At 42.1% G+C, this 72,089-nt stretch overlaps 2 pseudogenes; both read right to left on the bottom strand.

Moving 5' to 3' along the window:
* Nucleotides 1-37,099: 37,099 nt before the first annotated feature.
* Nucleotides 37,100-59,637, bottom strand: LOC136322398 (RNA-binding protein with serine-rich domain 1-like; annotated as a pseudogene).
* Nucleotides 59,638-69,536: 9,899 nt separating this feature from the next.
* Nucleotides 69,537-70,192, bottom strand: LOC136322397 (14-3-3 protein beta/alpha-like; annotated as a pseudogene).
* Between the last annotated feature and the right edge of the window lie 1,897 nt (nt 70,193-72,089).

Genomic DNA, 72,089 nt, shown 5'->3' with positions numbered 1-72,089 from the left:
CTGTGATGGTGGCCATGGCTACTGGCTTTACACTAGGTTACTGGTGACAGCTCCCATGGAAGATTCTAGGTGCAGCTAAAGAGAAAGGATGTTGACATATGCAAAAAGCACAAAGAGCAAACAATTGAAGAGAAGGACACCTGAACTCAATCCAAGTCTTGTTTTCTCCAGGCGCTGCCTGAGAGAATGGTCTGCTGTGCTTGCCCTATACCAGTGCAAAGATTTTGGAAATCTAGGCACACACAGAATGGTAATTCAAATTGACTGGTTCATCAGATTAAAAAAATAATAAAACATTGGTCCAATTCAATACAACATTTAATACGTGGGAGTAGAAAATTTTAGTTTAAAAAATTGTTTGTTTCCCTGTAACAAGAATCCTTTGAAGGCAAGGACAATGTCCTTTTTATCTTGTCACAAGAGTTTAGCACGGTGTCTGGCAGAACAAAAGCTGCAATAAATATTTAATATACTAAACAGAAATGTGTGTTTTGGGTGGTAGGTAGTTTGGAGGACCTGGACAAGACCACAGTACTCTCTGCTCTCTCTGGTTGTCTCCTGCCATCCCGGCACCCTCTCTCTGTTCTGCATGTGCAATTATTTTCTGAAGCACCTGATTCCAGCATATGGTCCTCTAGCACCTTCCCTGGCCACCTCTGTTGACTGACTTACCCACTCAGTCACTCAACAAACATTTGATGGAACCTTACTTTGTTCTGGGCACCCTGCTAGGCCTAGGCTACAAATATACAAGACAGGTAACATCCCTGCTTCCTGAAACGCTCCCCCTGTGTCCGTGGTTGGGGGAGTAATGGCACTGGAGGTTGAATACTGAGTATCAGTTAAATAGAAAAAAAGTATTTTCAAATGACTAATTGAGATATATTGCGATAGTGAATGGAAACAGATCTCCAAATACTGTACCTCTATTTGCGAACCTCAGTGCTTTGGTATTTCTTTGATCCAAAAATATGTCCAGATAACAAGAATAAACACAAACACATGCCATGCTCAGGAAGGCTGAGTAATCCTCACAGGATCTGTTCTAAGGTTTATCTACCTTTTTAGCCAAAAAACTAAAATGTGTACAAACACCATTCGCTCTGGACTTGACTAGGAAAGGCTCAGAGCTTCATTCTCTCTGGACCTGTCACCTGCTTGTACCTCTGTGGTTTTGAACAGGTCAGCCAGTAAGGGAGAGATTTGAAAGGGTCACTGCAAACACACGACATAAAATCTGATCATAAATTGGGCTCTTCTCTCTTATATCCTAGACAAAAAGGTGATTAGGGAAATGGAAAGGACAGAAATGGGAAGACAAAGGGTGGAGGAGGATGGATCCAGCAGAGCCTGAAGACCAATTAAAATCAGGAAAGGCTGGGAGGAAGGGCGCCATGGGCAAGACAAGAAAAGAGGAAGTGAGAAATGAAGAAAAAGAGGAAGTCAACTGTTTCAGTTGCTGAGTTCTGGCTGAAGCTTGATGGTAAATAGAAATGTGCTTGTTGATCTGGGCCGGGCACTGTTGTCCAGCTGCCTGCTTCCCCTGAGAAGTGTCCTCTGCTGAGAGAGGCCAGCGATCGATTGAATGTCACCAGCTAGATCCTGCCCACACGGCTGACATTGGTTCCGGGGGTAGCCCTAGTGCAAAGGAGACTTAATACAGGAGCAGATGCCAAGATGCACTTAGTGTCTGTGACATATTCAATCCCTCTGAGATGCATTCCTGGGAACATTTTGTTTCCTCTTTCTCAATTGGTAAAGCAAGACATTTAAATTCTACCTTATTATTCCAACCCACCCAATCTATTTTGTATAGAGGCAGCATGAAGAATGAACCGGGCAAGGTCTAGCCCAGATGCCGCCTGGAAGGAGGGCAGAGGTGCACTGCAATCTGTACCTCCTCCCTTTACATGGGGGCTGGAGGGAGCCACGGAGAGAGGCCTGTGCCCGCCTCACATAAACACTGCAAAGGTTGCTGTGATTGGTATGATCGTGTTGGCAAATCACTCTGTGCTCTTAAGAGAGAGAGAGAGAGAAAGAGAGAGTTACAAGGTTATGATTTTATTATTCATAACATGGTATGTGCTTACATTGGAGAAGTTGAATGCACAGTGCCTGCGGGTGGTATTTCTTTCTGCTCCTTTGTGCTGGGAAGCAAACACTTTGGTTTCCACTCCAATCCATCAGAGGAGAATGTTGCAGCAGAGCAAGTTCAATGAGAGCACCTCTATTGCTCCACTGAGGTTTGCCCCAGTGGGACAGTTCAGTTTGTGAGGTGGAAATCAGACAACAGTGAGAGTTGGGATTCTGTCTGAGCAAGACGCTGCTAAGCAGGAAAATCAATAGCAGGAAAAAACAAGCTCAAACCACGCCTGGGCTTCAGCACCTCGGGGAAATAACTGGGAGAGGAAACTTTATTAAGACCACTCTACCAACCCTGCCCGTTCCCTTGAGACATATCTGCTTTAAATATTCTAGTCTACCTTAGAGAGCAGCCAGCAAAGGGCAGAGTGATCTTGCACACAATGGACATTTGGTCAGATGGAAGACGTGGACTGAGTGATGGGTTTTCCAGTGGGAAGTGTGGCCCCTCTAGCTCCCTCCCCACAGACAGGTCCAGGACTCACTCTGCTGCTTCCAAGATTGAGGAGAAAATATAATGTTGTCCACAGTGGAACTGGATCCCATAAGAGTATAGGGAGAATAGTCACAAATGACTTGGAGAAATGATGCAAGATGGGGTTGTTGTTGTTTTCTATAGTTGTCTTTAAATGTACCATAAACAAATGTTGCTGATAGAGCAAGAAAAAAAAGTGGTTTTTTGGTTTTTTTTTTTCTTTTTTCCATCTCACTCTTAGCAAGTCTTGGATGGCTGTGAGCCCTGTACTTCCTTGCTCTGACACTTTTTTGCAAAGCTCTAAAAGTTGTTGGAGGTGCATCATAGTCAAGGTGAGGCAATTTAGCAAGTACTTATCTTGCAGGCCCATTGCCAAGAACCAGCACAGCTAGTAATTCCAGGTCCTGAGGGAGAACAATGCAGAATGAAGAAAATAGGCTTAAAGAAAGATAGGATGGGATCAGGAGACCTCTGCAAGCTGATGGAAAGACAGAGCAAGATAGCCACCGGTTTGCTTTATTATATACCATATGCAAATAAGGAAGTCTTTGATACAAAGTCACACATCTAAGGCAAAAACAGGAATTCTCTTAAGGCATAAACAGGAATACATTTAAGGCGTAAACAGGAATCCTCCTACCATGCATAACTGAAATCAACCAACATCTGATCAAACAAAGGGTAAGAGGAAAGGCATGTAAATTGCTTCTAGCAACTTAAGCAAGCAAGTGAAGTGGGGGTATGGGATGAGTGCAAATACTCAGCTTCATAGCCAATATGGAGGAGTTGGGGGGAGAACTTAGCCTTTTGCTAAGCCTCGAATTTACAAAGGCTTTTGCCACTTGCAGTCTACCACAGCCCATGACAAGCTTAATGCTTCCTGAGCACTGTGTGGATCAGAACAGAAAAATACTATCTGCCCCTGTCCTGAAGGAGCTCACAGACCTGTACTACGTTATTGGCAACTGTAGCACACGTAATAGTAATCCAGTTTCAAAGTGCATGGGGCATAGAACAGGTGCTGCTTCTTCAGTCCTGAGAAGGATGCAGCTCCCTCATGCTACCCCCTCCCACCATCCTCATTTCAGTCCCAGGAATCCCACTGTACCCAGTGCTTACCCAGTCACAGGGATGGTCCTACCTCCTTTCCTAACACCTAGATTGGAGATAGAAAGTGTTTACTCAGTCTGCAAACCTTGGCCTCCCCCTCCTCTAGCACAGCTCCCTGCCCCGACCTTCTATTTGGGGGGGGGGGAGAGGTGTGCTGAATTCTTCTCTCCCTCAGAAACTGACCTCTCACAGCTTCTCTGCTCCCCATACCAAGAATTATTCTCACAGTTTTGTATCCCCTAAAAGATAGTTTGCTACAGTGATGCCAGATAAGGTCAGATTGCAACCCTCTAAGACAGGGGTCCCCAAACTTTTTACACAGGGGGCCAGTTCACTGTCTATCAGACCATTGGAGGGCCAGACTATAAAAAAAACTATGAACAAATCCCTATGCACACTGCACATGTCTTATTTTAAAGTAAAAACAAAACAAAAAACCAGGAACAAATACAATATTTAAAATAAAGAACAAGTAAATTTAAATCAACAAACTGACCAGTATTTCAATGGGAACTATGCTCCTCTCACTGACCACCAATGAAAGAGGTGCCCTTTCCGGAAGTGTGACGGAGGCTGGATAAGTGGCCTCAGGGGGCCGCATGTGGCCTGTGAGCCATAGTTTGGGGACCCCTGCCCTAAGACATATATAGACAACAAAAGTATCAGCCATGGAGCCAACATAGGAATGAAGGGGCTGATGTGTTTTGAGTTAGAAGGGCTTTTGGTGCATATTTTTTAAGTGAGATGAGGGGATCTAGAGAGATAGACTCATACATGCACCTTGACTGGGATCTATCCAGCAACTCCCATCTGGGGCTAATGCTCAAATCAATGAGCTATCCTCAGTGCCTGAGGCCAACGCTTGATCTAATTGAGCCACTGGCTGTGAGAAGGAAAGAGAGAGAGAAGGGGAAGAGGGAGGGAAAGAAAAGCACATGGTTGCTTCTCATGTGGGCCCTGACCAGGGATCAAACCCAGGACATCCGCATGCCAGGCTGACTCTCTATTGACTGAGCCAACCGGCCAGGGCCTTGAGTGCATTTCTAATGCAAAGAGAAGGCCAAAGTGAGAGAGAAAGAGAGAGAGAGAGAGAGAAGAAGAAGAAGAAGAAGAAGAAGAAGCAAAGTGAGGCCTCCATAAGAACCAGATCTTGAACACTTTCAAATGAGCTGTGCTGTTAAGCTTCCTTCTAAAACCCCACCTTATCCCTTGGCTGTGTCCTTGCCCCTTACTCCTCCAAATAAGCCCAAGTGCCTATATTTGTTGAGAGTTTTTTTCATACTCATGATTATACTTTTTATTCTTTCATATTTATTTATTTAGAAAATTAAATTTAACAAGTTGACATTGATCAACAAGAGAACATAGATTTGGGGTAAACATCTCCACATCATTTGGACAGTTGATCATGTTGTATACCCATCACCCAAAGTCAAATCATCCTCTGTCACCCTATATTTGTCCCTCTTTTTACCCATCCCCCAATCCCCTTCCCCTTCCCCTCCCCCTCCCCCTCCCCCTGGCAACCACTGCACTCTTATCTATGTTCATGAGTCTCAATTTTGTATCCCACCTATATGTGGAATTATACAGTTTTTAGCTTTTTCTGACTTACTTATTTCACTCAGCATAATGTTATCAAGGTCCATCCATGTTGTTGTAAATGATCCGATGTCATCATTTCTAAGGCTGAGTAGTATTCCATAGTATATATGTACCACATCTTCTTTATCCAGTCTTCTATCGAGAGACACTTTGGTTGTTTCCATGTCTTGGCCACTGTGAATAATGCTGTGAGGAACATGGGGCTGCATGTGTCTTTATGTACCAATGTTTTCAAGTTTTGGGGGGTAGATGCCCAGTTAGAGGGATTGCTGGGTCATATGGTAATTCTATTTTTAATTTTTTGAGGAACCAGCATACTTTCTTCCATAATGGTTGTAGTAATTTATATTTGCAGCAGCAGTGAATGAGGGGTCCTTTTTCTCCACAGCCTCTCCAACACTTGTTATTACCTGTTTTGTTGATAATAGCTAATCTAACAGGTGTGAGGTGGTATCTCATTGTAGTTTTGATTTGTATTTCTCTAATAGCTAGTGAAGAGGAGAATCTTTATATATATCTGTTGGCCATTTATATGTCTTCTTGGGAGAAGTGTCTGTTCATGTCCTCTCCCCACTTTTTAAATTGGATTGTTTACTTGTTTGTTGCTGAATTTTGTGAGTTCTTTATATATTTTGGATATTAACTGCTTATCGGAGCTGTTGTTTGCAAATATTATCTCCCATTTGGTTAGCTGTCTGTTTGTTCTGTTGTCAGTTTCTTTTGCTGTGCAGAAACTTCTTAGTTTGATATAGCCCCATTCTATTATTTTTGCCTTTACTTTTCTTGCCTTTGGGGTCAAATTCATAAATTGTTCTCTACGTCAAGGTCCATGAGGTGAGTGCCTATATTTGAATAGAGCCTGAGGGATAGTGAAAGAAGGTGGTTTGGTAGCAGCAAGAGCCCCAAATCTGTGAAAGCTGTATCACTCTTTTTACCATATTTTAAGGTAAAAAGACAGATGCCCGTAAATGCTTGTGCCAGATCTACCCGCTAGTGCAGGAGATTGGTCCAGGCCTTCAATTTCAAGTCTAAAGATTTCTGTGACAACAGGCAAAAGCCCACTCCCCTACTGCAGCCCTACCTGAGGGCCACCTCCTCTGAGGTGCCATCTAAGACCCAGCAGCCCCGACTGCATCTCAGCCCTGCCCATCCCTTCCCTGTCCTTCTCTACCAACTGCTTCATAGTTCTCGGTACTTGTTTCACCCAGTCCGTGTCAGGGCTTTAATGTTCAATTTGTCCTTGTTCTCACACTGTTCCCACCATCCTGCCTTGCTTGGCAGGGGGCAGGGGTGGTGCTGAGCACTACTGGTGGCTTCCTTGGTGGGGACACAGTACCTGCCTCACACAGTTCAGATCCGTCCCCTGCTGCTCTGTTTCCTAGCACCCCCGCCGCTGTTCTCTCTTGATACCTGATTGATGGACTGTTACTGCTCACTCCCAAGTTTGCTCTGGTCCTAATTTAAGAGATCACTGGGTGGCTACTCTGTGGATGAAACAGAAAGAGGACCAGCCCTACCCAATAGGAGCCTGACCTGCCACCCACCAGGTCCTGGGTCCTGGAACCTGTCCCAGGTCACAGAGCAGGGAGAGTCAGTCCTGTAAAGACAGTGCCTCCAAGTCTGCTAGGCCCAAAAATTGAATCGTACAAGTGTGGCACTGAGAGGCTGAGGAAGACATAGGGCCAACAAAGATCTGGAGGCTCTTAGTGGACCACACACAGAATCTGAGTCAGCTGCACCTGCCACCTTGATTCTAACAGGCATTAATGAGCTCCAGGTGAGCTCCCAGAAGAAGACTGTTATGCAACCCATACTGCCCTTCTCACCTCACAAATACATGTCACTGGTCTCAAGGGATGTGTGAAAGGAAGTGATGAAGAGACCTCACAGTGCTGCATGTCTGATCATTGACAGTGGGAAGAAGGACAAGTTAGCTCTCAGCTACAGCATCTAGTGGCACATGGGTCCCCTGGGGCTACTTCTGAAGTCAGCACCTGAGCTCACCCCCCTCTCCAGCCCATTCTCTAACTGCTGTCCAGGGGGCCCTTTATACCTCTCTCACTCTCTGTCTCCCATTCTGGAGGCCCCACCCAGCCATCATCATAGTGTGAAATGATCACTGACCCTGGTGACCTTGGTAGGACTTTCTAGCAAATAGCCACCTCTGATGAAAGCAGCCCAGACTACTGAGCAGTTAGAAAGGGGCAGCTCTCACACACAGTGTAGGGGCCCTGCAGTAAACAGTTGGGTGACAAATATTTGGCAGCTGCACTGCACACCCCCAATGCGGCAAAAATTTCTAAAGAGGATGCTCACTTCTACATGGGTCCTTTCCTCAGTGGACACTAAGCTGCCTTGAGCTAAAATACCAATCAGTGCCACTCAAGAAGTTTCCACAGCAGCCTGCAGAGGAGGCGTGGGCACCTCTCAGCCAGGGCCTTGGGGCACTGCAGTGTCACCCCAGGACCTGGCAAAACCGCAGATCTATTAAGCCAGTACCTCTGAGGGGTGGAAGTGGGGAATTAGGATTTAAAACTTCTTTTTGTTAACTTTTAATTTTGTATAATTTCAAACTTCTTAAAAAGTTGCAAGAGTAATACTAATGCAAAGAATATCCACCAGTCCTTCATACCAATTGTGAACATTTTAACCTATTTGTTTTATCATTTCTTTCTCTTTCTCTACACACACACTCATGCATGCACACGCATGCCCACATGCAAGCACTCCATTTGGAGGTCAGTGACATCATGGTCTTTTGCCTCTAAATACCTCAGAATGTACTTTTTAAGAATAGAGACATTCTTCTCTGTGATCACAGGACTGATAGCAACTTCAATAAATTTCACATTGACACAAGATTTGGGGAATCAGGCTATTTTAACTCTCCAGATGAGCTCAACGTGCAGCTAAGTGTGAGAACCACTAGGGCTGCTAAAACTTGCTTAAGGATCTAGGTTCCCAGAAAAAAAAAAATGCAGAGGAGAGGTTCATGGTCCAGATTGGGTTCTCTATCTCTCTGGGACTTAAAACAGAGCAACTGGCCACACGCATTATAAAATGGTCATGGGATGTAAAGTGCACATAGGGAACATAGTCAATAATACTCTAATAACTATGCACAATGCCAAGTGAGTACTGGAGATATCAGGGGAAGTGTAAAGCATATGACTGTCTAACTACTATACTGTACACCTGAAATTAATACAAAACAATATTAAATGTAAACTGTAATTGAAAAATAAAATTAGCCCTGGCCGGTTGGCTCAGTGGTAGAGCGTCGGCCTGGTGTGCGGGGGACCCGGGTTCGATTCCCGGCCAGAGCACATAGGAGAAGTGCCTATTTGCTTCTCCACCCCCCCCCTTCCTCTCTGTCTCTCTCTTCCCCTCCTGCAGCCAAGGCTCCATTGGAGCAAAGATGGCCTGGGTGCTGGGGATGGCTCCTTGGCCTCTGCCCCAGGCGCTGGAGTGGCTCTGGTCACAGCACAGCGATGCCCCGGAGGGGCAGAGCATCGCCCCCTGGTGGGCAGAGCATCGCCCCTGGTGGGCGTGCTGGGTGGATCCCAGTCAGGCGCATGTGGGAGTCTGTTTGACTGTCTCTCCCCATTTCCAGCTTCAGAAAAATACAAAAAAAAAAAGAAAAGAAAAATAAAATTAAATAAAAATTGACAATGCACATGGAGAACATCTGGGTGTGGGTGGTGCTCTAAGGAGTCTGACCCTTGCCCTTCTCTCTTCCTCCATCTGACTTCGCCATACCCCTGAGGGGCCACTCCTGTGACCCAGGCTTATGACATGGTGATTTAGTAACAGTCTAATGTGACACAAAAACCTGTTGAAAAATTATCCTGAGTTCTGTTTAGACTTCTTTGGACTTTCGTAACTATAATGATATTTTCCCTTTCTAGTAATTTACCCCCATAGCCTTTGAAGAAGAGCATGATAGTTGGCTTTATGTGTCAACTTGATCAACTGGGACACAGGGTATGCATATATTTGGTTAAACATTATTCTGGGTGTGTCTGTGTATTTCTGGACATGGCTAACATTTGAATCAGTGGACTGAGTAAGGCAGCTTGCCTTCCCCAATGTGGATGAGCCTCATTCAATCAGTTGAAGGCCTGCATAGAACAAAAGGCTGAGTGAGGGAGAAGTCACCCTCTGCCTGACTGTCCTCCAGCTGGGACATCAGTCTTCTTCTGCCTTCAGACTTGAAATTGAATGGGAACCACCACATCACTCTCCTGGGCCTCTAGCTTGTAGATTTGTCTCTTTTCTCATAACATTTCTTTAGGTATCTGAAGATGATCAGGAAGGTTTCATAGATTGTTCCCTGGGGCAGAAAAAGGCTCTGAATAGTCTGAAATTGTTTATATTTGGCAATGTGCATTTTTCTGGGAAGGGAAACCCATAAACTGGATCAGATCAGCAGAAAAGGTCGGGCCTAAAAAAAATCACATGCCTTTATAGTAGAGTAAAAAGATCCTATGGGGCAAATGGTCTGTTTGCTAACCCACCTGTCCTGAATTGGTCATTCATTCATTCATTAATTCAACAATGGTTTATAGAAGCCCTTAGGTACATCAGACCCTTTGGCTCCAAATGAAATACTCTGAACAGAATGGCTCTCACCTCTAGTCTTGGCTCTTCCTCTGCAGGGTAAGACTATGCCTTTTAATCCCAAATCCCTTCATTAATCTCTCTCCATCTTCAAGTCTCAAATTGTCCTCACTGCCAACCCCCAGCTTCAGAAAAGTCAAGCCATCTTGGCTCTGGGAAATTGAAATTCTTCACTTCCTTTTGCCTGGTTCCTCCTGCACCCCAAGAATGCCTTGGAGCTTCTTCTCAGGGAATATCCCAGCTGAGGCATCACCAAGTCCTCTTACAAGGACTATTTGCAGTTTTATTGGGATCTTGGAAAGAAGGAAAAATCTTCACCAGTTGGGGAACACACCTCAACTGGAGACACTGAGACCCAGTGAAATTTGGGTGGAGAAATTGACTGGGGTGGATCAGCCCCCCCCACACACACCGGAGCCTCATGTCACACCACCAAGGCAGTGTCCTTCTCCTTAGTGGTTGGCTCTGCCTCCAGCAGCTCCTGTGTCTCTTTTGTCCATCACAACCCCTGTTCCACAGCCCCTCACTGCCCAGCCAATGTTCTGTCCCCCGCGCCTTTGCCCACATGGTCAATGCTGGCTAGGATGCCTCCTCTCCACTTTCAGCCCAATCAAAGCCTTCATTCTTTTTTCAAATCCTAGCTCAAGTTGATCTCCTCTGAGTACCTTTGCAAGTTTTTTGGCCACAGGGCATATGTCTCTCATTTCCACAGCATCCTGTACTTTTTCCCATTTTCATAGCATATAGTTTGCACGCAGTCACTTATTTTTCTTGAATTCCCTAGTTGCTTCAAATGGGAAGGTCTTATCACCCCCCCCCCCATGAGATGGTTAACTTTGTTAGTGGAGGGTCTTACCTTCAATTTGTTAAAAAAATGCCGCGTCTGGGAGTGCACTCAAGTGAAGCGCAGTGGAATGAGGAGTAGCTGTGTTTTGTAGGTGGTTGATAGCTACAGTTAGTTGCCCTTAAGGAAAGTTGGTTACCCTTGATAATGTGGGTGGTGCCTCATCCAATCAGTTGAAGGCCTTAACAGCAGAAACTGAGGTTTCCTGGAGATGAAGAAATTCTGTCTCAAGACGGTGGCATTACTTTCTGCCTGAGTTTCCACCCTATTGGCCAGTTTTACAGATTTCAGACCTGCCAGTCCCCAGAACTGTGTAAACCAGTGACTTAAAATAAATTTCTTAGTCACAAGAAACCCTCCTAGAATTAAATGATACAACGTTGAATTTATTTCTTCTTAGAACTACAAAGATATCTACAGTTACAAAAGAGTTAGTAAAAATATTCCCTTAGATAATACAAAAAGAAATTATACAAATGACAAATTTAGATCTTAACATATCAATGATTATGTTAATTGTAAATGATCTTAATACATCAATTAAAAGACAGAAATTGGCAAAGTAGATTAAAAAACATGACCCAACCTTATGCTGTCTATTATAAATTTACTTCACATATAACAATACAGGCAGGTTAAAAGTAAAAGGATGGAAAAAGATAGGTTATGCAAACAATCAATACAAAGCAGGAATGGCTGTACTAATATCAGATAATGTTTCATTCTACCCTCTTCCTGCTTGCATGGATTCAGATGAGTAATCCAATACAATTCTTATCCTAGATCTTCTAGTGGTAGTCAACCTGGTCTCTACTGCCCACTAGTGGGCGTTCCAGCTTTCATGGTGGGCGGTAGCGGAGCAACCAAAGTATAAATAAAAAGATAGATTTAACTATAGTAAGTTGTTTTATAAAGATTTATTCTGCCAAACTTAGCAAAAATCCAACATAAAGTACTTGGTAAGTAATTATTATTATATGCTTTAACTTGCTGTAATTCTGCTTTATAAGTTTTATAAAGTAAAGTTACTTCCCTACTTTATAAATCCCCATTACTGTGGAACTGGTGGGCGGTTAGAAAATGTTACTACTAACAGAGATACAAAGGTGGGCGGTAGGTATAAAAAGGTTGACTACCCCTGCTCTAGAGGCAAGATTTTTTTTCTCCCTTTGGCTTTGTTCAAGATATTCTTTCTCTCTTTGGTTTTCTGCAGTATGATCTGCTTAAGTGTAGTTTTACTGGTATTTTTCCTGCCTGGTATCCTTTGAGCTTCCTGGATCTTCAGTTTGGTAACTCATTTATTTCAGAAAATTCTCAGCCATTAATTACTTTCAGCTGGTTTTTTTTTTTTTTTTTGAATTTTTCTGAAGCTGGAAACAGAGAGAGACAGTCAGACAGACTCCCACATGCGCCCGACCAGGATCCACCCGGCACGCCCACCATGGGGCAACGCTCTGCCCACCAGGGGGCGATGCTCTGCCCATCCTGGGCGTCGCCATGTTGCGACCAGAGCCACTCTAGCGCCTGAGGCAGAGGCCACAGAGCCATCCCCAGCGCCTGGGCCATCTTTGCTCCAATGGAGCCTTGGCTGCGGGAGGGGAAGAGAGAGACAGAGAGGAAGGCGCGGCGGAGGGGTGGAGAAGCAAATGGGCGCTTCTCCTGTGTGCCCTGGCCGGGAATCGAACCCGGGTCCTCCGCATGCTAGGCCGATGCTCTACCGCTGAGCCAACCGGCCAGGGCTCAGCTGGGTTTTTAATTCTACTTCTGCCATTTACTAGAGGAAAATCTTGGGCAAACTTTTGAGCCTTAGTTTTCTTAACTATATAATGGGAGTCATAGCTGTATGTTAGAGAATAAGTGAGGCTGAGGTCAGGTCATGCTTTTTTTTTTTAATTTATTTATTAAATTTAATGCAGTGACATTGATAAATCAGGGTACATATGTTGAGAGAAAACATCTCTAGATTATTTTGACATTTGATTGTGCTGTATACCCCTCCCCCAAAGTTAAATTGTCTTCTGTCACCTTCTATCTGGTTTTCCTTGTGCCCCTCCCCTCCCCCAGCCCCTCTCTCCTTCTTCACCCCCTCCCCCCTCCCCCCACCCTCCACCCCTGTTGCCATCACATTCTTGTTCATGTCTCTGAGTCTCATTTTTATGTCCCTTCTATGTATGGATTCATATAGTTCTTAGTTTTTTTTCTGATTTACTTATTTCACTTCGTATAATGTTATCAAGGTCCATCCATGTTATTGTAAATGATCTGATGTCATCATTTCTTATGGCTGAGTAGTATTCCATAGTATATATGTACCAAAGCTTTTTAATCCATTCGTCCTCTGACAGACACTTGGGCTGTTTCCAGATCTTCACTATTGTGAACAATGCTGCCACAAACATGGGGGTGCATTTCTCCTTTTGGAGCCGTTCTATGGTGTCCTTGGGGTATATTCCTAAAAGTGGGATAGCTGGGTAAAAAGGCAGTTCGATTTTCAGTTTTTTGAGGAATCTCCATACTATTTTCCACAGTGGCTGCACCAGTCTGCATTCCCACCAGCAGTGCAGGAGGGTTCCCTTTTCTCCACATCCTCGCCAGCACTTATTCTGTGTTGTTTTGTTGATGAGCGCCATTCTGACTGGTGTGAGGTGATATCTCATTGTGGTTTTAATTTGCATTTCTCTAATGATTAGTGAAGTTGAGCATTTTTTCATATGCCTATTGGCCATCTGTATGTCCTCTTTGGAGAAGTGTCTATTCATCTCTTTTGCCCATTTTTGGATTGGATTGTTTGTCTTCCTGGTGTTGAGCTTTACAAGTTCTTTATAAATTTTGGTTATTAACCCCTTATCAGACGTATTGTCAAATAAGTTCTCCCATTGTGTAGTTTGTCTTTTTATTCTGTTCTTGTTGTCTTTAGCTGTGCAATAGCTTTTTAGTTTGATATAGTCCCATTTGTTTATCCTGTCTTTTATTTCACTTCCCCGTGGAGATAAATCAGCAAATATATTGCTCCGAGAGATGTCGGAGAGCTTACTGCCTATGTTTTCTTCTAAGATGCTTATGGTTGCATGGCCTACATTTAAGTCTTTTATCCATTTTGAGTTTATTTTTGTGAGTGGTGTAAGCTGGTGATCTAGTTTCATTTTTTTTGCAGGTAGCTGTCCAATTTTCCCAACACCATTTGTTAAAGAGGCTGTCTTTACTCCATTGTATTTCCTTACCTCCTTTGTCAAATATCAGTTGTCCATAGAACTGTAGGTTTATTTCTGGGTTCTCTGTTCTGTTCCATTGATCTATATGCCTGTTCTTATGCCAGTACCAGGCTGTTTTGAGTACAATGGCCTTGTAGTATAACTTGATATCAGGAAGTGTGATACCTCCCACTTTATTCTTCTTTTTTAAGATTGCTGAGGCTATTCGTGTTCTCTTTTGGTTCCATATAAATTTTTGGAATATGTGGTCTATATCTTCGAAGTATGTCATTGGTATTTTAATTGGTATTGCATTGAGTTTATAGATTGCTTTGGGTAATATAGACATTTTAAAGATGTTTATTCTTCCTAACCATGAGCACGGTATATGCTTCCACTTGTTTGTATCTTCCTTGATTTCTTTTATCAATGCTTTGTAATTTTCTGAGGACAAGTCTTTAGTCTCCTTGGTTAAGTTTATTCCTAAGTACTTTATTTTTTTGGTTGTAATTGTGAAGGGGATTGTTTCCTTAATTTCTCTTTCTGACTGTTCATTTTTGGTGTATAAAAATGCCTCTGATTTCTGAGTATTGATTTTATATCCTGCCACTTTGCTAAATTCATTTATCAGGTCCAGTAGCTTTTTGACTGAGACTTTAGGGTTTTCTATATACAATATCATATCATCTGCAAATAATGATAGTTTTACTTCTTCTTTTCCAACTTGAATGCCTTTTATTTCTTCTTCTTGTCTGATTGCTGTGGCTAGGACTTCCAGGACCATGTTAAATAAGAGTGGTGAAAGGGGGCACCCCTGCCTTGTTCCTGATCTTAAGGGTATTACTTTTAATTTTTGCCCATTGAGTATGATGTTGGCTGTGGGTTTCTCATAGATGGCTTTTATCATGTTGAGGTATGTTCCCTGTATTCCCACTTTGCTGAGAGTTTTGATCATGAATGGGTGCTGGATTTGATCAAATGCTTTTTCTGCATCTATTGAAATTATCATATGGTTTTTCTCCTTCTTTTTGTTTATGTGATGAATCACATTGATTGATTTACGAATATTGTACCAGCCTTGCCTCCCCAGAATAAATCCCACTTGATCATGGTGTATGATTTTTTCCATATATTGTTGGATCCGGTTTGCTAATATTTTGTTGAGGATTTTAGCATCTATATTCATCAGAGATATTGGCCTATAATTTTCTTTCTTTGTGTTGTCTTTGCCTGGTTTTGGAATCAGAATTATGCTCACCTCATAAAAGCAGCTTGGAAGTCTTCCTTCCTCTTGAATTTTTTGAAATAGTTTGAGAAGGATAGGAGTTAGTTCTTCTTTGAATATTTGGTAGAATTTCGTTGTGAAGCCATCAGGCCCCGGACTTTTCTTCGCTGGGAGTTTTTTGATAACTGTTTCGATCTCATTTGTTGTAATTGGTCTGTTTAGGTTTTCTGATTCTTCTAGATTGATTTTTGGAAGATTATATGTTTCATGGAATTTGTCCATTTCATCTAGGTTGTCTAGTTTTTTGGCATACAGTTCTTCATAGTATTTTGTTACAATATTTTGTATTTCTGTTGTGTCAGTTGTTATTTCTCCTCTCTCATTTCTAATATTATTTATTTGAGTCCTCTCTCTCTTTTTCTTGGTGAGTCTAGTTAAAGGTTCATCGATCTTGTTTACCTTTTCAAAGAACCAGCTCCTAGTTTCATTGATCCTCTGTATTGTTTCTTTAGCCTCTATGTCATTTATTTCTGCTCCGATCTTTATCATTTCCTTCCTTCTACTACATTTGGGCTTTACGTGTTGTTCTTTTTCTAATTCTTTTAGATGCAGGGTTAAGTTGTTTATTTGAGCTTTTTCTAGCTTCTGAAAGTGTGCCTGTAGTGCTATGAACTTCCCTCTCAGCACTGCTTTTGCTGTGTCCCATAAATTTTGAGTTGTTGTATGCTCATTGTCATTCGTTTCTAGGAATTTTTTTATTTCTTCTTTGATCTCATTCTTAATCCATTCATTATTTAACACCCTGCTATTTAGTTTCCATGTGTTTGAGAATTTCTGAGCTTCTCTGTTGTGATTCATTTCTAGTTTCATGCCGTTGTGATCGGAGAAAGTGCTTGATATGATTTCAGTCTTCTTAAATTTGTTGAGAGCACTTTTGTGCCCTAACATGTGGTCTATCCTAGAGAATGTACCATGAGCACTTGAAAAGAATGTATATTCTGCTGCTTTAGGGTGAAAGGTTCTGAAGATATCTATTAAATCGAGTTGATCTAGTGTTTCCAATAAGTCTGCTGTTTCTTTGTTAATTTTCTTTCTTGAGGATCTATCTAGTGATGTTAGTGGGGTATTGAAATCCCCTACTATTATAGTATTGCTGTTGATCTTGCCCTTTAAATCCACCAAAGTCTGCTTTATATATTTGGGTGCTCCTATATTAGGTGCATAGATATTTATAATAGTTATATCTTCCTGTTGGATTACTCCCTTTATCATTATGTAGTGGCCTTCTTTATCTCTTACTATAGCCTTTGTTTTAAAGTCCAATTGTCTGATATAAGTATTGCTACCCCAGCTTTTTTTTCATTTCCGTTTGCATGAAATGTTTTATTCCATCCTTTTACCTTCAATCTATGTGTGTCTTTTGTTCTAAGGTGTGTCTCTTGTAGACAACATATGTATGGGTCCTGTTTTCTTATCCACGCAGCTACCCTATGTCTTTTGATTGGATCATTTAATCCATTTACATTTAAGGTTATTATTGATATGTAGTTTATTGCCATTTTATTCTTTAAAGGTGTATTCCTTTTTTGCTATATTCTTTTCCCACTTTGATCTGTTTACACCAGGCCCCTTAACATTTCCTGCAGCATTGGTTTGGTTGTAATGAATTCCTTGAGTTGTTTTTTGTCTGGGAAGCTTTTTATTTCTCCTTCGATTTTAAACGATAGCCTTGCTGGATAAAGTAGTCTTGGTTGTAGGTTCTTGTTCTGCATTACTTTGAATATTTCTTGCCATTCCCTTCTGTCCTCAAGTGTTTCTGTTGAGAAGTCAGATGTCATCCTTATGGGGGCTTCTTTGTAGGTGATAACGTTTTTTTCTCTTGCAGCTTTTAATATTTTCTCTTTATCGCTTAGCTTTGGTATTTTAATTATGATGTGTCTTGGTGTAGGTTTCTTTGGGTTTCTCTTTAATGGAGTCCTCTGTGTTTCTTGGACTTGTGAGAGTTTCTCTTGCATTAATTTAGGGAAATTTTCAGCTATGATATAATTGAACAAAGTCTCTATCCCTTGTCCTTTTTCTTCTTCTTCAGGAACCCCTATGATGCGGATGTTATTTCTCTTCATGTTGTCACAGAGCTCTCTAAGAGTTTCCTCTGACTTTTTGAGTCTCTTTTCTCTTTTCTTCTCTGCTTTCATGCCTTCATTCCAGTTGCCTCTAACTCGCTGATTTAATCCTCTGCTCTATCTATCCTGTTTTTAATTCCTTCCATTGTTGTCTTTATTTCTGATATTGTATTTGTCATCTCTGATTGATTCTTTTTTATACTTGCTATTTCTTTATTTAGGTTTTCATAATGACCATCCATTTTTGTTCTAAGATCCCTAAGCATCCTTACAATCATTATTTTGAACTCCGCATCTGGAAGTTTGATTATTTCCATATCACTCAGTTCATCTCTTGAAGGTGTCTCTTGTGGTTTCATTTGGATTGCACTCCTTTGTCTTCTCATCATCTGTTTTTGGGTGTTTTATTTGTAGAGTTGGTTGAGTCTAGGCTTGGTGTTGTCTGCCTCCAATTTTCAGTTGTGTTATTTCTAGGTCTTCTTGGGTTGGTATCAGCTGTTATCTGTAATCCACTTTTGGATTTGGGCAGCTTTGAAGTCTTGATTTGTTTGTTTTCTTAACAGGTGATAGTCTTGTTTACTGATCTCAGCAGGGGGCTTCCTTGAAACTGTATCCAGGAATGCGATGGGTGTAACCTGAGACTCTGAAGGCCTCTTTAGCCAGCTAATCTCACTGGGGGCAGGGTGTTTTCTCAGCTTCAGTAGGGGGAAGTGTATCTCAGATCTCCATGAAGACCTGAGTTACTGCCCCTCCTCCCCACTTCTTGTTTTCAGCTGTGTCTTGTTGTGCTGATTGGAGCTGGATAGATGTCCCTCTGGACATCTCTGATCCGGATCTCTGATCCGGAAGCACTTCAGCTCTGTTTTGTGAAAGGTTTAGTCCCTCCCCCAGCTATGGCCGCCTCCAGCACAGATGAGTCAGCTTTTTTAGTTCATTTCCTGCATTCCTTAGCCCCTCACAGTCTGTCCCTCTCCCTGTCCATTCCACTTGGGAGATAAGCTGGTCTTTTCAACACACCTTGCTCCCTGGTCGCCAGGCAAGTGGCTGTGAGCAGTAGTTTCTGCTCTTTTCCCTCTGTGAGATCCTCTCTGGGCTCTCAGCCTCACCCCCCCCCTCCATTCCTGTAAGCGGAGGAGGTTCAGGCACTCCCTACCAGGATTGTTGTGGCTTCTTTTTGCTCCTTGGTTTTTGAGAGCTGTTCTTGCAGTTCAGAGTTGGTTTTTCATGCTTATTTTTCCTAAATTGATTTGTATTCCAGTTTGGTGGTTAAAGCTGGGCGTCTGTGCGTCCGCCTACTCCGCTGCCATATTTTTCTCCCCAGGTCATGCTTTGTACAGTGTCTGGCAAACAGTGGTGGGTGACATGCAGCTAGTGGCTAGTAAGTACCCTGAAATAGAAAGAAGGCTGTCATTGAGCAGGCAGGGTGATAGACCTTGCATATTCGGTCCATGAGACAAAGTCCCTGATACTAGGATCAAGCCATTCACGTAATTCCTACACTGGTTACAAATTCATTGAAGGGGAGGGTAGTAGCAAGGGCCCAAAGCAACTCCAGAATTGACAGAACTTCCTAGAATCCAGGCATCTTGGAATTGGCCTAGTTAGGTTCCAGGCCTACTAGTAAACCCCAAACACTTTCCTCTAGCTTCAGTTATGTACTTGTGTATCCAGAATATCTCACAGAAGTAAAAGTGTCATGAAGGCAGAAGTCAGGCTCAAAGCTGGCTTCACTAAGGACTACAGCTCCATGTCCAATGATGTTTTATGGTGGCCAAGCTTGAAGATCCTGGGAGCTCTTCCTGAAACTTCCAGCTCTGCATACCTCAATGCTTACCCCTAGACTATAAAATCCCTGAGACTGAAGGCTGTGACTCCAGGGCAACAGCCTCATTCTTTCGCAAGGGCAATATCTGAATATCCTTGCTTGGGAGAGAGGAGGATTCAATTCACTGTGGAGGTGAAGAAAAGAGTGAAATATACATGTAAATATTTTTTAAATGTTCTTCATAAGAGCTCAGGCAACTTACCTTCAATTTACTTGCCTTAAAAACATGCATTCCAAAAAAAAAAAGAAAAAACCCCACAAAAAAACCCTCGCTCAAATAGGCTTCTGGGCCACATAAAATAATGGGAACCAGATTTACCTCATTACCCAAAACAACTAAAATCATGTGGCACAGCCAGGCCACTCTGGTTTCCCAGGAAAAAGGAAACCATGTGTCCACACACATTCTGGAGCATGGACATTTATGTTAGTTTTATTAGTCATAGCCAAAAATGGAAACAGCCCAAATGTCCATGAGAAGATGAATGAATAAAAAATGGTGATGCAGCCATACCATAGAATACTACTCAGCAACGAAAAGGAAAGAATTATCAATCCATGAAATGACAGTACAATAGTTACATGTAGTGAAAGAGGCTACAGAAAAGTAGAGTTCCAACTGTATTATTTCTTTTATGTAAAACACTTGTAAATGAAAACTAACCTGCAATGACAGAAGGCAGATCAGTCATTGCCTGGGGAGTGGTGAGAGGGTGGTGGGGTGCAAATGAGAGGGGTGAGGGCCAGAGGAACTTTATCAGGTTACAGATTTGTTAATTATCTCAGTTATGGTGGTGGTTCCACAGCTGTATCCATATATCAAAACTTATCCAATCGTATCTATCTATCTATCTATCTATCTATCATTTATTGTAGGCCAACAAAACTGTTAAAACATCTATTCTTATTTCTTATCTTTTGCTGTTTTTCCCCTTTAAAAATGTTCAGTTTTCTAAATAATCAAAGAAATGAAAATTAAAACAAAATTAATATAACCATCTCCACATATATGGAAAAAGGTTACAAATGTAAAACATGGACTCAAAGAAATAGACTCTCCCTGAAGTCTTTGTAAAGGAAACTCTATCTCCTTTACTTGGTGCTCATATACTACTTTATATGGCCACCTAAAATAGGGGGTTTCCCACTCCAACAATTCTGTGTCACCAGCCAGATGTACTGCAGTTAACCTCAAGTCTGACATTATCTATCTGGAGAGACCACCAGTGAGGGCTCAGTCCCACCAGACAGGCTTCATTCCTGCCTTTCGGACACCAAACTCAAGACCAAGTTTTCACTCGGGCTTTTGACTGATTGGCTATAAACTGAAAGTTCCCGTGACCGCTTCCTTGGTACCATTGGTTTACTAGAACCTCTCACAGAACTTAAGAAAAATAGTTTACTTACTAGATGACTGGTTTATCACAAAAGGCTGTGCCTCAGGAGCAGCCTGCTGGAAGAGGTGTGAAGGGCAGGTCACGTGGAAAGAGGTGAGGAGCTTTATTGCCCTTTCTGTGGGTGAGCTCCTCAGCTGAGCAATGCACTTCTTCCAGGGACATCTGGACAGTATCTCCTTGCCCACCAGCACCATGAAAACCTTTGCTTCCCCGCCCCTTTAATTTCTGTGCTTTCTTTCCTACTTCTATTGTCTTCACTGATTTCCAGAGTTAGTCTTTGTATGAAGTGTTGATTATAGACATTATTTGTAGAGGCCTCTGGAGGAAAAGTGTTATTGAAATGTAATTAATGGGAAGGACAACAAGTAAATAAAATTAGATTCTGTGGAGAATTCAGTGCATAGGAATTATATCTATATTCATTGTAACTTGAATATGATGAATTGGATAAAGGAGAGGGATGAATAACTCAGCAAAGTACACCTGAGCATCTTCTCTTCCCCAGCATTCACAGGACGAACATTTGTCGGGGAAGAGCTGGATTTCCCTTCCTGGTTCAGAGCGATCCAATCAGCTTCCTGCAGTGTTACCCTCTCATCTGGCTGCCACCAGAGGTCCAGGGTGTGAATGTGTCTGTGTGCCTGGGTTTGTATGTGTGGGGTGCTCATTACCAGGACCAAGAATACAGGACAGCCTCTCTACTTTCTGCATGGAAGAGGTAGAGTGGGACTCGGACCAAGCAGGAGACAAAAAACATGAACCCCTCTGGGAAGGAAGAATGGTAGTAACATCAGAATTCCGGGTTGGGAAGTAAAAGCTAGAACTGTTACAGAGGAGAAATGATCAGTATGGAAGGAGAATCTCCATTAGAATCTTATTATTGGCAATGAGTCAAATGCAGAGCAATGATTTGACTTCTTAAAAATGTAAAGTAAAATAAATAAGCTTTTCAAAACCTAGAAATCCTGACCATACCAAATATTAACAAGGGTGTAAGCCAATGGTATCATTTATTTTGCTGGTAGAAGTGTAAACTGTTAAAACACTTGAGAAGCAATTTGGCATTAACTTGTAGTGTTGAACATCTGCTTTTCCAATATTTCAACAGCTCCACCCCAAGAATACATCCCAGAGACACTCTTGCATGTGTGCCCAGAAGACAATGTGGTATAATGTTCATAATAACACTGTTAATAAGAGCATAAACAACCTAAATCTTATAAACTCATAAATTGACAAGTAAAATATGAAATATTATTTGATGATGAAGTGAAGTGCCAATACATGCTACAACATAGATGAATCTTGAAAACATGCTAAATGAAAGAAGTGTGTCATGAAAGGCTACATATTATATGATCCATGTATCAGACATGTTCAGAGTAGGTTTATTTATTGGGATATAGAAAGTAGACTGATGAGAAAAAAAAAAGTAGACAGATGGCTAAGGGCCGAGGGATGGGAGAGACTGGTGAGTAACTGCTAATGTATATACAAAGTTTCCTCTCAGGATGATGTAAATGTTTTAAAGTTGACCGTAGTGACAACTCTGAATAAACTAAAAACCATCAAATTGCACTGTAAATAGGTGACTTGTTTAGTATGTGAATTATATCTCAATAAAGTGGTTTACCAAAAATAACCTCAAATGCCCACAAATAGGAGTCTAAATACATACATTGTACTATATTTACATAACAGAATATTATACAAAAATGAAAAATGAATGAACCACAGTTATATATGTCAACATAGGTGGATGTTGGTGTCAGTGACATAACACTGGTTGATAAAACTGACCAAGAAAAGTAAGTTCCAAGAACTACATAGAGCACGATACTCTTCTTATAAAGTCAAATTAAGCAATCTATTGTTAATATGGTATATATGATAAAATAACAACAGAAGAAAATAAAACAAGGAAATGGATAAACAAGAGAATCAGAGCCAGAGGGAGACAGAGAAGGACCAATGCTGATCAAATTCTGTGCCACCAGAAACCATAATATAAATGATAAAACTTATTATTGTTTTATAATTAGCACTAATAGCATTATACTAAAGCTGGAACTGTGTTCATCATCATCTATGTGGTATCTTACTTAATCTTTGTAAGACTCCTAGTATTTGAACTATTGCTATTCCCACTTCATAGATAGAAAACAGATTTAGGGAGATCACATAGCTAGCAAGTGATGGGGCCTAGGTTCATGCCTGTCAGAACCCAGAGTCCTAGTGGTTGTTCTTCCTGCACTGATCACCCACCACCTTCCCCATCTCCTCCACACAAAGTAGCCAGACAGTGATTGGGCTCATCAGCCATGAGCAGGGTACCACCTGCGTTAGCTGTGTGTAGAGAGCACTAAGGAATTCCTGGTAGAGTATCATCCTAGAGTCAAAAAGAATGGCTACCATTTTGGGAAACAAAAATGACAATGAATCATTGGCTAATTCAGGGACATTCCTAGAAACTTCTGCTGGGACAGAGCAAACTTCTGGGAAACAAATCAATAGGTGCAGTGAGGACCAAACCCCTGAACACAGTGAGCAGACACAGGGCCAAGAACTGATGCCCTGGGCCATCCCGAAAAGGAGCTTCCAGGGGGTCATAGACCTGGGAATCACAGGGTGCTTTCTCTGTTTAGCCTATTCAGTTAGAACCTGCCTCATTCTCTCCAGAATTAGGTGGAGAATGAAATGGCAACTGTCAAGCTGCGTCCACATTCAAGCTCACCTTGGTGTCCTTTCTTGTCTTCATTCATTAACTGAGAAGATCAGCCAGTCCATGTTTCTCGTCCCCAAGGGAAGTGCCTTTGAAGAAGCTTCAGTGAGTGTTAGCCTCCTCCTCAGCAGAAGTTTGGGGCTTTGTCATAAAAAGTGCTCAGACCAGGTTAGAATACCGACTGGGAGAGCTGGGAGGGGGGTGCATTCAGACGTCTTTCCAGGCACTTGCCCTGCATCTATCCTCTTTGGATAAGTTCAGTGTTTCCTGCCAGTTCTCAACCTACACACTTCTTAATCTACTTTAATTTCTGTTTTGAAGAATGTAGAAAGAGCTTTTGTACAGCATGTCAAGAATCAATATTAATAGGCTCTGAGGGCCCAGTCTCTGGGATGAACTTTGCTGCTTCATGCCAGGTTCTGGAAGCAGTCACTCTGAGCAGAGGGGGCACTCTGGGGGCAGAGAGGTGCCAAGTCCTCAAAGGCACCGAGACAACTGATCACAATCTCAGATGGAAAGAAGTTGACTTGGAACCCAAGCCATATATCACTGAATATCAGCCAATGAGTTTCCAATATGAAACAGTCCTTGAGAGTGAAATTGTAGATCCAGTTCTTATCCTCAAGAAACTTGGATTACAGCTGGTGAAATAACACACCGTGAGGCAAGGTTCACTTCCCCAATGCCTGTCAGGACAAGTTCAAGGACTCTGCTATTAGCCCTGGATGCAGACACTCTGGCCTTTGGAGTTTAGGAAATGTTTTCATGGAGTCCAAGGCAATGTTTTCTTCTTTGACATAATCTCTGCCCTGTTAGATGTTTACTACTCATTCTGTCTGAGGCATCTGAGTTTCAGAAGCTGCAGTTCAGGGGGCATTTGGTGTACATATGTCTTCACAGTTTAGAAAAGGGCTCCATTCAGTGAGACTTGCAGTTATTAGCACTGCGCAGGCCTCCTGCAGGCGGTAGCAGTGCCAGTGGTCTTGTTAATTGGGTTGTTTCTGTGAACAAACACAGGCAGGTACTGTATAAAGGGCCTGGGCGCTCCTCTGCATGTCTGGACCCTGGAGTATGATATGAGTGTAGGCATTCTGATGGCCAAGTCCTGATAGCCAGAGCCAGATTGGGTCACATATGTGCAGCCTCTGAAAGAGAGTTTGATCTCGGGGAGACAGATGCTGCTTGCCTTGCCTAATTAATTTTGGAAGCAAATGTAGTGTCTTCAGTTCTGGAAGAGTTTCCAGGTTGAGAGGACTTGCCCACTGTCTTCTCCAGGCCACTGCCGATGCCACCCAGGACCAGCAGCTGCAGCAGCATAGGCCCAGCAGTCCACCTGGCTCAATACAAAGAGACTGGCATACCCTTAAGCCATAAATTGGTATCCCAGTCACAGGTCTCCATGGCAACCTTTTACAGTAAAAGAAAGACATTTGTACGAATGCATCTTATAAGCCCCACCTTTTTATTCAAAATATCAGCCTGTTGAGAACAACAGCTCTGGCTGTTCTGTCCTGCTGCAGGAAGTGAGGACACAGTGACTTCTCACTTGCATCTCTGTTTCTCTACGCCCCTCTGCTTATTGGCTCACTGGAATTAGCTGGAAAAGGCACACAGATCCCTTCGTGGGGCCAGTGCCACTTGAGGTGCTGCTAGGGAACAGAAGGGAGCCAGACTGCACCCTGCCCTGGGCTCAGTGCATCGTGTGTTCCTGCCTCGAGAGGCCTGAGCAAATAGTCCATGGAGCAAACAGTCTTGGCTGTTTCCCTCCCAGAGACTCTCCAGGATGGGCATTAAACTCACCTGCGGAGCTTTAAAAATAACTAATGTCTGATCCAGCAATCGTGTTCCTGGTGAGTTGAAAAGTTAAGTCTACACAAAAACCCACACATGAGTGTTTATAACTGCTTATTCGTAATTTATTCCTAATTGTCCAAAATTTGGAGGCAACCAAAATGTCCTTCAGTGGATGAATGGCTAAATAAAATGTGATATCTGCAGCCAATGGAATATTATTTAGCAATAAAAAGACATGAGGTATCAAGCCACAAAAAGACATGGTAGAAACTTACACACATATTGCTAGGTGAAAGAAACCAATCTGGGAAAGTTATATTTTGTATAAGTCCATCTATATGACATCCTGGAAAAGGCAAAACTATGGAGATGGTGAAAGTACCAGTGACTGCCATGGCTCGTGAGGGGCCGGAGTGGGGGATGAGATGAGTGCAGAGGGTGTTCAGGGCAGTGAAAATACCCTGTGCAATACCATAATGATGGATGCAAGTCACGGCACATTTTCCCAAGCCTACAGAATGTACAACACCAAGTATGAGCTGTAACGGAAACTGTGAACTTTGGGTGATAACAATTTGTCAGAATAGGCTCCTTGAGCATAACAGATGGGCCGCTCTGGGGGGGATGTTGATAACAGGGAGGTGTGCGTATGGGAGGGGCAGGGAGTCTATGGGAAATTTCTGCACTATCCTCTCAATTTTGCTGTGAACCTAACACTTCCCTAAAAAAATAGTCTTAAGAAAAGAGAGGATCACATAGTATATGCTTGATAGATTACTAGATGAAGGACAGAAGGAAAGCAATGAGGAGGCAAAACTGGCATTTTCTCTTGATTCCTCTTAGTGATTAGCTTATTGGTATTTTACTTCCTGTGCATGTGGCTAGTTGGCTATCTGAGTCTCTATCAAATTAATTTGATCAAAAATATTTCATTTCATTCTGTCATTAGCAATGAATAAAGAATTTAAAAGCAAACAAAAATCCCACTAAAACTACAGATGACCTTCTTTGTCCTCAGACTTGTTGATTTGCTAGAGCTGAGGGGATTCCTGGGCATCTGAATTTTTTAAAGTTTGTTAGGTGACTGGGACACTTATCCCTACTTGAAAGCAATCAACTAGGCCTTTCCTAGGATATATAGGCTTAGCTGCTTCAACAAAAAGACTTAAAATCACAAAGGTTCAAAGAGATGGAATTTCACTTGTCTCCCAGTTACAGCGACCCAGGGCAGGTGGGTGACCACTCTCCAAGATGGTGCTGGCATGCAGGCTTGTCGACATCATTGCTTCCTGGCCTGGAGAGAGGCTACTGCCTGTGAAGCTAAAGCTGCAGCCCTTACTCTGTGTCCACTCTCCATCTTGTGGAGAAGGTCTGAAGAGAGGGAGGTGGCCAAGACCCAAAAGAGGCACACCTCATTGTCACAGCAATAAGTCACACAGACACATCTTGCTGTGGTAGAGGCCGGGGCCCTTAAGCCAGCTAGCCCTGCTGGAGGTTAGGAAGAAATTAAGAATTGCTGGGGACAGTCACATCTGCCATCAGAGGACCACTCAGGCTAGTGGTGCTCACATTTGGCTGCACCTTCGGGTCATTGGGAGAACTTGGAACTGATGGTGATGCCCAGGCCATTTTCCAGACCAGCTAATTTAGAATATTGAGGGGTTAGGCCTAAGTGTCAGTACTTTTAAAATTATCTCTAAATTTTTGACACCTGGAGGCAACAGAGAAGCATCATTCCCCAAAAAAGTGTAAGGAAATTTCTGGAAAGCTGACATAGATTACTGGGTTCTGGAGTTGCTAGCCATTTGGAGTGGTCTGCAAATGCTGGAATGCCATGATATCCAGGCTTACCAAGCCCGAACACAGTCTGGCTCTAGCCACTCATCTCTGTCTGGGTCTCAGGGAGTGGTGGTCTCTGTCCACAGCCCAAAACACAGAACCCCATGCAGACAAACTACCTGTTGGTGGCCTCAGGTGACAGACAAACTCTGCACACACTTCTAGAGGAAATAATATTGACAATAACCCCAAATAAGAATTTTTTTGGGATAAGCCTGCCTAGGTTGCTGTGATATTTTAGAGCCTGACTCAGAGCCTCGCTCTGCTACTGCGGGATTCCCCTCTTTAGGTAATATGGGTACAATGGTCATAATAGTCAACACTTAGAGGGCACTTACTATATGCCAATCACTTTCCTAGGTGTTTCATAAATATCAGTCAATTTAATCTTCACAGAAATCTTATAAGGTAGATATTAGTTTATAGATGAAGAAACTGAGCAACAGAGAGATTACATTCAGGGTCACACAACTGATAAGTGTCCAAGGCAGGATTGGAACCCTGGTGGTCTGGCTTCAGTGTCCATGTTCCCAGGCCCACAGGTCCACTGCCCAGGGCAGCTCAGCTCATGGCCCTGCTGTATAGATCAAACAGGAAAATGCATGCCCAGTAGAGAATTGTAGCCCCTGGTAGGTGTACCTAATAGGGCACCACTATCATTAAAGTCAAGAGTTGATCCTCTACCTGACCAGGTGGTGGCACAGTGGATAGAGCATCAGCCAGGGATGGTGAGGACCCAGGTTCAAAATCCCAAGTTTGTCAGCTTGAGTGGGGGCTCATCCAGCTTGAGCTCAGGGTCACCGGATTGAGTGTGAGATCATAGACATGACCACATGGTCATTGGCTTGAGCCCAAAGGTCACTGGCTTGAAGCTCAAGGTCACTGGCTTGAGCAGAGTTACTCGCTCTGCTGGAGCCCCCCAGTCAAGTCATGTGTGAGAAAGCAATCACTGAACAACGAAGGTGCCGCAACGAAGAATTGATGCTTCTCATCTCCCTCCCTTCCTGTCTGTCTATCCCTGTCTGTCCCTCTCTCTCCATATATCTCTTTCATGGAAAAAAAAGAAGAGTTGATCCTTAGCTGTCAAAATTAGATGTCATTGTTCTGGGATCTAGCAGAGTCTCTAGCACATGGTAGGCATTCAGCAAAAATGAATAAAATGTGGAATTGTTTTCAGAATCCCTCTCTCCTTCTGTCACTGTCTGTCTGTCTGTCTCTCCTCTCCTGTGTCCTTTATGCTTCTAGTCTGAGCAGGCAGCGGCCAGCAGACATGCCAATAATCATGATCTGTGTTAGGCTTGCTTGCTGGCTGACTGGCTACATGCACTGTGCACAATTAGTGCTGGAGCACAGGGCAGAAAGCCACATGTGTGTCTCTGAAAGCAATGGGTGCTTTCCCTCAGGGGCAATTCTCCCAGATGGCTCTCCTGCCACTGCAAGGTGCATTTTTCCTGACTCCTTGCCCTCCACTGTGAAAAGCAAGTTTTACTTTGTTTATTTGCTTGCCTGTCTTTGCGAGCCTCCAATAAACAGGTATGGCCTGATGCGTTCCAGCTCTGTAGTTTCTCTACCGTCTGCCCGAATTCAATGAGAACCTGCCTGGCCTCAACCACCAGCATTACATCGGGCATTTCTGGCAGGATTCGGATCAGATCCATATGGAGCCACTCACACCCTGGAAGGATCAGATTGAGGAATGGTCATTGTTCTCCAGGATATGGTTCCCCATGACTGTCCTTTTGGGGACTGCGGGCTGGGTATTTTTTAGAGCGCTGCAAGAAGAAACCAAGAACTCTTTGCGAGAAGTTGCCCAAGGTCAAAAGCTCCAGGATGAGCTGCAGACCAAGTGCCAACAATGGCATGAGCTGGAATGATCACTGGAAAAAGAGTTGCAGATTGAAGAACTGCAGGTCAGGCTGCAGCCTGAGTACCAGCAATGGTGTGAACTGGAAAGAGAGCTGGAGAAGAAGGCCTACTGGGTTTGAGACCTGCAGTGGGAAATGCAGGCTGAGCACCAACAGTGCCTGAAACTGGAATGGTCTGTCTCTGGAAAAGGAATTATGGTTTCATCAGCTGAAATTTGCCCTGGAAGCTGAACATTGGCAACGACAGTTGTTAAAGAACCAACTGTAGGTTCAAGAGCTCGAGTCTCAGCTTCAGGCTGAGAGCTGGCAGCCGCAGGAGCCAAAGCGGGTGCTGAAGACAGAGCTGTATCCATGCCAGTGGAGTGGCTCTGAGGCAGTAGGAGCAAGAGTTTCTAACTCCTCCTTTTCTGAGGGGGAGGTTTGGATTGAACCTGTGGTCTGCAGACTCAGACCCTGATTGGTGGTTGCCTAGAAGGTAAAAACCCAGCAGCCAAAAGTCCATCAAGGTCAGCCACAGCCCCCTCTGCAGGTAGTGGAGCACTCTGTGGTCTGGCCCTACACCAGACAGAGCTGATGGAGTTCAGAGTGAAATTCAAGCAGAAACCCACTGAGCCCCTGGCAGCCTCATTGCTACAGTTGTGGGACATCATGCCCTCTGGAACAGAGATGGAGAAATTAACTGCTATTACCGCGCACTCCTCCTTGAGGCAGCATCTTCAGAATTGCCATGACAACCCAGGAAACTATACCCTATTAGAGTGGGTGATAGCTGGAATTTGTACAGTCTGGCAGAATGCTGGAGACTTGCCAGGGGCAGTGAGTTGGTGGCAGACATATACGGACCTGCCCCAGGTCCTACGGAAACCAAGTATGAAGAATGCTGCTTTCAACCCAAGGTCCTGTGGGCCAAATGAGGAAGTGTTTATGGCAGGGATGAAGGACCTGATTCTCTGTAGTGCCCCATCAGCCCTTTTTGGGTCACTAGTGGCTATCTTGAGCCCCTATGTGAGTTACAGAGATGGTTGCAGATTTGGGGGAGCTGGAGGCAGCACAGAATCATAGAGCTGTGAGGGCTGCTGCCCATGCCAACTGACAAGAGAAATGGGTCTGCAAAGGTTACCCGAACACAGATGTGGGTAGAATTGATTGTGGCTGGAGAAATTTGCCCTGGAAGCTGAAATTAGATGGCAATTTCAGCCATCTAATTTAGGGAGAATTTCTCCTAAATTAGGGAGAAATGTCAAGTCTAATCAAGTTCTTTTGGAGCTCTGGCAGCCACTTAAACCAGAACAGAGGTTCCAGCCACTGAGATGAATAGCCCCAGCAGCTACCAACAAAATGGTTGGTGCACAGTGGCACAGTTACAAGATTATATGATGGATATACAGTTGAGAGAGATGATGATCCCCAAAACCCATTGCTCCAGTTTGAACAATGGAAAAGCTGAGGGACCCATCTAACAAAGATGGGTGGGGACTGGAAGCCCCACATGGAACTGGCAATCCACTGGTCCCCTTCTAATGCACAATGGGTATTGACCTTGGTGGATATAGGTGCAGAATGTTCCCTCCTCTCTGGGAAACCAGAGCAGTTTGCTGGGACCTCAGTGGCCACTGATCGTTATGGGGGCCAAACTATTTGAGTGAAGCCAATAACTATTCCATTGGGGATAGAAAGACTGCCTCTGAAGCCATACAAGGCCTGACTTGTGGTGGCATAGTAGATAAAGCATCAACCTAAGCCATACAAGGTATATGCATCTCCTATTCCTGAATATATTTTGGGGACAGATATCTTACAAGGACTGTGGTTGAAAACCACAGCCAGGGAGTTCCTCCTGCAGGTCCAGGTCATAAAGGCAGTGTTGCGGGGACATGCAGCACATTCCTCTTGCAATTACCCATTCCCCAGCATGCGACTACCACAAAGCAGCACAGCCTGCCAGGCAGTTATGAAGAAATTACAGGGATGATGCTCGAACAAAAAAAAGAGGGGATCATCTGGCCGGTGCACTGCCCTTACAACTCCCCGGTATGGCCTGTGCATAAACCAGATGGAACCTGGCAAATGACGGTAGATTACAGAGAATTTAATAGGTGTTCCCCCTTTGTACGCTGCTGTTCCCTTTATAGCTAACCTGATGTATTGGCTAAGCCATGAGTTGGGGACATACCACTTCGAGGCAGGTTTGGCTAATGCCTTTTTCTCTATTGATAAAGCTGCAGAGAGTCAAGACCAATTTGCCTTCACTTGGGAAGGGAGATAATGGACCTTTACAGTGTTACCTCAGGGCTACTTGCATAGCCCCACCATGTGTCATGGGCTGGTGGCTGCTGACCTGGCTAAATGGAAACATCCAGAGGCAGTTTGCATTTACCATTATATCGATGATATTATGCTAACTGGTAACTTTCTTCCAGAATTGGAGCAAGCAGTCCCTACCCTGCTATCCAATTTGAAAGTGTGCGGCTGGGCAGTCAATGAGGGCAAATTATAAGGACCTGGGTTATCTGTTAAGTTCCTGGGGGTTGTCTGGTCGCATAAGACAAAAATTATTCCTGACACAGTTGTAGATCCTGCACAGATGCATTGGATCTTATCCAAGCATCCCCCATGTCCACTACAGTAAAACAGTTACAGGAATTCTTATGTCTGTTGGGGTATTGGCGAGCATTCATGCCCACTTTGGCTCAGTTACTGTGTGCCTTACATGATCTTATTCTGATGGGGGTTTGCTGGATTGAACTGAGCAGGCACAAGGTGTGTTTGCAGCAGCTAAGAGAACTGTTAAGGTGGCACAGGCCTTGAATGTGTTTGATCCTGCCAGGCCCTGTGAGCTTGATGTCCAGGTAACCTCTGAGACCTTTGGATGGGGCTCATGGCAAGGGACAGAGAGTGCTTATGGCAACCTATTGGGATTTGGTCCCAATTGTGGAAAGGTACATAAGTCCTTTACTCATTAGTGGAGAAACAGTTGGCAGCTGTGCATACTGTCCTCCTAGCCACTGGGAGTATTACGGCTACAACTCCAGTTATAGTCAAAACAACATACCCTATTTCAGGATGGGGGAGAGATTGGACAACCAAACCTCATAGTGGTATGGCCCAAACCTCCACCCTGGCCAAGTGGGGTGCATACTTGCAACAACGCTGTGCTCTTAGCACCAGCGCATTGAGGGCAGAAATGCAGGAAGTCTTGGGTCCAGTCACCTATGTGACCTTAGAATCAGGTGAAGCTGGAGCCCAGGAGGCAGAACCTGAAGTCAGTCCCTACCAGGAGGGCACCCACCTATCCCTGAGGATGCCTGGTACACTGAAGATTCCAGCAGGGGCCAACTGGCCAAGTGGATGGCCATAGCCTTCCATCCGGCCATTGAGACTACTTGGATGGACACAGATACAGGCCAAAGTAGCCAATGGGTGAAATTAAGAGCCATATGGCTAGTTTCCCATAATGAACCTTCACCTCTGGTGATTTGCATCAACAGCTGGGCTATTGTGACACATTAACCAGTGGATAGTAATGCACCATCCACTATTGGGTCAGGCCATGTGGCAGGACTTATGGAAAATAGGACACCAGAAACAGGTGACAGTATATCATGTCACAGGGCATGCCCTTCTAGCTCATCCCGGGAATAATGAGGTAGACATTTTGGCAAGGGTGCGATGGTTGGAGACTGTGCCTGCAGGTGATGTGGTGCATTGGCTCCACCGGCATCTGCTCTTTGCAGGACAAAAAAATATGTGGGCTACGGTTGAGGCATGAAACTTGCCTGTGTCCTATGCAGAGGTACTTGCAGCCTGTGAGCAATGTGCAGTGTGTTCCAAGGAGGACCCTCAGAGACCACTGGTGTCACCTGGACAGATCCAGAAAGGTCGTGTTTCACCGACACGGTGGCAGATAGATAACACTATCTTTGGACCCTTACCAAAGTCAGACGGGTACCAGTATACAGTCACCTGTGTAGATACTGCCACTGGTCTGCTTGCTGCTTACCCCGCCCGTAACCCAGGCCAGAGGGCAGTCATACAGGCTCTGGATCACCTGAGTGCTGCGTACGGGTGACCGCTAGTCCTTGAAAGTGACAATGGCACCCACTTCACTAGTTCAACGGTGAGGCAATGGGCTCAAGAGCTGGGGGTGGACTGGAAGTGCCATGTTCCCTACCACCCCCAGGCTGCTGGTATCACTGAGCGGTACAATGGACTCTTAAAGTAGGGACTGCGTCAAGAGGGGGGCACCGGCTCCCTTACTGGATGGACATGCCGCTTATGGACAGTACTCCGGATTTTGAATGAGAGATCTCAATAGGGGGGCAGCGGCTCTGGTGGAGGCCCTCCTGCACTGGGAAGCTGCTCCCATCCAGTTGCAGATACACACCAAGGACGCTTTGCTCAAGCAGGGCTCTGAACAGCAAGGCAATGTGCTCTTGCCTGCCCCAACTGCCCTCCTTAAAGGCCAACGGCTTCAGTGGACATGGCCCTGGACTGTACAGGACCCCCACCTATGATGGGTGGTCTTGTTGGCACCGTGGGGTACAGGGATAGAGGTGGACCTCCAGTTCACTCCCTGGGCAGCCAGCACCTGGTTGCCTAAGATAGAAGTGTATTATCCCTTGAGTGCTCAGGGGGACAGCACTATGAAGGGCAGCTTTGTAATTTCTTTATGGCCAATAATGACTTCTCCCATTTTGCTGCATCTTGAACCAGCAGATCCTGGTATGCAGGCCAATAAGGTTTGGTACACCTGCCCAGACAGGCCTCTGGTACCAGCTACTGTGTTGTGGACAGAACTCTGTCCTGTGTTCTGCCAGAGGGAAGGACTTGCCTCTCTTTGTGCCACTGATCACTCTTTCATTTCACCCATAGTGTTTGTAATTCTGTTGCTGTAGTCTGTACTGTTTCTGTAATGTACCTCACTCCTCATACAGGGACCATCATGGAAGATACCTGTTGCATAGATTGTGAGGTGAGCAACCGTAAAGGGGTGGATTGTGTGGGAAACAGCTATGTTAGGCTTGCTTACTGGTTTATCGGCTGCAAGCCCTTTGTGCAATTAATGTGTGAGCACGTGGAAGAAAGCTGTGTGTGTGTCCCTATGAAAAGTTATGGGTGCTTTCCCTCAGGGTCGATTCTCCCAGATCGTTCTCCCACCACTGTGAGGTGTGGTTTTCCTGATGCTTTGCCCTCCACTGCTAAAAGCAGCTTTTCTTTTGTTTATTTGCTCATCTGTCTTTGTAAGCCTCTAACAAATGGGAATGGCCCAACCCTTTCTGGCTCCACAGTTCCTCTACCATCGGCATGAATCCAAGGTGAACCTGCTTGGCCTCGGCCACCAGCATCACAGTGCCCCAGGTGGTTCCCCTGACTGCTCAGGCTTTGGTGACAGGTTCCAAGGCAAACCTCTCTCAGTTTGGCCATGTCAACACTTTCTGGGCTCTCTTTTTAAATGCAGTCATTTTTGGTTGCTTCTGTCTAAAACTTTAAAAAAAATTACTTCCTTAGAGTCACCCCAAATACTATTTTTTGTCCTAAAATAGCATCTTTCACTCTCACCAGTATATTTTCCTTTTTCTATCCTGAGTTGTATGTTTCCAAGAAGTCACAGCATTGTGAACTGTGAAAGCATTCTTAGTTGTCACCAAGGCCTCACACTTCATTTGCTGAGAAGCCACTGGAGCCAGAGGCAGAGAACCTTCCTCAGGATCACAATGAGGCATCAGAGAGGGCAGCCCCAGGACGCAATGACCTGACCATCAGCTCAGCCTGGCTCCCCCACAACTCAACTCACACAGAAAGCCAATGTGAGGTCAGGTGGGAGGCCAGCCGAGGGAGGCTGACTGGCACCCTCATCACAGCTGTGGCCCTTTGTCCTCCACACCCCACATCTGTCCCCTCTGACACAGCCAAGTCCTCTGTGGGCTCTCCCTGCCTTGAAGCAAGGCATACTTCCTCCAAAAAAGGCAGTCAGGAAAACAGAACAAGGGGAACCCATTTTCCAGAGAAGATGCTTTGGGAGTGTTAACTCATTTGGTGCTTTTTACTTGGTGTTTCAAGTGTCTTTTTTTTTTTAATCTTAAAAATTATTTTATTTTCTTAAATGAGAAGTGAGGAAGCAGAGAGACAGACTCCTGCATGCACCCTGACCTACAGGGATCCATCTGGCAAGCCCCCTACCAGGTGATACTCTGCCTATCTGGGACTGCTGCTCTGTTGCTCAGCAACTGAGCTATTTTAGTGCCTAAGGTGAGGCTATGGAGCCATCTTCGGTTCCCAGGCCCAACTTGCTCCAACTGAACCATGGCTGCAGGAAGGAAAGAGAGAGCAAGAGAGACAGAGAAGGGAGAGAGGAAAGGGTGGAGAAACAGGTGGTTGCTTCTGTGTGCCCTGACCAGGAATCAAAGCTGGGACATCCACAAGCCAGGCTGACACTCTACTACTGAGCCAACTGGCCAGGGCCTCAAGTGTCTTTTCTAAGAATCTCACACTGAGTTGTGTGGAAAGAGGCATCCCCCATTCTGATGCATGAGGACTCGAAGCTGCTACCTTCCCAGAGCCGGTTTATTTGTTGAAGCTTATCTGAGCCTCACCTGCTCTTTGGGGTTCATTGGAAAGTCATGAGAATGGAAATCAGTATCTTCCCTGTCCCAGAGCTTCCTGGGGCCAAGCTGCGGAAAGATTTCCCCATGGCACTGAGAAGACCAGAGGCTGGCCCAGAGCTCAGGGACAGCTGTACAGCTAGTCTCACAGGCCTGCAGACTTAGGAGAAGTCCCTCATGACTTTGTGAAGGGTGCCTTGTACCTTTATCTCACTAATCTTCACTCCCAGTATGACTTCTTTCCAAGTTCAAAAGACTGGGGTAGATAGAACACAGGTGAAACATTCTGTCTAAAACAAAGTCAAGCCCAAGCCTTCAGTCTCACCACTCAGCCCTCCCTGGCCCACGTGGAAGGATGGGTCCCAGGCCATCGCCTGCTGGATGCTGTCAAGTCCGACTGTGGGGGAGGTCAGAGCTCAGGGAGAGTCTGCCTGTACTTGGAGTCATGTTCAGTTGAAAGCCACAGAACTGAAATTTTACATAGAGCCTTATGGTAATTTTCCCAAAGGGACTATTGTTACATAGCACTAGACACAGAACACATCCTTAGCTTCTGACACATAAAGAATATGTTTAAATTAGAGTATAAGAAACAACTTTCTATTAGAGGAGAGAGGCATCTGTGTTGTGGGGATGTGGTCTCGTGGGTCTCTGATGATTTGGGTACACTCCCCTCAAGGCAGGGGAGAAACCAGTGCCATTCTGGAAAGTGCTGGTCTATCTATGTGTAGGCTCCAGAGGAAATCTGAATCCCAGGGAGACAGTTAACATCCTGATGTCCTCTGCTCTTCTCTCCTGTTTTGATGGGTGGGGTTCTGAGCCAACACGACTTGTGGAAGAATTCTTCAGTTCTTTGTCTCATCCCCAACCCAGATGTGTCCATCAGTTTAATGAAGGGAAAGAACCAAGCCAGTGAGCGACACAGCACCCCTCACTACAACCCTCCCCTAAGCGAATCCCACTTGACTTTTTATATTAAACCACTCTAGTTCTTGCTTACTGCACATTAGAATCCCCTGCAGAATTTAAAGTAATCCTAGGCATTGGGACTCAAACTTCAACATTTTTTAAAAACTCTCCAGATGATTCTTTTTTATTTTTATTCAACACAATCCTTTTACTCTGTACAACAAAGTCTAAACACATTATCTAAAATGCTATAGAGTTACATAAAAACTCAAAACAGAAAATTTATAGTACTGACTGTACAATAAAAGCCAAAAAAGCAATGTACATGTTGCCAAGGTAACTCCAAAGACCACCATGACAGGGATGTGGGTGGGGGTCTGTGATGACACTGTAGAGCTAGCTCTCAACTTGCTCACCAGTTTCAGAGAGAAAGGAGATGTAGGGTATGGGTGTATGTGCACAAGTCCATGTAAAGACAGAACCCCTTACAGCAATTAACATGGGATATTTGACCCTAAAGGTCAGAGCACTCAAGCAGGGAAGCAGGGCTAGGTTAACAGGACTGGCAGCTGCATGAAAGCAGCTTCCCTGAAGGGTCCCCAGGCTGCTAGACTGGCCGTAGGTCATCTGCGGAATGAAAAAACGTGTTCCCAGGAAGGGGTGGCATTGCCACTGCATTAACTCTCAGGGACTGGAAATGTGGGGGCTTTCCAGCCAGGACGCTGGGAGACATCTTTGCAGGCACATCCCCAAACCAACATACTTCTGCCGTCTGCCCCTGAGGATTCGTTTTCTACTGAATCTCCTTTAGCTAGAAAAGTGACAGAACTGAGCTGGATGGGATATAAGTTATGGGCAGAGCTTCAGTGGCTTGCTTATTGGGAGGAATTGGAGCTGCAGAGGCTCCAGTGTCGGCGACGGCCAGGAGAACGGAATTGCCAAGGCACAGGACCCTGTGCCGCAGGGAGCGTGACTTTCTCCTTATTCGTGGTGGTGACTGGCACCACACGGGAGGTGGTGGCAACATTCTCCTGGGAGGGCTGAATCTCCTGGGGGTGATCTAAGCCCCCCAGGGGGCCAGCATAGTGGTGGCAGTGATTTCCTGGCCATCAATTTGTGATCCACCCATATGCTTCAGTGCCTTCTCAGCTTCATTTGGATTCTCAAATTCCATGTATGCATAGCCTATAGATTAGGGGTCTGGAACCTATGGCCCGCAAGCCAAACATGGCTCTTTTGATGGCTGCATCTGGTTCACAGACAAATCTTTAATAAAAAGAATAATAATGTTTAAAATATAAAACATTCTCATGTATTACAATCCATTCATTTTCTACCGCTCATGTTCATGGTTGCAGGTGGCTGGAGCCAATCACAGCTGTCCTCCGGGACAACACCAAATTTTTATTGGATAATGCGTAATGTACAAGGGTCGTTGTATGGCTCTCATGGAGTTACATTTTAAAATATGTGGCGTTCATGGCTCTCTCAGCCAAAAAGTTTCCTGACCCTTGCTATAGATAGATGAGGGTGCGTCCTTTCTACAGGCATATCAATAATTTTAATTTTTTCATAGGTGGAGAATATCTTCATAATGTGATCCTTGGTCACATTCTTGGTAAGCCTCCCAATGTGTACTTTAATGGGTTTAGGAGAAGGGCTCTGCTTTTTCCTTTCCTTTTCATCTCTTTTGGGTGGTTTGGATTTGGAGTGGGAACGCCGCTTGTTGTCATGTCTACTCTGAGAAGGACTTCGAGAGCCAGAGGAGCTTCTAGAGCTGGAGCTGTGGGATGTGCTGGGACTTCCAGAGTGGCGTGGTGCCGATGGGGAGCTAGAGCCACTGCTCGAGCTGATGTTGGTGCTGGAGCCCGAGCTGGACGTAGAGCTGGACCAAGACCTAGTGTGCTGTTGCTGCTACCACTGGAAGTGCACCTCTTTTGAGTTTTATCCCTGCCACAATCCTTCTCACTTGACTCCTTGGTGGCCCCTTTATCTTTAGAGTGATTCTTGGACTTCTCATCAGAGTGGTCTTTGCATATGGTAGGGAGAAGAAGCCCCAGTGCTGGACTTTTTATTATTTTCTTTGACTCTTAGCAAGCTCTTCTTTTTCACTCCTGATAAATCTATTCTTCCCTTCTGCAATGGTGGCCTCCCTTATCTGAACTCTTACTTCTAACTTGAGCCTGAGAAATGAACCCTAATCGATTGCAATTTATGCCAAAGTGCAGTATCTTCCTGCCACCAGACCTCCTCCCACTCTCTCTCCAGATGGTTCTAAAGTACAACCAAGTTGAGAACAACACTTGACTGTATACCTGAGCCACCTGGGAACCCTGGTGAAATGGATGGTGTGGGGCTTTGGAGCCTGTGGTCCCACCAAGCTCTTAGGTGACAAGCGTGCCTCTGCTCTGTGGACCACACCTTGAACAGACATGATCAAGGTATACTGGTTGCCTCCTGATGCCAAGTGATTTGAGGAGGGCAGTTGGGAAATATTAAAGACAACTTAGGCAAAACTGGGCAGGGGCAAGTAAGATAGCTCCTTTCACTATAGAACTGCCTCAGGTTGTTAAATGATTTCTAAGCTTCCTACACAGATGGGGCTGACAATCATGGTTTAAGGGAGGGTCTGGGTTTCTATAATCTAAAATGTTCTAGACCAAAGGGACCTGGTAGATTATGGGGTTCAGTGAGTCCCAACCCAAACTGATTATCAGTCAGTCACCCAGAGAGAAGTTAAAAAATTCAAATTTCTAGGTCCATTCTAATAGTCTGTTCATGTAACATATTTTTAAATAGCTGACTTAATTTCAGACAGACTGGGGAACCACAGATTGAGTTCATCCCCAGACCCTCACGCTGACATTTTATTGGAGAAGAAGTTGGTCTGGGCATGGGCTTCTCTGTGACAATGTTGGCATTGTTTTGCTGTGAGGACTGAGCAAGTGAGAAAAAGAAAATCTAAGTAAATGACAGGCAGACCTTTGTCCAGGTCACAGGCACTGGGGACCCTGATTCTGGATGATCGATTCAGGCTAGGGGTCTGCCTTTGCCTTTCTGGGCCAACACTAATTTTATGAAACAGTAATGGCAATGGTCATATAGCTTATTTTACAAGGCCACCTGTCTCAGTCAGAGGAGAAGGAGATTGGTGTTTGTCCTGACTGCCGTACCCACATGTGGCAGAGGGCCCTGACCCCCCGGGGCTCCCGCTCTTCCTGTGAAATGGGGCACTGCCCAGGTCCTGACATTCCCTCCTTGAACAACCCTTCTGACATCCTTAGGGCCCTTCAGAGACAGAGGGCAAAGATTTTAAGAGCCTCATGACAAGTCACAGCCATAGTCTTGGCCTATGGGTAGAAAGTCTGCTCCACTGGGACTTCTCGCAGACCAGTGCTCCAATCTACATCTGTGTCACATCCAGCTCTGCTCCCAATCTTGTTTATACTCAACACCCAGACCTGGTGCCTGCTCCCAATCTTGTTTATACTCAACACCCAGACCTGGTGCCTGCTGGCCCCCTCCCCCCGTCCAGCATCAGCTGAAAACACTGCCTGAGTGAGACTGAGGAACAGTACCCTAAGGAACAGTGCCTTTATTATCCGTGTTTTGTTTTGTTTTTCAACTAGTAGACTTTTCCCTTTATAGATGCTTAATTTTTTTTAAGTTAAGCATAAATACTTCATTTCAAGTCTTAATCTATATTTAGTCACTCATATATGTTTAACCTGAACACTTACAATGTATCAATGAATACCCTATATTTGTATATTTTAATGCCATAATCCTGTTGGTACATTTGATTGTCTTTTATTTTACATATACAAAATCTGAAGTTTAGAAATTGAGCAACTTGATCAAGATCACATAACTAAAAAAGTCATTTAACTGAGGTTTCAATCCAAATTTCTCTGGTTCCAAAATACCTTTTCCATCCCCCAAATCAGATAATCTCAAAGTTTCTCATTTTAGAGACTTAAGAAGGCTGCTAATTGTAATTTTTTATTAAAGATGTTTTTATCGCAAAGACATGATAAAGCCAAAAAAAGAAAAAACCCACCACTAACTGTAAGTAGTTTCAATACATAGCTTAATAGTCACCATTTCCTAGGGTACCTGCACAAGATTACAATTAGTGTACAGTAGATCATTTTCTCTGACCTTCCGTCTAAACCAGGTCACCCTCCATCCCTGCACAGCCCCTCTCCTTCTCTGTCCTGTGCACGTCTGCACACCTGTAGAAGAAAACAGGTGCTCAGTCTGTGCAGGCGCTGTGCCACCCACCGCCAGATTAAGACAAGTTTTCTGTATAACATCCCTTCCAGAAGTATTTATACTTCCAGGTTGTGGCCTATTTCTTTAAAACAAACTTTTTATTTTGAAGTAGTTTTAGATTTACAGAGCAGTTTCAAAGATAGCACAGAAAGCTCTTTCCCGGGTTCCCCTAATGTTCACATCTACATCACTGAAGCTAATTATGACAACAGGTCATTTCTTAGAGTGATTAGGTTTTCTTTCCCTGTGGAGTGTGGATGACCATGGGGCATGCAGCCAGAAGACCCAAGGCTCCAGAGCCTTGGATGCGTTGACCCCTCTGAGTCTGTTTTCTCAGGACACCTGAAGAACAATAGGATAAACTTGTGGGGGTGTCTTGGGAGGATCAAATGAGACCAAGTCTGTGAAAGCCCCCAGGATGGTGCCTGGCACACTTGCTGACAATGAACCTGTGTTATTGACCTTGAAGTAGGAGTTTCCATCAGGCTGTGTTTAAAACAGGTCTGGGGGCTTCCTTTTCTCCGGTGTCACTGCCCTGTGGCTCAGCCATACCTTAGCTTGTGTTTATTTAATATCCTCTGTGTGCTTGGATCCCTCCTCCTCCCTTCTGTCATCCTTACCCCATAAATTCTGTCTGACTAATTCAGGCCAAGGGCAGTTCTGAACAGAGAGATTGTTTCCTGTTCTGGATTGCATATTTCAAAGTTGTCAGCCTAGCCAGGTGGTCCCAGCCAAGCTGGGGAGGACACCAATGCACAGGCCGTGCAACCTGAATTCTTAAGCGGTGGATGAACACTGGACCTGGAGGAGCTGCCAGGGTGGCACAGAGTTCAACCTGTGTCCAAAGCAGTCAGATAATGATAGTGAGAGGAGGGCGGCAGAGAGTGGGTTGAAGTGGGGAAAGAAGGAGAGAAACAACCTAATTAGGAAATTGGGGCTCTTGACATTTTCCTTCCCCTCCTGTGTCATTTTCTGTCCCCTGAGCCAGAAGCCAAGCTGGCACACATGCTTTCAGAAATGAATAGACCATTTGCACATCGCAGAATGAAAATGACACCCTTGAAGTGCACGCTCGGCTATAGACACTGCCTGCATGTGCTGTCACACAGATGCCCCCTTAGAGAGATTCCTCCTCTGGGCACTTCTCCCCTCACCCACGGCATCCTTGGAAGCACTAGCAGACCCCAGGAGGGAACAGGGATGCCAGCTGTGCCTGGAGAATGAGTCTTCTTTTTCAGATGTCCTTCCTTGTTTATATCAGTCCATTATTAGTATTCCACCCAAATGAGTAGTTGCTAAAACTTTTTTAAGGACAGCTGTCTATATTCCTTAATTAGCACAAGATAACTTGAAATAAAATATTTACATGCTATTTCTCCCCCTTTTTAAGGGAGAACAGAGTTGTTCTTTAATGCCCACCTATTCTTGCATGCCCAGTTTTTTAACTGGACCAGTTCCTGCATTTTGGGTCTTTGGCTGCAAGGCTGTGTGGGTGGAAGAAGTCAGTATCTCCTCCTTAGCCAAGCTAAGCGACAGCCAGGAATAGTAAGAAAAACATCTTGCCCATGGGCAGAAGAGGAGAACAGGAGCCAAAGGTTACATGCCACGGTTTGAAGAGAATTACAGCTCATCTTAAAATTTATTATACATGGAAAGGTTCTAGAAGTCTAGATGTTTATTTCACAGTACACTAGTTTAAAATAAGTCAAGGTTTGTCATAACCAAGATGTTCCTGCTGCTTGTTGAAATAAGGGTTGACCTATCTTCTAAAATGAAGTACAGAAAACATAGATGTTTCTTGGCATGTCTAACTATCAGTACGTAGAAAAGGGCTTTGGGCTTATAAGTTGCAAAACAGTGATTTTTTGCCTATTTCTTCTTTCCTTCTGGGCAGATATAAACTCCTGTAGATGGGGTCTCCTGTCTCCACTCCTCTCCCTCCTACCTCTTTATCTCCTTTCACCTCCTTTCTTTTCTTTCTCCTCTGGAAAGTCCAGAGTTCTACAGAGAAGAGTGACAAGAGAGGAGATGGTCCAGGGTCAAGTGTACTAAACAAACAAACAAACAAACAAATAAATAAATAACTCCCATTGGTTCTGTTTCTCTGAAGAATCCTAATACAGATTTTGGTGTTCTGATGAGATTGACATTTGAGACAGCGGGCTCAGTAAAGTGGACGGCCCTCTCCAATAAGGATGGGCACCACCCAGTCCATTAAGGGCTTAAATAGAGCAAAAGGGGGAGGATGGAGGAATTTGTCCCCTTTTGTTCATACCTCATTAATTGGGCTTGGATATGTCTTCTAATCTTCTGCCCTTGGACATCATCGCCCCTGGGTCTCAGTTCTTCAGACTAGGACTGAAGTACATTACCAGCTTTCCTGGGTCTGCAGCCCAGAGGGCAGGTTGTGGGGCTTTCCAACCTTCAAACTGTGTGAGCCAGTTTCTTATGATTAATCTCCATATACTGCATTGTCTACTGGTTCTCTTTCTCTGATCTATACAGGAGAACCCTGATCTATGCAGGTTCTTTTCTGAACTAAAGTAAAAAGGTTGCAGATCAGACTGACTGTTTGGCAAACCCAAGGAGTTGGCTGATTTTCCGCTTCCCAGTTTGCCTTGCTGCATAGAAGCTGTCGAAACCTCAGGTTCATCAATGTTTCACTCCCACCATTTTACTTTTAAAATACTTAATTAATTTCTGTTTTAAAAGGAGTATGTTTACAATTCTTCTTTATACAGATATATTTAAAAGAAACCTTATCATTTTCATAAGATAAGGAAACTTACCCCTTTTAAACTTCAGTTGTTTTTACAGAAATAAGAACAGTTTTGGCTGAGGTCATGACACTGTTTTACCTTCGTCATGTGGGGGAGGCAGTTGATTTCAATTCCTCTGCTCTGTAATATGAGAAGGTTTTAATAGATGTTTTAAAAGCTCCTTTCAGGCCTTTCTTCAATCAACATGTGACCTTCCTTCTTCTATGCACAGCTCCTCAAGGCAGTATAAAATTGTGGTGTCCTCAGCTACTTGAGGCTGCTGGAGACAGTGGCCGTGGGCATTTAACACCCAGTATTGTCTCTGAACATCACTCAGAGACCTTTCATGAGGAACCTTCACATCCCAAAACAGAATGTCTGAAGTCACCAAGTCCCACGCCAAAGACCTTGCTGGGCCCTGTGGATTCGCTCTGCAGTTTAACAGTCTAGGAGCCATGCTAGGTACTTACAAAGTAAGTCAACGTGGGCGAGCCTTGTAGATATTATGCTAAGTAAAATAAGCCAGAATGCACACTGTTTGATTCTACTTACAGTAAGTTCCCAGAGAAGTCAAATTCATAGAGACAGAGAGAAGCATGGTGGGGCCGGGGCTGGGGACCGGGGAAAGGGAAGTTGATGTTTGTTGGGCACAGTTTGGGAAGGTGAAAAATTTTTGGAGGTAGAGGGTGTAGTAATGGTTGCACAATAATGTGAGTGTACTTAATGCCATTCATCCTTTAAAGGGATTAAACTGGTAAAAAAAAATTTAAATTTTTTTTTTATTTTTAAAATTTTATTTATTCATTTTAGAGAGGAGAGAGAAAGGGAGAGAGACAGAGAGGGAGAGAGAGAAGAGAGAGAGACAGAGAGAGAAGGTGGGGAGGAGCTGGAAGCATCAACTCCCATATGTGCCTTGACCAGGCAAGTCCAGGGTTTCGAACCGGCGACCTCAGCATTTCCAGGTTGATGCTTTATCCACTGCACTACCACAGGTCAGGCTAAACTGGTAAATTTTTTGTTATGTAGATATTTTACCATAGTAAAAAGGAAAATAAATGAGTATGTCAAACAGATTCTTATTGTTTATTTATAACTATATAATATGAGTTTGTTAAAAAATTACAGAGAATTATAAAAATCAAACTAAAATAATACAATATTCACCAGCTAGATTTAACTATAATTATGATTTCTATCCAATCCTCTTCCTTTGCAGCTCTCTATCCATCATAGAGAACTCAAATATTTGAGTTCATACTGTATAAACCAGTAGTAGTCAACGTGTTCCCTACTGCCCACTAGTGGGCGTTCCAGCTTTCATGGTGGGTGGTAGAAGAGCAATCAGAGTATAAATAAAAAGATAGATTTAACTATAGTAAGTTGTTTTATAAAGATTTATTCTGCCGGAGATGACGTCAGAGTAATGGCGGGGTAGGAAGCGATACCGATAAATCTCCCCCAAAACTCAACAAGATCTTCAACCAGAAACAGAAAAACCTATACTTGGAGCTTCCAGATGCTTCGCAATACACCCAAAGGTATGATTGAGTGAAAAATTGGCTAAATATATAACCAAACCCCGAAGGAAATAGGGAGTAAGAAATGCTCCTCCTTCCTCACTAACCTAAACAGGGCGGCTTTCTCTGGTAACTGTGAATATAGAAACTGAGGCGGGCAAAGGGGGTGAATAGATCCAGGCCGCCGCAGCACAAACGGCTGAACCAGGCTGTGGCACAGAGATCCAAGCCGAGGAAAATCTGATCCTGTGGCAACCCGGGCAATACAAGCTAACACTCGCGCCAAACCCAAACAAAGAAAGAAAAGCAGAGCGGCCATTTTACCCGGTCTCCTGGTCGGTGCGCAGTTAGTGGGCGAGAATTTCTTCCTGGGAAAGCCACGCACGGGAGGGAGTGAGAACTAATTCCAATGGTGGAGATTTTCCGTGCTGGAGAGTGTTTCACTCAGAGGGAACTGCGGCTGGCCTCATATCCTGGTTTGCGCACGCAGATAAGGAGTGAGCGATTCCTCCGAGTGCCTCGGCAGTGCGCGTCCGTGTTATCGCACAGAGGGGCAGAGTCAGGGGCCTTTGTGTGGGCCAAAGCGGAATCTTGAGCCGCCCCAGTGCCTTGCAAAAGCCGCGCACGGGGACGGAGCGAGACTCAATTCCAACGGTGGAGATTTTCCGTGCTGGAGGGTGTTTCACTCAGAGGGAACCGCGGCCGGCCTCATATCCTGGTTTGCGCGCACAGATAAGGAGTGAGCGATTCCTCCGAGTGCCTCGGCAGTGCGCGCCCGTGTTATCGCACAGAGGGGCAGAGTCAGGGGCCTTTGTGTGGGCCAAAGCGGAATCTCGAGCCGCCCCAGCGCCTTGCAAAAGCCGCGCACGGGGACGGAGTGAGACTCAATTCCAACGCTACAACTTTTCCCTGCGGTTGGGGGTTTCACTCAGAGTGTGAGACTGCTGGCCGGATATCCTGGTCGCAGACAGTGAGTGAGAGTTTCCTCCAAGCGCCCCGGAAGTGGGCGCCTGCTTGTGTTACCGGACAGAGTGGCAGAGCCAGAGGTCTTTGAGTGGGCAGAAAGCCCGCCTGATTATGCTAGCAGCTCTGACTGACTGAGCCTTACCCAGAGCCCTGTGCTGAGTGGAAATAGAGTGGGGAGTTGCCAGCTCTTTGAGCCTCTTACTATCCAGGCAGAGGCAGCAGCAACCCCATAGCTGGATTATCAGGCTACTAATTAAGGAAGGAAAGACTAGGAGAAAGGCTCCAGGAACACAGACTCTCTCACTGTCGGAGCCTATAAATGCTATTGAGCTTCGACTGCCAACGAGACTAAAGCACAATACATGACATTGCCATAGAGACTTATCAACTGCAAACCTCTACCTGAGCGTGCCAAAGGGGCAGAACCCGGGGTACAGAGTAACTGACCAGGAAGAGGGAGAGAAAAGAAAAAGCAAGAAGATAACCTCTCAAAATCAAGAATAATCTGCAGACTTTATAACCTATCCCATTTTATTATATTTGTTCGTTTGTTTCTCTTATCTTCATTCTTGATACTTTTTTCTCCTCCTCCAATTTGGCCGATTAACTCTCTACCGGTCTTACTCTCTCCTCTCCTTGAACTACACCACCCATAAGTGTTACATCTCCCATTATCTTTTCTCTTCTCTTCCTTTCTCTCTATGAGGGTTGCACTCCAAAACCCTTAACTCTCTCTCTCTCTCTCTCCTTTCTTTTTTCTTCTTTTAGTGGTTACCTCTTTTTTTCTCTCTCTTTCTTTTCTCCCTCTATATTAGTTTCTTCCTTTCTCCTTTACATCTCCTCTCATTCAAACCTCACTAACAAACAAATTATCTTATCTGGGACTCAAACCTATGTTTGTGGCATTTTGGGGGGTTTTTACTTCACCTTTTTAACTCACTAGCAGTGCTCTCATCCCTGGCTCTCCATATTATCTAGTTCTTGTTCCACTAAATACAATAGTAATTTTTTAATTTGTCCCCCCATTTTTCCGTTTTCCTCTTATTCCTCTCATCATAACTCTTAGACAACCAACACCTAAAAGCAAATCATTTCATTATTGACCCAAATTTTTTCCTTATTTGCTTTTTGTGGGTCCATACGCTCTTTTTTTTTCTTTTTTCTTTCCTTTTTTTTTTTTTGCCCCTTTATTACTTTTCCCCAATTCAGGCCCTCCATCACAGGCATTGTTTGTTATAATTCACAGTCCACCACAAGATTTTCTCAAAAAAGAGGGGAGAGGAGAGGAGAGGAAAAAAGGAGGGGGGGAATAATTTCCTTTTTTTAATTTTTATTTTATTTTTCTTTATTTCATTATTAATTTTTTTTTAAAAAAAACAACTCTTTTCGATTTTTTATTTTTTTTATTGTTATTTTTTTTAACTTTTTATTCTTTATTAAATCTCATTAATACTATCAACAAAACCACCCTCAGATGCCATTAAGGAAGAGAAAATCGAATATCATGGATACAAAAGAAAGAGAGGTAACACAGCTAGATAAGGAAAAATCTATGGAGAAAAAATTTAATATATTAGAAACCTTGGAGCTAAATGACAGAGAATTCAAGATAGAAATACTAAAAATCCTCCGAGATATACAAGAAAACACAGAAAGGCAATTTAGGGAGCTCAGAAAACAACTCAATGAACACAAAGAATATATGTCCAAGGAAATTGAAACTATAAAAACAAATCAAACAGAGATGAAAAACTCAATTCACGAGCTGAAAAACGAAATAACAAGCTTAGCTAATAGAACAGGTCAGATAGAAGAGAGGATTAGTGAAATAGAAAACAAGCAACTTGAGGCACAACAGAGAGAAGAAGAAAGAGACTCAAAAATTAAAAAAAATGAGATAGCCCTACAAGAATTATCTGACTCCATCAAAAAGAATAACATAAGAATAATAGGTATATCAGAGGGAGAAGAGAGAGAAAATGGAATGGAGAACATACTCAAACAAATAATAGATGAGAACTTCCCAAGCCTGTGGAAAGAACTAAAGCCTCAAGTTCAAGAAGCAAACAGAACTCCGAGTTTTCTTAACCCCAACAAACCTACTCCAAGGCATATCATAATGAAATTGACACAAACAAACAGCAAAGAAAAAATTCTCAAGGCAGCCAGGGAAAAGAAGAATACAACATATAAAGGAAGGCCCATTAGATTATCATCAGATTTCTCAGCAGAAACTCTACAAGCTAGAAGAGAGTGGACCCCAATATTTAAAGTTCTGAAAGAGAGGAACTTTCAGCCACGAATACTATACCCATCAAAGCTATCCTTCAAATACGAAGGAGAAATAAAAACATTCACAGATACAGAAAAGATGAGGGAATTTATCATCAGAAAACCCCCACTCCAGGAATTACTAAAGGGGGTTCTCCAATCAGATACAAAGAACAAAAAAAACCAGAGCCACAAGTAAAAGCTCCAAGAAGAACACAATAAAACCAAATTTAAACTGACAACAACAAAAAGAAAGAGGGGGAGAAGATGGAGATTAACAGTAGCAAAGGACGATGGAGTGCAAAAGTACTCACAAAATAGTTCGCTACAATGAACAGGGTAGGGACCCTTTTCATTACTCAAAGGTAACCACCATTGAAAAAACCACCACAGAAGCACATGAGATAAAAAAGATAGCAACAGAGGAAAGATGTATGGAATACAACCAAATAAAAACAAAAGATAGAAAAACGAAAGAGAAGGATCAAACAAGACACAAAACTAACAGAAAGCAAGATATAAAATGGCAATAGGGAACTCACAAGTATCAATAATTACACTAAATGTAAACGGATTAAACTCACCAATAAAAAGGCACAGAGTAGCAGAATGGATTAAAAAAGAAAATCCAACTGTATGCTGCCTACAGGAAACTCATCTAAGTAACAAGGATAAAAACAAATTCAAAGTGAAAGGCTGGAAAACAATACTCCAAGCAAATAACATCCAAAAAAAAGCAGGTGTAGCAATACTCATATCGGATAATGTTGACTACAAGACAGGAAAAGTACTCAGAGACAAAAATGGCCATTTCATAATGGCTAAGGGGACACTGAATCAAGAAGACATAACAATTCTTAATATATATGCACCAAACCAAGGAGCACCAAAATATATAAGACAGCTACTTATTGACCTTAAAACAAAAACTGACAAAAATACAATCATACTTGGAGACCTCAATACACCGCTGACGGCTCTAGATCGGTCATCCAAACAGAGAATCAACAAAGACATAGTGGCCTTAAACAAAACACTAGAACACCTGGATATGATAGACATCTACAGGACATTTCATCCCAAAGTGACTTAGTATACATTTTTCTCCAGTGTACATGGATCATTCTCAAGAATTGACCGTATGTTGGGCCACAAAAACAACATCAGCAAATTCAGAAAAATTGAAGTTGTACCAAGCATATTTTCTGATCATAAAGCCTTGAAACTAGAATTCAACTGCAAAAAAGAGGAAAAAAATCCCACAAAAATGTGGAAACTAAATAACATACTTTTAAAAAATGAATGGGTCAAAGAAGAAATAAGTGCAGAGATCAAAAGATATATACAGACTAATGAAAATGACAATACGACATATCAGAATCTATGGGATGCAGCAAAAGCAGTGATAAGAGGGAAGTTCATATCACTTCAGGCATATATGAACAAACAAGAGAGAGCCCAAGTGAACCACTTAACTTCTCACCTTAAGGAACTAGAAAAAGAAGAACAAAGACAACCCAAAACCAGCCGAAGAAAGGAGATAATAAAAATCAGAGCAGAAATAAATGAATTAGAGAACAGAAAAACTATAGAAAAAATTAATAGAACAAGGAGCTGGTTCTTTGAAAAGATCAACAAAATTGACAAACCCTTGGCAAGACTTACCAAGGAAAAAAGAGAAAGAACTCATATAAACAAAATCCAAAATGAAAGAGGAGAAATCACCACGGACACCATAGATATACAAAGAATTATTGTAGAATACTATGAAAAACTTTATGCCACTAAATTCAACAATCTAGAAGAAATGGATAAATTCCTAGAAAAATAAATTCCTAGACTGAGTCAAGAAGAAGCAGAAAGCCTAAACAGACCTATCAGTAGAGAAGAAATAGAAAAAACCATTAAAAACCTCCCCAAAAATAAAAGTCCAGGCCCTGACGGCTATACCAGCGAATTTTATCAAACATTCAAAGAAGACTTGGTTCCTATTCTACTCAAAGTCTTCCAAAAAATTGAAGAAGAAGCAATACTTCCAAACACATTTTATGAGGCCAACATAACCCTCATACCAAAACCAGGCAAGGATGGCACAAAGAAAGAAAACTACAGACCAATATCTCTAATGAATACAGATGCTAAAATACTAAACAAAATACTAGCAAATCGAATACAACAACATATTAAAAAAATAATACATCATGATCAAGTGGGATTCATCCCAGAATCTCAAGGATGGTTCAACATACGTAAAACGGTTAACGTAATACACCATATCAACAAAACAAAGAACAAAAACCACATGATCTTATCAATAGATGCAGAAAAGGCTTTTGATAAAATACAACACAATTTTATGTTTAAGACTCTCAACAAAATGGGTATAGAAGGAAAATATCTCAACATGATAAAGGTCATATATGAAAAACCATCAGCCAACATCCTATTAAACGGCATAAAACTGAGGACTTTCTACCTTAAATCAGGAACAAGACAGGGTTGTCCACTCTCTCCACTCTTATTTAATGTGGTACTAGAGGTTCTCGCCACAGCAATCAGACAAGACAAAGAAATAAAAGGCATCCATATCGGAAAAGAAGAAGTAAAGGTATCACTTTTTGCAGATGATATGATCCTATACATCGAAAACCCCAAAGAATCCACAAAAAGACTACTAGAAACAATAAGCCAATACAGTAAGGTCGCAGGATACAAAATTAACATTCAGAAGTCAATAGCCTTTCTATATGCCAACAATGAAACAACTGAGAAGGAACTCAAAAGAATAATCCCCTTCACGATTGCAACAAAAAAAATAAAATACTTAGGAATAAACATAACAAAGAATGTAAAGGACTTATATAATGAAAACTATAAACCATTGTTAAGGGAAATTGAAAAAGATATAATGAGATGGAAGAATATACCTTGTTCTTGGCTAGGAAGAATAAATATAATCAAGATGGCTATATTACCCAAAGCAATATACAAATTTAATGCAATTCCCATCAAACTTCCAATGACATTTTTTAAAGAAATAGAGCAAAAAATCATCAGATTTATATGGAACTATAAAAAACCCCGAATAGCCAAAGCAATCCTAAAGAAAAAGAATGAAGCTGGGGGCATAACAATACCTGACTTCAAACTCTATTATAAGGCCACGACAATCAAAACAGCATGGTATTGGCAGAAAAATAGACACTCAGACCAATGGAACAGAATAGAAAGTCCAGAAATAAAACCACATATATATAGTCAAATAATTTTTGATAAAGGGGCCAACAACACACAATGGAGAAAAGAAAGCCTCTTCAATAAATGGTGCTGGGAAAACTGGAAAGCCACATGCAAAAGAATGAAACTGGACTACAGTCTCTCCCCCTGTACAAAAGTTAACTCAAAATGGATCAAAGATCTAAACATAAGACCTGAAACAATTAAGTACATAGAAGAATACATAGGTACTCAACTCATGGACCTGGGTTTTAAAGAGCATTTTATGAATTTGACTCCAATGGCAAGAGAAGTGAAGGCAAAAATTAATGAATGGGACTACATCAGACTAAGAAGTTTTTGCTCAGCAAGAGAAACTGATAACAAAATAAACAGAAAGCCAACTAAATGGGAAATGATCTTTTCAAACAACAGCTCAGATAAGGGCTTAATATCCAAAATATACAAAGAACTCATAAAACTCAACAACAAACAAACAAACAATCCAATAAAAAAATGGGAAGAGGATATGAATAGACACTTCTCCCAGGAAGAAATACAAATGGCCAACAGATATATGAAAAGATGCTCATCTTCTTTAGCTATTAGAGAAATGTAAATCAAAACGGCAATGAGATACCACCTCACACCTGTTCGATTAGCTGTTATTAGCAAGTCAGGTAATAGCAAATGTTGGAGAGGCTGTGGAGAAAAAGGAACCCTCATCCACTGTTGGTGGGAATGTAAAGTAGTACAACCATTTTGGAAGAAAGTATGGTGGTTCCTCAAAAAACTGAAAATAGAACTACCTTATGACCCAGCAATTCCTCTACTGGGTATATATCCCCAAAACTCAGAAACATTGATACGTAAAGACACATGCAGCCCCATGTTTATTGCAGCATTGTTCACAGTGGCCAGGACATGGAAACAACCAAAAAGCCCATCAATAGATGACTGGATAAAGAAGATGTGGCACATATACACTATGGAATACTACTCAGCCATAAGAAATGATGACATCAGAACATTTACAGCAAAATGGTGGGATCTTGATAACATGATACGAAGCGAAATAAGTAAATCAGAAAAAAACAGGAACTGTATAATTCCATACGTAGGTGGGACATATTAGTGAAACTAAGAGACATTGATAAGAGTGTGGTGGTTACGGGGGGGAGGGGGGAATGGGTGAGGGAAAGGGGGAGGGGGAGGGGCACAGAGAGAACAAGATAGAGGGTGACGGAGGACAATCTGACTTTGGGTGGTGGGTATGCAACATAATTGAACGACAAGATAACCTGGACTTGTTATCTTTGAATATATGTATCCTGATTTATTGATGTCACCCCATTAAAAAAAATAAAATTATATATAAAAAAAAAAAAAAAAAAAAAAGATTTATTCTGCCAAACTTAGCGAAAATCCAACATAAAGTACTTGGTAAGTAATTATTATTATATGCTTTAACTTACTGTAACTCTGCTTTATAAATTTTATAAAGTAAAGTTACTTCCCTACTTTATAAATCCCCATTACTGGTGGGCGGTTAGAAAATGTTACTACTAACAGAGATACAAAAGTGGGCGGTAGGTATAAAAAGGTTGACTACCCCTGGTATAATATTATTTTTTCATTTTTTTTCTCTTAATGTTATAATACAAGCATTTTCCAAATTATCTGCAAACATAACTGAAATGGCTGCATATTGGTTACAGGCGTGCTATAATATATTTTTGGACATTTAGATTTTTCTGTTTATTTTAATTGTGTAAACAGCATTAAAACAGTCATCCTAACCTGCTCTTATTTCCTAAGGGCGGGTTTCTAGAAATAGTTGTTGTGTCAAAGGACAAGTTATATGTTCGAAAAACCTTTTTACTATTTGTTAGTGTGTATATGTGTCTGTGTCTGTGTGTGTCCTAATTTCAGAAGCCCTTTAACTGTTCTTTATTCCTTTGGGGACAGTTTAAAGCATCTGGAATCTCAGCCCCTTCTGGTGGTTGCTGAATGAGGGCTCCTCAGATTCCCAGCCCTTAACTGCCTTTAGGGAATATATGTTGGAACTTTGATAATCGCTTAGGCCAAACCTAGATGCCTAAGCCAAGAAGGTCTGTTGGACAAACTGAGCTAGGCTGTATCTGAGGTCCTACTTGTATAAACATGGCTTGGATCCCACAGGAAGATGTGAAGTTGAGGTTAAACTCTCCTCTATCTAGTTCAGCCAGCCCCAGCTCAGTTCTGGCTACTCACTAAAGCATTAGGCATATTTCCTGCTTTGAAGGAGCAAGAAAAATGAAAGCTCGCTGGTTTCCTTGGCTGCTGGAACTCAAGTGGCTAAATGAAGCCTTAATAAGATGGACTCTCAGGCTTCACTGTACTACGTCACTTACTCCTAAGTAACACACACAGACCCACTGCAGTAGGGAGAGCCATGGATTCCTGATGATCAATTTTTCCTTTCAGATGTCCTTCCTGAGGGTCTGTCCTGCTGAGTCTGTTCTCACTATGTTCACCCCACTTCTAGGTGGCTCCCTCCCACTCTCCAGATCTCAGAGCAAATGTGATCTGCACATGGGAGCTTTTGCTATCCTCTCAACCTAGCTCAACATGCCAATGTGGGGGATTTTTTTTGTGTTTGTTTGGTTGGTTGGTTTTTGGTTTTTTACACTGCTTTTTAACAATTTGCAATACTGATTTGGGTCATTATTTGAATTTTATGTCTTCATTCAGCAAATATTTAGTAAGTGCCTCTGTGTGCCAGGAATGGTATGTACTATTAGCTGGGATTATAGGAATGAGCAAAAACAGATTTGGTTCCTTTCCTTGTGGAGCTCATAGTCCAGTGGGAAATAAACAAGTGAAAACATGATTACAAGTCAGATTGTATAAAGCAGTGGTTCTCAAACTTTTTGAAGCTGGGGCTCATTTAAAATCCTACAAATAATTGTGGACGCACTATATACAAATTTCTGAGAAATATGTTATAATAATTAAGTCAAATATTAAAGAAAAAATATAAAGTCCAAGAGTGCTTTTATGGTAATAAATGAAATAAATACAACAAAATTAAATTTATTCTGACATTAAAAAACATTTTTATGATACATTTTTTGAGTTATGCTTTTTAGAATTAATAAAAAAGAGGGGTTAAAAAGTAAAATAAATGACAGAAAAAGTTACCTTTTTATATATATAGGTACATTCTTAGTAAGATTTAGTAAATTTGGCAGGTCCTGGTGTGAATGTGTTGTTTTTTTCATTCTTGTGTTTATAAGAAACATGAGCCTGATATGTCCTAGAGATTTCTTCAATGTGTGGGCAAACTTTCATTCTTCATCAATACATTGAAGAATTCCTCTCATTTTACTCTTAATTGTGTTGAGTGCAGAAAACCCCCACCATACATATCATCTTAACTTTACACCAAACAAAGGATAGAAGAAACTTGCCTCCAGTCTTTCTGGGGAACATGGGGGTAGTTCAATCCAGCACCACAGCTTAACAGCCTTTTGCAACCTAATCAGGCAAGTTAGGTGGGGGGTTGGGCAGACTGTCAGCTTACAGCCAATTCCCCACACTTCTGTCCCCCAAAAATCTAAATGCCAAAAACCCTGTTGGTTTTTTGGTCCCCAACAGGCACATATTTCTCTGGAATACCATAGGGTGCACCTGGAAATCTTCTAGGGCACACCAGTGTGCCCTGACGCACACTTTGAGAACCACTGGTTTAAGGGAATGTTATAAAAGGAATAAAGCAGATGCCAAGACAAAGATTGGAAGATCCCAATCAGAGTAATCATGAAGGTCATCTTAGAGACCAGAATATTGACAGAAACCAACCATAAAAAGAGGTAAGAAGAAGGAGGTACAAAAGCACAAGAAGGTACAAAAAACAGGTTGTCAGCGGTGTGTGTGGGGGGGAACTTGAGGAACTGAAAGGCATGGAGAGAGCATTCTGTGTTAGTGTGGAGGGACACTAGATGGGGTGTAAAGCCAGTAGCCACAGCCACCATCACAGCCGCCTGGCCAATGCAGGTTTGCATTGGATTCGGACAGATAGTAATGAAACAATGGAGCCAAGAACTGGTGGGCCATTAGCTTTAAACCTAGCTTGCACCTGTTGGGCAAGAAATACACACAGTGGGAAAACACTTCCCTTTCCATTCAGGGCTCCCAAAGCCACTGACTTATCCAAGTTTCCTAGAATCAAAGATTCTACCTCACCAGCCTTATTCACCTCTGTTCCCCATCTCCTTCTCTCTGCACAAACTCTGCATAAACTGGCTTCTCCTTCAGCACTCCACTATCTTGGCTGCTTCACCTCTCCTCCACATGGCCTTTCTCTGCTCTCTCCTCTAATGCTAATCTCAGGAACCAAGAGAGAGCAAGTTCCCAGTCTGCCCCATTTTATAGTGTAGAAATCAAAACCTTTAATCCAATATACAAACAAGGAAGTCTCTGATACAAAGTCACTTATCTGAGGCATAATGGGATTCCTCATGAGAGTGCACCACCCCACATCATGCAACAGTCAAGGGTGAGAAAAGCTTAGTCTTAAAACTAAGCCTTAAGCTATAACAACCCGGCCTGCTTACAGCCTGTCCCCCACACCCAATGCAAACTATAAGCGAGCAAACATATATATCATATTTACAAACTTATTTGACCAACATGGGGGAAGACAGGTGGACAGGGCTATAGAGGGCATTAAAAGAGACACAGAAAAATAACCACTGGAGTCAACAACGTGGGGGTCGGTGGTGAACTCCACAGCGTTTCCACAGCAGGCAGACTGCAATGGGTTGAAATGGATGGCGAGGAATCAGAACATGTGTGCCTAAGAAGAGGAGTTTGGATTGTGCTGGGTTGGGGGATAAAAAAATTGGTGTATTGAATGAGATAAGGAAGGCCAAGGGAGGAATTAAATTTGGTTTTCTTGACCCTCCCCCCTTTTTTTTGGATGGGAGGTGGTAAACATACTTATAAGCTGTGGGGATGAGTCACTGGAGAGAGAGACAGTGACAATGGCCAGAGCAGCAATAAATGGAGAGCTAAGTCCCTGAGAAGATAAGATAGGACGGTATCCAGAAAAGATAAAGAGGGTTTTTATAGGAGGAGCAACCCCTTAACAATTAAAAAAACAAACAAACCATTTTATTGTGGAAAATTTCAAACATATGAAATATAGTGTAATAAAACCCCAGGTCTCCCTCACCCCTGCTTCAATACATGGCCAATGACATTTTATCTATGATCCCATCAAATTTATCACCTCTTCCCCTGGTTTTTTTTGAAACAAATCAAAGACATGTAACTTTTCATCGTAAAGACCTTAGTCTTATCACTGAAAACAATGGCTTTTTAAAAAAATCACAACAAAACTATTGAGGAATAGAGTGAAGAAATATAGTTTGAAGACTATAGTTAAGCTGCTAAATTGCTAAAATCAAGTATATTGAGGTATCAGGAAATGATTATTTTCTCATTCTAACTAGTATGGGAATTTAAACTTTTGAACTTTCCAGTCCTGCATCAATGCCTGGATATACACCAACCCTCCCAACAACCCTCTTATTACCCCCTGAAGGGCTAAGGAAAGAATGTTCACGCATCCAGACTACCTGGCATTCATTCACCAGACTGCCTGACCAACAGGATTCAGATCACAGGTTGTCTAGAAGATTACTATCACAAAACAATCTAGAGGCTAAGGATATAGAACTGATTCTTCTCAAAAATGTATGTTTTATTATAAGAAATTATAACTATTTTTTTTCTTTCTATTTTGGAACACTCTGAATATTGCCTTGTTGTATTTTTGGTTTGCAAACCCTAAGACTCTTGAAAAAATCCTTTTTACTTCTCTCCAAAATCTCCAGACTCATTTTGAGTTCATTTGACACTATTATTACACTGAAAAATTAGTGATTCCTTAACATCATGAAATAGCCAGTCAGCATTCAAATGTCCCTGATTGTCTCTTATGTGCTTTTATTTTTCACAGCTGGCTTGTTCAAATCAATACCCAAACAAAGTGCACATGTTGAATTTGGTCCATATGCTTTAAAAAGTCTCTTTTGATCTATAGACTTCCCTTGCCCCCTTTTTTTTCTCTTAACATCTATTAAGAACCCAGATCTTTTTTCCTATAAAATCTCTCACTTTCTGGATTTTGCTGACTGCATACCCAAGGTGTCATTTAACACCTTTTCTCACTTGTAAACTCTCTGAACTGTTAGCATACATCTTATATCTAAAGGCTTGTTCAGATTCAGGTCTATCTTTTCTTTTCTTTATTTTTATTTTATTTTATTTTTTTTTGAGAAGAGACAGAGGCAAGAACAGCTCACAGAAGGCGTTGTGTTCTCCTGTTGCAGCACATCAGGCACAATGTACCTGGCTGCCCTGTGACTTGTCATGTTCACGTTAGTTGGTGTGTTTGGTGCTGTCAACCTGCTCCACTCACTGTAAGATTCCTCATTTGCTTTTTGCTTACTTAGCAGTTACTGCCTAGGTCCATTATTTCATTAAGAATACCAAATGATGCTATTCTCATTCTATTATTCTTTCATGGGTTGAATTATATCTCCTCAAATTAATAGGTTCAAATCCTAACCCCAAGTATCTCAGAATGGGACATTATTTGGAAATAAGGTCATTGCAGATGGAATTAGTGAAGATGAGGTCATACTGGAGTAGGGGATCCCCTTATCCAATGTGACTAGTGTCCTTACAGAAAAAGACAATTTGGACACAGAGACAGACATACACACAGGGAAGATGCCATAAGAAAATGGGTCATGCTACCACCAGCCATGAGGGTAAACAACCGATACTCTAGTCTACAGTATACTGTGTCCAGCATTTTTTTTTATACTGTTCCCATTTAAGGTAGGCTAGGATAATCTCTGATGTTTAGTATGTTAGGTGTATTAAATGCATTTTTAACCTACAATATTTTCAACTTATAATGGCTTATTAGAACATGATCCCATCATAAATTGAGGAGCATCTGAATATATATCCCATCATAGATGCACAATCTAATTACTAGCTTTTCAAGTCATCGGAAATAATTTCTCTCTGTGCTTAAACCACTAAATTTATATACATTTACATGGTTTCATTTTGCTTCCAACTTTTGGGGGGCAAATAGTTCTCTTTTTCTTTTCTTTTTTTAACTGATAACATTTGTTTATATCACTTTTGAATTTTTACACTTTTCCTGGTTATAATATGTAAGGTGAGAACTACAACTGTTTAAATGTGATACACAAATCTAGTACATTAATAACTGGGGATTTTTCCTTTTTGCTACACTATTTTCACAGCCTTGGATGTGCCTGCTGGGCAATGTAACCATCACATAGCAAACATGAGGCAGAATATTGGTGAGGAAAATAAGGCAGGACAGAGCCATCAGACACAGACAGGCTCATTCCACATTCACTATTGCATCTTCAAACACCAAGTATTTAACTGCACATTTTTGTTCAAATAGGAAAAAGGGATTTGGCTTTGTTGGCTCAATAGTAGAGCATTGGCCTGGTATGTGGAAGTCCTGGGTTTGATTCCCAGTCAAGGCACAAAGGAGAAGCATGCATCTGCATCTTCACACTCCTTCTTCCTTCTCTCTCTCTTTTCCTCTCCTGCAGCCATGGCTGAATTGGTTTGAGCAAGTTGGCCTTGGGCACTGAGGATGGCTCCATGGCTCTGCCTCAGGCACTAAAATAGCTTGGTTGCTGAGCATCAAAGCAATGGCCCCAGATGGGCAGAGCATCTCCCAGTAGGGGGTTTGCTGAGTGGATCCCGGTCAGGGTGCATGTGGGAGTATGTCTCTCTGTCTCCCGCCTCTCACCTAATAATTAAAAAAAAAAAAATCAGTGATGTCAGGGAAATGGCACTGTGAGGGGTGCTCCCGAAACCTCTCCCTGAAATTTAAACAAATTCAACAACTAGAGACAGAAAAACAATCACAGGAGCATCTGAAATACACATATATCAAACAAAGGTATGATTGGGCAAAAAGGTGGCTGAATATAAAATCCACTCTGAAGGAAATAAGACAGAGAATGGAGTATTCCGCTTTCCTCACTGACCTGATCAAGGGCTGCTTTCACTTGGAACTGAGAGAAAGAGAGGGCTGGGGGCACGGAAAAAGCTGGGCCAGGGCAGACACGTTCAAGCTGGGGAGAGGGTGGGCCCACAGCTCAGCCCACGTGGAGCTAACACCAGCAGCAGACCCCGGCAGAGGTGGGCAAGCAGTTGCCTTGCTTACTCTCGGTATCCCAGTTGGTGAGTGCAAGCAGTGTGCGTGTGGATCCACCTGGGACCTCGGGCATGGGTACTCATGTTCCCAGAAGGAGGGGCTGGGTCGGAGACTGTGAGCAGTGGTCCTCTGCATGGGCTGTGACCAGAGTTTCTGTATAATCCCAGTGCCCTGAATGGCAGCATGCAAGTGCATGGAGAGCTGGCTTTCCTATGGGCACTGCACCTCCTCCAGCCATACAGGCAAACAAAGCACATTCCCGGGAAAGAGAACTGTGAAAGTGGTGGGGGCCAGATAGCCTCTGGAGAGCAGACCTGCGGAGTGCTGAAAGGAGCCTAATCCACAGTCTGCTCACTGGCCGGTGGGTTTATGCTGGCGGCTCTGGCTGACAAAGCCTTCTTTCTCAGGCCTGAGATTTAAGGGGACCTGGAGGAGGGACTTGATAGTTCTCAGGGCCTCTAGCTCGGCAGGCAGTGGCTGGGGCAACTTCCAGCCAGCCAATACAGGTTAAAAAGTAAAGTCCCATGGAACAGACCTCAGAGAACACTGAGGAAGTTGGGCAGGCTGGGCTGTAGGCTTCCCAACAAGGGAGAAGCCTGTGGAGAGCAGACCCACGGAGCACAGAGACAAATTTAACTAGGACCAGAAATCAGCTCACTCCCCTGCCTGCTTGAGCTGGTGGCTCTGGTTGACAAAGCTTTTATACACAGAGCTGTGCTTTGAACAAACTTGGAGGAGGGAATTGGCAGCTTTTAGGACCTCTTGCTCTGGCCTTGTGCACTGAGAATGGCTCCATGGCAGTGACTGGGGCATCTTCCTGCAAGCCAATACAGGTTACAAAGTGCAAAAAGCCAGGGGAGAGTAGACCCACAGAGTGCTGAGGCATGCTAGACATGCACGGAGGCTCATAGAAAGACACCTGAAATCAGCTCCCAGCCCTGCCTGATTATGCTGGTGGCTCTGGCTGGCAAATCCTTACCCAGAACCCTGCTTTGAGCAGGGATAGAGGGGGGATTTGGCAGCTCTTAGAGCCTCTTGCTCTCCAGGCATTGGCTGGGGCAACTTCACAGCTGGATCCCCAGGTTGCTGGTTCAGGAAGAAAAGATTTAGGAAGAGGCTCAGGGAAAATGGACTCTCCCATTGTTGGAGCCTGCAAATACTGACAAGCCCTGTCTACCAATGGGACCAAGGCCTAATTTATGTCATCACCATAGTGACACATCACCTGCAAATCTCAGCCTAAAAGTGCCACAGGGGCAGAACCTAAGGTAAAGTGTCACCAACCACAAAGAAAGAGAAGAAAGGAAAAGAAAAAAGATAACCTCTCAAAACCAGGAAATATCTACAGTCTTACAACTTTTTCGATTTTTTTTCTTGTATTTTTTATCTGTTTTTTTTCTCTTCAACCCTGGTCATTTTATCCTCTTTACATTTTATTTTTTTATTTTCATTTTGAACTTTATTACCCATAGGTGTTACATTTTCCATTCTTTTTTCTATGAGTGTTACATTCCAAAAAGCTTATTTTTTTCTTTTTTTCTTCTCTCTCTTTCTCTCTCTTTCTTTTTGTTTCTTCTTTTCTCTTTCACTTTTTCTCTAATTCAAATCTCACCCATAAAACAAATTATTTTATTCTGGATTCAAATTTTTTCTTTGTGGAATTTTGTGTGCTTTTTACTTTGCTTTTTATCTCTTTAGCATTTCCCCAATTTTGGCTCTTCATTCTATGTAGTTTTTGTTCCCTTCAATACAATAGAATTTTCATTTTTCACTGTATCTTTTTCTTTTTTTCTTCTCTTCTCTTACACTATTTCTCTCATTCGACCATCATTTACAAACAAATTATTTTATTCTTGATCCAAATTTTTTTCTTGTTGCACTTTTTGGGTTCTTGCCTCATTTTTTGCCTCTTTGTCACTTCCCCCCAACTCAGGCCCTCCATTCTGTGTATTTTTGTTCCACTGAGCACAATTAAATTTTCAGTAGTTCACTGCATTTTCTCAAAATGTTTTTTTCTTTTTTTATCAACTTTTATTAGTGTTATTAACAATACCACTCTCAAATGCCACTAAGGAAAAAGAAATCGAATATCATGGATACAAAAGACAAAGATGTAGCTCAGGTAGATGAGGAGAAATCTACAAAAAAATGTTTCAATAGCTTGGAAACCATGGAGTTAAATGACAGAGAATTTACTATTGAATTTCTAAAAATATTCAGAGATATACAAGAAAGCACAGATAGGCAACTTAAGGAGCTCAAAAATCAATTCAACGAACAGAAAGAATACATCACCAAGGAAATTGAAACTATGAAAACGAATCAAACAGAGATGAAAAACTCAATACATGAACTGAAAAACGAGGTAACAAGCTTAGCCAATAGAATAGGCCAGATAGAGGAGAGAATTAGTGACATAGAAGACAGGCAACTAGAGGCACTACAGAGATAAGAGGAGAGAGACTCAAAAATTAAAAAAAAAAAAAAATGAGAAAGCCCTACAGGAATTGTCTGACTCCATCAGAAAGAGCAACATAAGAATAATGGGTATATCAGCAGGGGAAGAGAGAGAAAAATGAAATGGAAAACATATTCAAACAAATAATAGATGAGAACTTCCCAAGCCTGTGGAAAGAACTAAAGCCTCAAATTCAAGAAGCAAACAGAACACCAAGTTGTCTTAACCCTAACACATCATAATGAAATTGGCACAAACCAATGACAAAGAAAAAATTCTCAAGGCTGCCAGGGAAAAGAAGAATACAACATATAAAGGAAGGCCCATTAGATTATCAAAAGATTTCTCAGCAGAAACTCTACAATCTAGAAAAGAGTGGACCCCAATATTTAAAGTTCTCAAAGAGAGGAACTTCCAGCCAAGAATACTATCCCATCAAAGTTATCCTTCAAATATGAAGGAGAAATAAAAACATTCACAGATACAGAAAAGATGAGAGAATTTATCACCAGAAAACCTCCACTTCAGAAAATACTAAAGGGGGTTTCAACCAGATACAAAGAACAAAACAAAACTACAAGTTAAAGCTCCACCAAGAACACAATAAAATAAAATTTAAACTGTGACAACAAAAACAAAAAAGGGGAGAGGACAAAGATTAACAGTAGCAAAGGAATTTGGAGTGCAGAAGCACTCATGAGATAATGTACTACAATTAATATGATATGTATGTATTCTATTACTTAATGGTAACCACCCCTGAAAAAATCACCACAGAAGCATATGGCTTGAAAAAAGAAGTAACAGAGGAAAAAAAGTATGGATTACAACCAAATAAATACAAATGATAGAAAAAAAGAGAATAACCAAACAGATACAAAACTATCAGAAAGCAATATATAAAATGGCAATAGGAAACCCTCAAGTCTCAATAATTACACTAAGCGTAAATAGATTGAACTCACCAATAAAAAGACACAGAGTAGCAGAATGGATTTAAAAAAATCCAACTGTATGCTGCCTACAAGAAACACACCCACAAGGAGGATAAAAACAAATTCAAAGTGAAAGGTTGGAAAACAATACTCCAAGCAAATAACACCCCCCAAGAAAGCAGGTGTAGCAATACTCATATCTAAGAATGCTGACTACAAGATGGCTAAGGTAATCAGAGACAAAAACGGTCATATCATAATGATAAAGGGAACATTGAATCAAGAAGACATAACACTTCTTAATATATATGCACCAAACCAAGGAGCACCAAAATATATAAGACAGCTACTGACTGACCTAAAAACAAAAACCAACAAAAATACAATCATACTTGGAGACCTCAATACACCACTGACGGCTTTAGATTGTTCATCCAAACAGAAAATCAATATAGAAATGTTGACCTTAAATGAAATACTAGAACAATTGGATATGATAGACATTTACAGGACATTTCATCCCGAAGTGCCAGAGTATACATTTTTCTCTAGTGTACATGCAACATTCTCAAGAACTGACCATATGTTGGGCCACAAAAATAACATCAACAAATTCAGAAAGATTGAAATTATACCAAGCATATTTTCTGACCATAAATCCTTGAAACTAGAATTCAACTGCAAAAAAGAAGTAAACAAACCCACAAAAATGTGGAAACTAAACAACATACTTCTAAAAAATGAGTGGGTCAAAGTAGAAATAAAAGCAGAGATCAAAAGATACATATAGACAAATGAAAATGACAAAACAACATATCAGAATCTCTGGGATGCAGCAAAAGCAGTAATAAGAGGGAAGTTCATACCACTACAGGCTTATATGAACAAACAAAAGAGAACCCAAGTAAACCACTTAACTTTACATCTTAAGGAACTAGAAAAAGACAACCCAAAACCAGCAGGAAAAAGAAAATAATAAAAATCAGGGCAGAAATAAATGAAATAGAGAACAGAAAAACTATAGAAAAAATTAATAAAACAAGAAGCTGGTTCTTTGAAAAGATCAACAAAATTGACAAACCCTTGCAAGACTCACTAAGGAAAAAAGAGAAAGGAATCATATAAACAAAATCCAAAATGAAAGAGGAGATATCACCACAGATAGCATAGTTACATAAAGAATTATTGCAGAATACTATGAGAAACTGTATGCCACCATAATTTAATAATCTAGAAGAAATGGATAAATTCCTAGAACAATACAATCTTCCTAGACTGAGTCATGAAGAAGCAGAAAGCCTAAACAGACCCATAAGCAGGGAGGAAATAGAAACAACTACCAAAAATAAAAGTCCAGGGTAAAATGGCTATACTATTGAATTCTATCAAACATTCAATAAAGTCTTGGTTCCTATTCTACTCAAAGTCTTCCAAAAAATTGAAAAAGAAGCAATGCTGTCAAACACATTTTATGAGGCCAACATAACCCTCATACCAAAATCTAATAAGGACAACACAAAAAAGAAAACTACAGACCAATATCTCTAATGAATACAGATGCTAAAATACTAAACAAAATACTAGCAAATCGAATACAACATATTAAGAAAATAATTCATCATGATCAAGTGAGATTCATCCAGAATCACCAGGATGGTTCAACATATGTAAAACGGTTAACGTAATACAACATATCAACAAAACAAAGGACAAAAACCATATGATCTTATCAACAGATGCAGAAAAGGCATTCAATAAAATACATCATTTTATGTTTAAAACACTCAACAAAATGGGTAGAGAAGGAAAATATCTCAACATAATAAAGGCCATTTATGATAAACCATCAGCTAACATCATATTAAATGGCGTAAAACTGAGGACTTTTCCCCTAAAATCATAAACAAGACAAGGTTGTCTACTCTCTCCACTCTTATTCAACATAGTGCTGGAAGTTCTAGCCAGAGCAATCAGACAAGAGAAAGAAAAAAAGGCATTCATATTAGGAAATAAGAAATAAAGCTTTCACTTCTTGCAGATGATATGATCCTATACATCGAAAACCCCAAAGACTCCACAAAAAGACTACTATAAACAATAAACCAATACAGTAAGGTCACAGGATACAAAATTAATATACAAAAAGTCCATTGCCTTCCTATATGCCAACAATAAAACATCAGAAAATGAACTCAAAAAAATAATCCCTTTCATGGTTGCAACAACAACGACAACAACAAAATACCTAGGAATAAACATAAAGAATGTAAAGGACCTATATAATGAAAACTACAAAGTGTTGTTACGGGAAATCGAAAAAGATATAATGAAATGGAAAAATACAGAGTGTCCGTAAAGTCATGGTGCACTTTTGACCAGTCACAGGAAAGCAACAAAAGATGATAGAAATGTGAAATCTGCACCAAATAAAAGAAAAACTCTCCTAGTTTCATACCTATTCAGTGCAGTTCGATGTGGGCTTACGCACAGAATTTTTAGGGCTCCTTAGGTAGCTATCCCGTATAGCCTCTACAGACTCATCACTGCCTGATGGCCTACCAGAACGGGGTTTCTCCACCAAACTGCCGGTTTCCTTCAACTGCTATCCCACCGAGTAATGTTATTCCTATATGGTGGCGCTTTGTTATAAACGCGTCAATATTCATGTTGCACTTTGGTCACGGATTCGAATATACTGAACTCTCCTCTGTACTGTCCATATCTCGACTGGCATGGCGGTGGGCTGCTCTGCTGTACACACGGTGTTACGTCATCATCTGCGCATGCGCACATGCTGCCACATCATCCTACAGAAATGGAGAGGGTTTTCCTTTTATTTGGTGCAGATTTCACATTTCTATCATCTTTTGTTGCTTTCCTGTGACCAGTCAAAAGTGCACTATGACTTTATGGACACACTGTATTCCTTGTTCTTGGATAGAAAGAATAAATATAGTCAAAATGACTACATTACCCAAAGTGATATACAAATTTAATGCAATTCCCATCAAAATTCCAATGTCATTTTTTAAAGAAATGGAATAAAAAATCATCAGGTTTATATGGAACTATAAAAAACCCCAAATAGCCAAAGTAACCTTAAAGAAAAAGAATGAAGCTGGGGGCATTACAATACCTGACTTCAAATTATATTATAGAGCTATAATAATCAAAATAGCATGGTATTGGCAGAAAAATAGACACTCAGGCCAATGGAACAGAATAGAAAGCCCAGATATAAGACCATATGTATATGGTCAAATAATTTTTGATAAAGGAGCCAACAACACACAATGGATAAAAGAAAGACTCTTCAACAAATATTGCTTGGAAAACTGGAAAGCCACATGCAAAAGAATGAAACTCGACTACAGTTTGTCCCCTTGTACTAAAATTAATTCAAAATGGATCAAAGACCTAAATATAAGACCTGAAACAATAAATTACATAGAAGAAAACATAGGTACTAAACACATGGACATTGGTTATAAAGAGCATTTTATGAATTTGACTCCAAAGGCAAGAGAAGTGAAGGCAAAGATAAATGAATGGGACCACACCAGCCTAAGAAGTTTTTGCACAGCAAGAGAAGCTGACAACAAAATAAACAGACAGCCAACTAAATGGGTGTTGATATTTTCAAACAACAGCACAGATAAGGGCCTAATATCCAAAATATACAAAGAACTCATAAAACTCAACAACAAACAAGCAAACAATCCAATAAAAATATGGGAAGAGGACATGAACAGACACTTCTCCCAGAAAGAAATACAAATGGCCAACAGATATATGAAAAGATGATTATCTTCATTAGCTATTAGAGAAATGCAAATCAAAACTACAATGAGATACCACCTCACACCTGTTAGATTAGCTATTATCAACAAGACAGGTAATAGCAAGTGTTGGAGAGGCTGTGGAGAAAAAGGAACCCTCATCCACTGTTGGTGGGAATGTAAAGTAATACAACGACTATGGAAGAAAGTATGGTGGTTCCTCAAAAAATTAAAAACAGAACTACCATATGACCCAGCAATCCCTCTACTGGGTATATACCCCCAAAACTCAAACATACTGGTATGTAAAGATACATGCAGCCCCATGTTCATTGCAGCATTGTTGACAGTGCCCAAGACATGGAAACAATCAAAAGCCCTTCAATAGATAACTGGATAAAGAAGATGTGGCACATATATATTATGGAATACTACTCATCCATAAGAAATGATGACATCGGATCATTTACAACAACATGGATAGACCTTGATAACATTATACTGAGCGAAATAAGTAAATCAGAAAAAACTAAGAACTATATGATTCCATTCATAGGTGGGACATAAAAATGATACTCACAGACATGGACAACAGTGTGGTGGTTACAGGGGAGGGAGGGAGGAATATGAGGGAGGGGGAAGGGAGGGGCACAAAGAAAACTAGATAGAAGGTGACGGAGGACAATCTGACTTTGGATGATGGGTATGCAACATAATTGAATGACAAGATAACCTGGAGATGTTTTTTTTAATATATGTACCCTGATTTATTGATGTCACCCCATTAAAATTAATAAAATTTATTTATAAAAAAATGTCAAAATAACCTGGAGACATTTCTCTAAACCCTGATTGATCAATGTCACCCCATTAAAATTAATTTAAAAAAAAATTTAAAAAAATAAAGGAGGGATATTTTTCCTCTTTTCTTTTCTTTCTTTTTTTTTTTTTTAATCAGGACATGTGTGTTTCCTTTCTCATTTCCATGGATGGATACCACAGCTATGTGGAATGTTAAAGAGAGAGGGGCATCTGTGAGACTAGCAGGCTGGGTGTTCTGAATTCTCCCCCATTGCAGAGTTCACATAACTTTCCTGCATTACAGGGTCTTGTTAAACATGTCTGGGAACTTGGTTGGATGAGTACAGTTGGGAGATCTGGTGACAGGTACTCACAAGCATTATTAAGGCTGGCTGTAATACAGGGGAGTCACGGGTATTTAAACATACTTTCTTGATTCTGGTCTCGGTGTGACTAAAGAGCAGTAACCACGCTGAGAACTGAAGGAAGGCATCCTATGGTATTGGAAGCTTTCCTCGACTCTTCAAAACAAGACATGCTCACCACAGTGCTCACCAACTTCACTCCTCACCTCCTCTAGGCCCCCTATCCCGGCCCATCTAGCATTAAATCATGAACAAAAGACAAACAAAGATAGACATCAAAAAGAAAAAAAATTATAAAGAAGCAGAATTAAAGAAATGTAGAGAAGGGAAAGAAAAAGAAAGTCAAAAACACAGTGGGAAAGAATGTTTAGAATTCAAAATTTAAAAACCCCTAGCAAGGAAGAGCCCAAAGACTGAGAATCCCTCATGTGACAGGCAATCCCTGCAGAACATTGCTCTTAGAGCTATTATCTGGGAGATAAGGCCAGACCATTCATAAGATACCTGACTTGCTTCCTTCCTTAGCTAGCTATTACAAGGAAAACAGACTCCACGACTGAAGCACAAGTCAAAACTCAGTAACACTGCATGTTATTTGAGCACCAGATCTTCTGATGGTGTCATAACCCAGTTATCTGCCACAAACGATTTCAATGACAGGCTTCGAGCTTCCTCAGAGGAAGACACTGGACATCTGTGATCATGAACTTTTGAGTGGCAACAGCCCAACCTGGTCGATTTCAGAGTTACTATGAATTGCCATCCAACACAAATGCAAAATGACAGATGTCTCACTCCAAACCCCAGCATCACAATATGATCTCTGTAACTTTCTCTACTGTACAGTTTTACAATGGACCTATACTTCAATGACTGTTTTGGTATCAGACTTTTTTTTTTTTTATTCAGTGAGAGGAGGAGAGGTAGAAAGACAGACTCCTGAATACATCATGTCCTGGATCCACCCTGCAATTCCATTAGGGGGCAATGCTCTGCCCATCTAGGGCTGTGCTTACAACTCAACTCTTCCTAGCGCCTGAGGCAGAGGCTATGAGCCATCCTCAGTCCCTGGGATTAGAGTAAGTCCCAACTTACTCTAATCAAGCCAAGGCTGCAGGATAGAAAAAGAGAGGAAGAATGAGAGAGAGAGAGAGAGAGAGAGAGAGAAGTGAGATGAGGAGGGGTAGAGAAGCAGATGGATGCTTCTCCTGTGTGCCCTGACAGGGAATCAAACCCAAGACATCCACCCACACACACCAGGCCAATGCTCTACCATTGAGCCAACATGTTAGGGCCAATATCAGATGAAACTTTCCCAAAAGTTACAGATAATTTACATCTATTTATAAGATGTGAATAATAAGAGTTCTGCTTAGTGACAAAATTCCATCATCACATTGTTCAGTTTTTTAAAAAAAACAAAACAAAAATAAAAACACAGTAATCTTGTCAATATTAAAAATCAAAACTTCAGAATGTTGTGGTGTTTACAAGACCAATATGAGTTTGAGATACAAATACCAGCTGTTTATCCCATGGGCCATTTTTCCTAAACTGAGGTTGTGAAAAATAAAAAAGTAAACATACAATTTCTTTGTTTTTTTTCTAATCACACAAATTTGGAAGGTACAAAGTCACACTGAACAGACCAGGAAGCACGACAGACATCTGCTCTCTTCTTCCCTGTCCTCTCCCCCATCTACCTCCTGTTTTGTTGTTCACAGAGTGAGATTATCCCTAAGCAACAGCATGATCAGGGTGTTGTCTTTGTACCCTCTTCATTCAGTGACTCCAACTCAGCAATTGCTTCATCAAACGCCATTTTTGGCCATGCTGCAATCCTTTCCAGGAGAGTTCAGAATCTCACAGTAGAAAAGTGAGAAATTCAGCACCAGCCCAAGCCGAATTGTGAGTGTAGGCTGCGTTTCTTTCTTACTAATTGCAAATGCTTTTTGGTAAACCTAACGAGAGGCCCAATACCTGGTTTGCTTATTATTTCTAGATGTCCCCCACCTCACGGCCCCAGAAAGATGTCTAAAGTAATCTCCTTTCATTTTCAAGCAGAATACCTTACTTTCCGGTTGTGGAACTTTGGTATAAGACATCTGCCCCACAGCTCTGGAACGTCATTGCTGCTGTCATGCAGTGCTGCCTCTGTCCCCTTCCGGCAGCCTTGGGCCATCTGATGCCTCTGCTGACTCCTCTGTTTCTGTTCTATGCTGGAGATGACACACCAGGAAGAACAGCGCACCAGTTTCCTTTTTTTATGACATTTTGTTTTGTAAGACATTGCAGGCCCTGGCCAGTGGCTCAGTGGATAAACTGTCAGCTCACTGTATGGATGTCCTGGGTTTGATTCCTGATCAGGGCACACAGGAGAGGTGACCATCTATTTCTCTACTCCTCCCTCTCTTCCTTCTCTCCCTCTTCCTCTCCAGCAGCTGTTGGCTCGATTGGTTCGAGCATGGCTCTGAGTGCATTAGCCTCAGGGGCTGAAGATGGCTCGGTATTTGAGCATCAACCCTAGACAGGCGTTACTAGGTGAAAGTCGATCAGTTGGGGCGCATATGGAAGTCTGCCTCGCCATCTCCCCTCCTCTCACCTAAAAAAAAATAAAAAGAAAAGAAAAAGAAAAAAAAGATTCAAATGGTGCCAAAGCCTAATCTATAAAGTAAAGTTTATTCAGATAATCTAGCTTATATTGTTTTCCTCATCACCTGTTCTCTCTCTCCCTTCCTCATAAGTAATAACTTTTATTAGTTTTGGTCTATCCTTCTATTAAAAATCTTAAATTGTAGGTATAGATACAGTTCTTCCCTTAAGGTATCATGCTACCCACACTATTCGTTACTTTATTTTTTAACCTTAACAATATATCCTAGAGACTTCTCTATAGTAGATGTGGTGGTGGCCTTCATTCCTCTTTATAATGCATGGTTCTCCATTGTGTGGATTTCATTAGGCCATGGTTTCTTCAGCTAGTCCTGTAGTGGTAGACACTTGTGTTGTTTTTCTAGTCTTTAGGTATTATGAAAAGAACTGTAATAAGTAACTTTGGACATAAACCTTAACTGCATTTTTGCCAGTCTATCTGAGGGATATTTTGCCAAAGTGAATTTGCTAGGTCAAAGGGTTAAATGCATATGTCCTTTTGTTGAACATTGCCCAATTCCCCTCCGTAAGAACTTTACCAGTCTGTATTCACACCACAGTGTGTGAGATGCCTTTTGTACCACAGCCTCACTGACAGAGTGTCTGTCAGCCTTCTGGATGTTGGCCAGTAGAAGATGGAAGTAGTATTTTTATTTAATTCTAATATTCTTTTTTTTAAATTTTTTCCCATCGGTTGAGAGAGCGGCTATGAGGGAGAGGGAGAGGGAGAGAGTGAGAGAGATACATCAACTCACTGTTCCACTTAGTTGTTCCATTTAGTTGTGCATTCCTTGATTACTTCTCGTATGTGTCCTGGTTGGGTATCAAATGAACCCATGACCTCTGTGTGTGAGGACAACACTTTATCTACTCAACAACCTGGCTAGGGTCTAATTCTAATTTTAATTTTCCTTATTCATTTCACTAGTGTTAAAGGGAGAACACAGACAGAAATGTGAGTATGTTACAGACTCGGTGTGCAGTAGAAGCTTGGCCCTGGGGAGTCTAGGCTCCATGAAGGTAGGAGAGCGGCTGTTTTACTCACTCTTGTACCTCCAGTGCTAAGCCCAGTGTCTGACATGAACAAGGCACTCAGCAATGTATAATGAAATGAATGAGTGAAGAAAAAGATGAATAAAAGAAACTACCCTTTGTGCCCGTTTTATAACTGCACTGAGGTATATTCAACCCTTTACCCTTCCTCCTCTTTTTATCTCTTTCTAGACTCAGACCTGTAATTAAGGGAGCCATTTGGAAGTCTAAATTAAATTGTGAGTTTTAAAAAGAAAAGGAAGAAGTTGCAGAAAGGGCTTGCCTGATGCCATGTCCATATGGTTAATGAGTCGTGCCTGTGTAGGTAAGGGGTGGGGGTGGAGTACAGTGAGAAAATGTTATTACCTGTAGACAGATACTGGGGAGACTAGCTTTGCCAAGTTAGCATTAGTGCTGAAATGATGAATTTCTTGTTTAAGAACAATTTCCATGCCATTCATAAACTTTCAGAGTTAACAGCAACTCCTTGACTTTAGCAACCT

The sequence above is a fragment of the Saccopteryx bilineata genome, chromosome 2 (genome assembly GCF_036850765.1).
Source record: "Saccopteryx bilineata isolate mSacBil1 chromosome 2, mSacBil1_pri_phased_curated, whole genome shotgun sequence".
Lineage (NCBI taxonomy): Eukaryota > Metazoa > Chordata > Mammalia > Chiroptera > Emballonuridae > Saccopteryx > Saccopteryx bilineata.
This window is presented reverse-complemented; position numbering and strand designations above follow the sequence as displayed.